This window comes from Manihot esculenta, chromosome 10 (assembly GCF_001659605.2).
Source record: "Manihot esculenta cultivar AM560-2 chromosome 10, M.esculenta_v8, whole genome shotgun sequence".
Lineage (NCBI taxonomy): Eukaryota > Viridiplantae > Streptophyta > Magnoliopsida > Malpighiales > Euphorbiaceae > Manihot > Manihot esculenta.
The window spans coordinates 18619263-18691351 of record NC_035170.2 but is presented as its reverse complement, the minus strand read 5'-3'; the positions used below and the strand labels follow the sequence as shown (position 1 = coordinate 18691351).

General features: G+C 37.8%; 1 protein-coding gene across 1 annotated transcript; it reads right to left on the bottom strand.

Moving 5' to 3' along the window:
* Positions 1-40469: 40469 nt before the first annotated feature.
* Positions 40470-44605, bottom strand: LOC110624584 (PI-PLC X domain-containing protein At5g67130). Its single transcript, XM_021769782.2, has 9 exons — positions 44416-44605; positions 44239-44304; positions 44016-44138; positions 43765-43902; positions 42102-42200; positions 41519-41822; positions 41219-41439; positions 41038-41124; positions 40470-40809 (listed from the first exon to the last, which is right to left on the bottom strand). Exons 1-9 carry the CDS (start codon positions 44425-44427, stop codon positions 40654-40656), a joined length of 1206 nt encoding a protein of 401 aa, XP_021625474.1. The 5' UTR covers positions 44428-44605; the 3' UTR covers positions 40470-40653.
* Positions 44606-72089: the final 27484 nt, after the last annotated feature.

Sequence of the window (72089 nt, the reverse complement as noted above, 5' to 3'; positions counted from 1 at the left end):
TAACATAACATAACATTCCAACTGTGCCAGGGGCGTAGAATAGGCCTCACTGGTCTTTCTCTTACATTGTGCCAGGGGCATAGAATGGGCCTCACTGGTCTTCCAAACCGTATCATCATCATATCATATCATACGAGGACTAAAGGATCATCCAACATCCATCTACATCAATATCAAATAATGCAATGCAACATATTCGTGGATTCTAATACAAACAACCTAGAATATCTCATGGCATTCATGATGCGTGAATCATGCTAGAACTTTTATTAATTTAAAACATGAAAATTTATTCTACTCACCTCTAGTAGACTCTGAAGCAGCTAGCTCACTGCTGGGATCCTCGGTTCCTCGGGTTCGAACCTACACAGGTGGACTCAAATGAGGGACCAAACATACATGAACATGACTCTAAAATACTCCCCAAAAACCCCCTAAAACATCCTAAAACAATCATAGAAATCATGCAAAGGAGGGCTGAATAGGGCACTTTCGGCGGCAGGTTCGGCGGCCGAAAGTCCCTCCAGAGCTGAAAGTCATGCACCTTCGGCGGCACTTTTGGCGGCCGAAGGTTTTCACCAGAGACGAAACTCATGCATGTTCGGCGGCACCTTTGGCGGCCGAAATTCCCTTCTAGAGCCGAAAGTCAACTTTCGGGGGCAGGGTTCGGCAGCCAAAGGCTTGCCTCCAAAGGCAGGTTCGGCGGCCGAAAGTCCCTTCGGCTGCCGAACCTGAGTTCTTCCAAAGGGCAGAACTCAGCCTCTTTCATGCACAAATGCCTCTCAACCCATTCAACTCAAACACAACACTTCCACAACATGCATACACACATATATAAGCTCCTAGGGGCTTCAAACTATCCTAAACCCCAACTACAACACATCAAACATACATATACAACTCACATTGTGCATAAACACAACATAAACCCATAAACTCAAAATAATCTAAACTTGCATTTCTACCCCATAAACCTTTATAAAACTTGTTTAAAACATAAAATGAGCTAAGGATCTACTCTTACCTCTTGGAGATCGAGAGGAGAGGCGATCTAACTCGGAGATGGGAGAAATCTCACTTCTTAGGTCTCCAAGCTCCAAAACTTGCTCTTTTTTGCTCAAATATCTTCAGACCAAGATAAAACTCGTTAAAACTCGAAAGATTGGAGGAAAAACATCAAAAACGACCATGGGAGAGCATGGACTCACCGTTGGCCGAAAAGGAGGAGAAAGCTTGCCCGTTTCAGCCAAGGAGCCCTTATATAGGGGCTGGCCAGACCACCCTTCGGCAGCCTAAAGTGCCTCCAAAACTCATGCAAGTTCGGAAGCCGAACATGAGGTTCAGCGGCCGAACCTTTGCTACTTTCGGAAGCCTAACTTGCCCCCCTAAACTATCCAATGTTCGGCGGCCGAACCTGGGAATGCCTCCATAGTCTTTTTCATTCAAAACTCAATTTCTTTCTTGCTTAAAACCATAAAATACATTAAAATATATTTTGAAAACATGATTTTACCCTTCTAGAGGTTTCCGATATCCGAGATTCCACCGGACGGTAGGAATTCCGATACCGGAGTCTAGTCGGTTATTACAATTATGGATAAAGGACTCTATCAAATAAGATATTTGAGTATCTGTGAGATTGTGATAGTGGGTTATGAACACAACTCATTTTAGGAAAAGGAGTTGTGGGAAAAACAAAAGACTGAAACATATAAATACTCCTTCTATGAATTGCGGAGATGATGTTAATTTTTGAGAAAAATTCAGTCTAACTATTGCAGATTGTGGAGCACATAATCTATCCATCTTTGAGAGAGCTAGCACTATAGAAGGATAGAAGACGTTCGTGTGGATACCATAGAGGGTATTCGTTTGAAAAGGCAGCACCAGTCCGGCATTGTATCTCCTCGACGAGATTAACAAGTTAGTCTCATATCTTTTTTATGAAATAAACGAAGCACTCGAATTCTGAAAAAAGAAAATCAGAGAAATTTTATTTTTCCGCTGCGCCTTTGGGTTGCAATAATCTCTAGATTTCCCAATAGTTGTATCAGAGCCAACTTGTGCTTTTCGTTTAAATTAATTACGCCATGATTAATATGATATATGTGATATATGCTTATTTGAATGGCATGATTATTATGAATTTGTATGGATGAATGATTGGATCATTTAGATATTTTAATTTTTTTGTTAGAAAAATTAAAATAAATAAATAATTAAAAAAAAAAGAGAAATCAATTTCCGAAAAAATCGTGTTCACGAGGAACGCGATTCCTGTGGCCATGGTCAATCTGAGTACACCCAATGACAGGCGTCGCATGCCTGTCATCGGCGTTGCACGGACGGCATACATAACGGTCACAGGATGAACCCAGCAGCCTCGACGTCGCCGAGGAGGAAGTTGTGTGAATCGCCGATTTGAGGAAGACCGAAGCAACCTCTCGTGAGCCAATGACGATGAAGCTGGCCGGAGATGGTTCATAGCGCCGGCGATAGTGCAATCATTGCGCGAGCTGCCGGTGATGGAACAGGTTGGCTGGGGAAGCGCAAGCGTTGCACGGTTGCTGGCATCCTGGGCTAGCAGTGACGGCCGGAGCATCCAGCGGGCTGCTGGATCTTCGGGCAGGAGCTAGGGCTTCTTTCGGGGAAGAAGATGCCCTAAATTACAATTCTGCAATTGCAAAAAAAAAAATTTAATAAGAAAATAAATTTTAAATTATTTTCTTTTAGTCTTTAAATCAGATTTAAATGACTATATTTTATTATTTTGTCATATATTAGTATGAGATACTATACATGATAATCTATATATATATATATGCATATAGGATGCTATAATATATATATGCAAGACAAAATAATTAAAATTAAAAGTTGAACCCCCACTATAAAATTTTAAGTTTTAATGCCACCCATATATTAAATACCTATCAAGACTATGATCACCAAAATGCAGGTTTTGCCAAAGCAAAGCGCTTAGGTTATCCTAGTAAGATCGGATGAGTAATAGTTACTCATTTATTTAATTTTGATTGGGCTTAATTAGGCTATCAAAACGGTTTTTGTAACGACCCGAAAATCGGACCGCCATCGGCGCTAGGATCCAGATCGGCTTAAGGCCGCCGGGACTCGTAGCCAGCCAAACATTCAACCTGTAAACCTGTTTAATCCCATACATGACCAACACATAAATATAAAAATTTTGAACTTTTCTTTTCATTCATTCACCAAACTCAACCTGTGTATGCACTATTCATAAACATAGTCATAAACATTAACCCCTCCTTGGAGTCCTCATCAATGCTCCAATGGGGTGACATAACATGTATTAAGTTTGGTTTACAATAATCATCATTAAATATTTAAGATCATGTACTAGGAAGGGATTAACATTCATACTATGGTCAAGCACAACTCTAAACTTCCATAAGCATTATTACATTACATTTCTATACTATACTATTACATTACATCATATTCATGTCCACAACTAGCTATTACAATAACATAACTCTACTCATGCTAACCTCCTGGTCTACCCTGTACCTGCAAACCTGGGGTTTAAGGGAGAGGGGTGAGCTATAAAGCCCAGTGAGCAGAATAGATAAACATTAAATTTAAAGTCCATGCTTCCATGAAATGCATCACATCACAAACATATCACATAAAGGATGAACTTATCACCAATAGCCCTCTACATTTCCATTAGTGCCAGAACGTAGAATGGGTCCTGGTCTTTCTCTTACATAACATAACATAACATTCCAAGATGCCAGGGACGTAGAATGGGTCTTCCTGGACTTTCTCTTACATGGTGCCAGCAAACGTAGAATGGGTCCCACTGGTCTTTCATTCCGTACCGTACATATCATATCATCACATTATAGATTGAGGGCTATGGATCATCCAATATCCATCCACATCAACAACATATTATGCAATGCAACATATTCGTGAATTCTAATGCAAACACCCTAACATATCACATGGTATCCATGATGCGTGAATCATGCTGAAACATTCATTATTTACTTTAAAACATAAGGGTTATTCCACTCACCTCTGGCTGAAGCTCTAATGACTCTGAAGCGACTGACTCACTGTTGGGGTCCTCGGTTCCTCGGGTCCGAACCTACACAGGTTTACTCAAATGAGGGACCAAACATTCATGAACATGACTAAAATACTCCCCAAAAACCCCCTAAAACACCATAAAACAATCACATAAATCATGCAAAGGAGGGCTGAACAGGGCACTTTCGGCAGCAGGTTCGGCGGCCGAAAGTCCCTCCAGAGCCGAAAGTCATGCACCTTCGGCGGCACTTTCGGCGGCCGAAGGTTCCCTCCAGAGACGAAACTCATGCATGTTCGGCGGCACCTTCGGCAGGCGAAAGTCCCTTCTAGAGCCAAAAGCCCACTTTCGGGGGCAGGGTTCAGCAGCCAATACATGCTACCACAGGCAGGTTCGGCGGCCGAAAGAACCTTCGGCTGCCGAACCTGAGTTCTTCCCAAAGGGCAGAAACTCAGCCTTTCCATGCATGAAAGCCTCCTAACACATTCAATCAAGCATTTTCCCATTCTACAACATGCATACTCAAGCATACAAGCTCCTAGGGGTTTCAAACTATCCTAAACCCCATCTACAACACATCAAACATGCATATCCAACATACATTATTCATAAACGCACAGTAAACCCATAAACTCTACATAAACCTACATATTCATTTCTACCCCAAGAAACTTCATAAAACTTACTTAAAACATTAAAGGAACTATAGATCTACTCTTACCTCTTGAAGAACGAGAGGAGAGACGATCCAACTTGGAGATGGGAGAGATCTCAACTCTTTGGTCTCCAAGCTTCCAAAACTCGCTCTTTTTGTTCAAATATCTTCAAATCAATATAAAGCTTGTTAAAACATGAAATATTGGAGGAAAAACATCTAAAATGAACCATGGGAGAGCAAGAACTCACCGTGGCCGAAAATGGGGAGAAAACTCGCCCGTTTCGGCCATGGAGCTCTTATATAGGGGCTGCCAGACCACCTTTCGGCAGCCTAAGGTGCCTCCAAAAATCATGCAAGTTTGGCGGCCGAACATGAGGTTCGGCGGCCGAACCTTTGAAACTTTCGGAAGCCTAACTTGCCCCCCTAAACCATCCAATGTTCGGCGACCGAACCTGGAAATATCTCCTTGGTCTTTTTCATTCAAAACTCAATTCTTTTCTTGCTTAAAACCATAAAATACATTAAAATATTTTATGAAAACATGGTTTTACCCTTCTAGAGGTTTCTGACATCCGAGATTCCACCTGACGGTAGGAATTCCGATACCGGAGTCTAGCCGGGTATTACAGTTTTGGGCCTAATGCATTAGATGGGTTATAACATGCATTTGACATATGACGTCAGCACCTCATAATTTTAAGAGTTACATTAGATGTAATTAGTAAGTAGTTACCTACCTAAATAACTTAATTCTAAGCGTCATGCCAAAGCTGACTTAGAATTAGGTGAAATATGAATCTTAGCCCACTAAAATATTATTATTTTTGAGGGTTATATTTTAGTGGGAGATTATTATCACCTCAATATTAATTTACTAAATTGATTATATTTGCATATTTTGTAGATAATTATGGCTGCTAATAACAATTCCATCTTATCACTGCGATCCATCCTTGAGAAGGATAAACTGAAAGAAAATGGGACTAATTTTGTTGACTGGTTTAGAAACTTGGGACTTGTTCTCAAGCAAGAGAAAAAGTCCTATGTGCTTGATGAAGCTATCCCAAAACCACCTCCTGCTGATGCTACTAATGCTGTTAAGAACAAGCATAAGAAGCATATGGATGATTCTAATGACATTGGATGTCTTATGTTGGCAACTATGTGCCCAGAACTTCAGAAGGATCTGGAGCACCTTGAGGCCTATGAGATGAGTGTCCATCTCAAACAGGCTTTCCAACAGCAAGCTAGGCATGATAGGTATGAAACCACCATTGCATTGCATGATTGCAAAATAGCTGAAGGTGATTTAGTTAGTGCTCATGTTATGAAGATGAAAGGCTACATTGATCACCTTGCTAGGCTTGGCTATCCTCTGAGTTTAGAACTCTCTACGGATCTGATCCTATATTCTTTACCTAGTAGTTTTTCTCAGTTTGTCATGAACTATAACATGAACAATATGGAGAAATCCATTCCTGAGCTGCATGGGATGCTAAAGACAGCTGAGGTAAATGTCAAGAAAAGGCCTACCCAAATTTTGAATGTCAATAAGGGTAAGCCCATGAAAAATAAGGGGAAGCCCAAGTCTAAAGGTGGTAATGGGCCTAAGGGACGAGGCAAGCCTAAATGGCAATCCAAGGCAAAAGTTTCTAAGGAAATAGTTCCTAAGGAAGGAATCTGCTTCCATTGCAAGGAACCAGGGCATTGGAAGAGAAATTGCAAACTCTATTTGCAAACTCTATTTATGTTATAGATATTAATTTATCTATTTCTACTTCATGGGTATTAGATACCAGATGTGGTTCTCATATTTGTACAAATGTGAAGGGTCTCAAAAGGAGTAGAAAACTGAAAAAGGGCGATGTGGACCTACGTGCAGGCAATGGAGCAAGAGTTGCTGCCTTAGCTGTAGGGACTTATGAACTTGTGTTGCCCAATGGGCTTTTGTTAGTTTTGAACAATTGCTTTTATGTTCCTACTTTGAGTAGGAATATTATTTCAGTTTCTGTTTTAGACGATGAAGGTTTTTCATTTCTTATTAAGAATAAGAAATGCTCCATTTATAATAAAGATTTGCTTTATTATATTGCAAATTCTTATGATGGCCTTTATGTCCTTAATCTAGATGATTCTAGAGACAATAATATCTATAACATAACTTCTAAGAAAACTAAGCCAAATGAGTTAAACCCAACATATTTATAATATTGTCATCTTAGCCATATAAATGAGAATCGCATATCTAAGCTCCATAAGGTTAGTTTATTGGATTCATTTGATTTTGAATCATTTGAAAATTGTGAATCTTGTTTGCTTGGTAAGATGACAAAGAACTCTTTTACTGGACAAGGTCAAAGGGCTTTAGACTTATTGGGCTTAATACATACAGATGTATGTGGCCCACTAAGCATTAGTGCTAGGAGGGCTATCAGTACTTCATTACATTCACTGATGATTTCAGTAGGTATGGCTATGTCTACCTAATGAAACATAAGCATGAATCTTTTGAAATGTTTAGAACTTTTCAAAATGAAGTACAAAATCAACTTGGTAGAACTATTAAAGTGCTTCGATCTGATCGAGGTGGTGAATATTTGAGCCAAGAGTTTGATGAACATCTTAGAAATTGTGGAATTGTTTCACAATTAACTCCACCAGGAACTCCACAATGGAATGGTGTTTCTGAAAGGAGAAATCGAACTTTATTAGATATGGTTCGATCTATGATGAGTCAAACAAATCTCCCTTTATTATTTTTGGGGTTATGCCTTGGAAATAACTGAATTTATTCTAAATACTGTACCATTTAAAGCGGTTGAAAAGACACCATATGAGTTATGGACTGGCAAAATGCCCAATTTGTCTTTTCTTAAGATTTAGGATTGTGAGGCTTATGTGAAACACCCAATTTCATATAAACTAGCTCCAAAGTCTATCAAGTGCAATTTTGTGGGGTATCCTAAGGAAACCAAAGGATACTATTTCTATATTCCCTCAGAGAACAAAGTGTTTGTTGCTCGAAATGGTACCTTTTTAGAAAAGGAATTTATCTCTCAGAGATTCAGTGGGAGTACAATACGACTTGAGGAAACTCAAGCACCACAAGAGAGCATTGAACCGCCAGTAGAACCGCTTCCAGAACCACAAACAGTTGTGGAAACTGAAAGGGTAACACAAGTCCCACGCAGATCTGATAGGACACATCATCAGCCTGAGAGATATGGATTTCTCATGACTGATAGTCGTGAACTTTTGCTCATTGATCAAGATGAGCCTAATACCTATCAAGAGGCTGTGTCAGGTCCAGATTCCGAGAAATGGCTTTCTGCCATGAAATCTGAAATGCAATCCATGTATGACAATCGAGTTTGGTCATTAATTGATCCCCCTGAGGGTGTTAAGACCATTGGTTGCAAATGGGTTTTCAAGAAGAAAACTGACATGGATGGAAATGTGCATACCTACAAAATAAGGTTTGTCGCAAAAGGTTTCAAGTAAACTCATGGTATAGACTATGATGAGACCTTTTCGCCAGTTGCAATGCTTAAGTCGGTTAGAATTCTCATTGCCATTGCTGCGTACTATGATTATGAGATATGGTAAATGGATGTCAAAACAGCTTTCCTTAATGGAAACTTGCTCGAGGATGTGTACATGACACAACCTGAGGGTTTTGTAATCCCTGAGAATTCTGGAAAGATTTGCAAACTTCAAAGATCCATTTATGGATTGAAGCAAGCTTCTCGGAGCTGGAATCTTCGTTTTGATAAGACAGTCAGGGACTTTGGATTCATCAAAAATGAAGATGAACCTTGTGTTTACAAGATGGTTAGTGGGAGTGCAATTGTGTTTCTAGTCCTATATGTGGATGACATATTACTCATTGGAAATGATATCCCTACCTTGCAAAAGGTTAAGACTTGGTTAGGAAATTCCTTTGCAATGCAGGACTTAGGTGAGGCTGCTTATATCCTTGGTGTTAAGATCTATAGGGATAGATCCAAGAGGATAATCGGTTTGAGTCAAAGTACTTATATTGACAAGGTGCTGAAGAGGTTCGGCATGCAAGATTCCAAAAGAGGATTCTTGCCCATGTCTCATGGTATTCATTTCACCAAGAATCAATGTCCTATGACATCTAATGAGCGAGAACAGATGAATAAGATTCCTTATGCTTCTGCTATTGGATCTATCATGTATGCCATGTTATGTACTAGACCAGATGTCTCATATGCCTTGAGCACAACAAGCATATATCAGGCAAATCCCGGTGAAAGTCATTGGACAGCTGTTAAGAATATCCTAAAGTACCTTAGAAGGACTAAGGATGCATTCCTAGTTTATGGAGGATTGGAAGACGAGCTAGTTGTAAGTGGTTACACAGATGCTAGTTTTCAAACCGACATAGATGACTTCAGATCATAGTCAGGATTTGTATTCACTTTAAATGGTGGAGGTGTTAGCTGGAAAAGTTCCAAGCAGAGCACTGTAGCAAATTCTACAACAGAAGCTGAGTATATAGCAGCATCAGATGCAGCTAAAGAGGCAGTCTGGTTGAAGAAATTCATCTCAGAGTTGAGAGTGGTTCCCAGCATTGCAAATCCTATGGACTTTTATTGTGATAACAACGGTGCCATAGCACAGGCAAAGGAGCCCAGATCTCATCAGAGATCTAAACACATACTCAGACGATATCACCTTATTCGAGAGATCATTGATAGAGGAGATATCAAAATATGCAAAATAGACACAAATGACAACATTGCAGATCCACTAACCAAGCCTCTTTTACAGGTCAAGCATGATCAGCACACTAGGTCTATGGGTATTAGATACTTGTATGATTAGGCCTAATGCAAGTGGGAGATTGTTAGTGTATTTGTCCTAGGCCATTATCTTGGACCTTTTTGTATGTCGTTTGGTTATTAATAAAAGAGATTTTTATCATTATTATTTATTTGCATGTTACATAATAATTATTATCATCCCTGGTTACTTATTATTATGTTGATAATAATAAAATATAACTAGTATGATTATTAATTGATAATCATGAGATGATTATGTATATGTTGATATAATTCAATAATCATAGATACTTGTTAGAGAACAAAGTATTGGATGGAACAGCATTGAGATCACTATATGGGTTATTGTCATAAGTGAATCTCAAAGTAGTTATGTCTTAATCCATTGATTTGAGATTGTCATAGTTTCCAACATAAGGACTATTATGTTTTGACATAACCAAACATTGTCTTTAATCGGACAATCATAAAGGTTATGATTGAGCATAATAGAAATTATGTAGAGGATAATGAACAATCAAGATAGGATTTGTCCCTCTCTCTGAGAGAGATATCTTCTGGGCCCCTCGATAAGTGAGACTGAGAAATGCATGGCCATGCTCAAATGAATTTATAGTGTGATCAATATCATTTGAATTTATCAGTCTACTTAGAGATCGAGAAATCATAAGTTTGAACATTATAAGTGACATTGACCATGACTTATGTTTAAACTAGATATCGTGTGACAAAGGGATTAATACATGTCCTATTTATTAGGCTTTATCGGACTATTGATCCTCATATTAGTTGGGTAGTCATAATGTCTTGCTAGAGGCCACTTATGACTTATGGGCCTTGTGGGACTGGGCCTATTGCCAATTAATGTGAGCCTATTGGGTCACACACAAAAGAACGTTGTTGATGTGCTATGACATATTAATGGGCTAAAAGCTCAAAACCCATTAATATAATTAATAATAATAATGTATTATTATTATTAATCATTAATATAATTAATAATAATAAAGTGTTATTATTAATAATTATTTATTATTATTATGAGATAATAATATTTAAAAGATCTGCAGTCTATCTGTAACTGTTACAGATAAAGGACTCTATCAAATAAGATATTTGAGTATCTGTGAGATTGTGATAGTGGGTTATGAACACAACTCCTTTTATGAATACTCCTTTTATGAATTGTGGAGATGATGTTAATTTTTGAGAAAAATTCAGTCTAACTATTGCAGATTGTGGAGCACATAATCTATCCATCTTTGAGAGAGCTAGCACTCTAGAAGGATAGAAGACGTTCGTATGGATACCATAGAGGGTGTTTGATAGGCGGTTGTCGAAGCCGTCAAAAATAAACCTATTAAACAATCAACAATAAACTTGTAGATAGTGGCAATAGGGTCGAACCACAGGGAATTGACACCAATGATTTTCCTAATAATGACTAGGTCAAGTAAATAACAAGTAAATAAAAGAGGGGGGTTTTGTGTTGAAGATGTACTAAAGCTAATTAACAATAGCAAGCAAATAATTTAAAGATGAGTAAATCAATAAGAGAAAAGCTTCTAGTTGAAGTATGGATCTTATTTCAGATTGTTTAGAATTGATCATTGATTCTTTAACTCTCCTATTTATTCCAATAAATTAGTTTTGGATGTGGAAGACGCTTCTCACAATCCAAATTCCTCCTTAGTTCTAGTTTGATTAGGAAACGTTCGCTAATCAAACACTAGTTAACAAGTTGCCAAGGAACGTCCTTCGGGCATTATAGCATCGAACAACTGTTAACTGCATTAAGACTTAGAGAAACATAATTCTAACCTTGCCAACCGCGTGGTCAAGTTTAGATCATGCAATTTGATTAAATGTGAGTTTAAACAATTTAAGCAATTACGGACCTAAATCATTCAAACAATTTATCACTTAAGCAATTTAAAAGCAATGGGCCCTTATTGATTCTAAAAGCAAAGTAATAATTATGGAAAAGATCAGATTGCATAAATATTGAAATAAACAAGAGTTCAACAATGGAGTATTAAATCTCTCAATTCATCACAAAATCTGAAATTCACCAACTTCAACTAGAAAAGAAGGAGTTTAGCCACTCATGGTGGACTAAATACACAAAAAGATGAAAAGAAAAGAAAAAAAGAAGATGCTGGAGAGTTTCTGGCGAGTTGAGTTGCTGATCAGATGATGCCTTTGCTGGTTTGGAGGCTCTCCTTTTATAGCTGCAGAATTTCTCTCCATCTAGGGTTTTAAAATCCCTCTTTGATTTGGTGTTTGACTCCTCTTTTGATGTTGATTTTAATTGCAATTGGAATTCCTTGGATGAGAGACTCTTTCGTGGCTCTTGGTTTTGTGTTGGAAGTGATTGGATTGGATTTGGACTTCTGAAAATTCGGATTTCTGTTTTCTGCCCATTTTCCCACTCTGCTGTAAGTTTCTGCTGTCAAAGTGATTTGCCTGGTGATTTGAGTATTTTGGGCAAATCACTGCCCCAATCACTTCTCTGTGAGTCGGTCCCCTATGTCTCTGCGAGTGATTTGGCCAGTGATCTTCGAGTGTCTTGGGCAAATCACTTGCCATATCACTACTGCCTGTTGCCTCCGGGTTTCTGCTTCAGCTTGATCTGGGCAGTGATTGGAGCAGATTATCTGGTGATCTTGGGCAAATCACTGGGCAAATCATCCTTTTGTAAATTTTCTGTACTTTTTCTCCCATTTTCCAATTTCTTCCTTTTCTGTAAAAACAAGATAAAAACCATAAATTAAACTGAAAAATGTGTAAATAAGCAATAATAATTATGATAAAAATGTGGCTAAATTATGCTTGATCAAATACCCCCACACCTAGCTTTTTGCTTGTCCTCAAGCAACAAATAACTTAGTTAATCAAGTTCCTTTTTCCTTTGAGCCTAAGTACCACTTAATCAGCCGCCCCTAGACTCCTAAGCTGAAGTATCACAGTATAGAGTACATGCACCAAGGTCGTCCTCTCCTTTCCTTGTTTCCTTTCACCTACCATGGTCAAGAGAAAGGTTTTTGACTCAATCATGCTTATTCTTTTATGTTAGGTTTAGTGCAGCCCCTAGGAGTGACTTGCCCCTTTTCTTCTTTCTTCCTTTTTATTTTTTATTTTTATTTTCAGCAGCACTTATTCTTATCCTTGCCTGAAAAAGTCACTAACCTTTTTACGCGATTGTGTACATGGGTGATACACCCCCGGTTACTCAGTTAGTCACTTGTTCAAGTGGCCACTAGCTTTGTTCATAGTCTAGACCATCGAAACTTATTTGCTTGAAAAAGTTACTGACCTTTTTACGCGATTGTGTACATGGGTGATACACTCCCGGTTACTCAGTCAGTCACTTCTCCAAGTGGCTATTTGTAACACCCGGCTAGACTCCGGTATCGGAATTCCTACCGTCCGGTGGAATTTCGGATGTCGGGAACTTCTAGAAGGGTAAAGGCATGTTTTATAAAATGTTTTCATGAATTTTAATGTTTTAAAGTATGAAACTAAATGAGTTTTTTTGCATGAAAATAGCATTGGAGGAAAACCCAGGTTCGGCCGCCGAAAGTCAAGTTCGGCCGCCGAACATGCATGCGTTTTGGAGGCACGTTAGGCCCCCGAAAGCATGAGTTAGGGAAGTTCAGGTTCGGCCGCCGAAAGTCAAGTTCGGCCGCCGAAAGTCAAGTTCGGCCGCCGAACATTTGCATGGATGCGGAGGCACATTCGGCCCCCGAACGTGGCCTGGCCAGCCACTATATAAGGGGCACTTAGCCGAAATGGGCGAGCTTTCTCCCATTTTCGGCCACAGCAAGCTTCCGACTTTCCCTTTGCAAACCTAGTGTTCTTCCTCCAAATCCCCACCATTTTTCTTGAGTTTTAAACTCACATTGCAAGTTTTGAACGTTTAAACCAAGTTTTGGAGCTTTGGGAACTCAGGAGCTCATTTTCGTGGATCTCCAAGTTTAGGTCGTCTCCCTCTCGATCTTCAAGAGGTAAGAGCCGATCTTAAGCTCCTTATGTGTTTTCAATAAGTTTTATGCTAGATCGATGGGTAGAAATGCATGTTAGGTTATATGTGGAGTTATGAGTTAACCTTGATGTCTTGGACAATGTATGTTGTTTTTGTGTGTTTGAAGTGTTGTAGTTGGGGTATTTGATGTTTTGAGGCCCCTAGGAACTTGTATGCATGTTTTAACTGAGGTATATGCATGATTGGTGAGTTTGGAGGCGAAAATGCATTTGGGAGCCAAGTTTCTGCCCTTCGGCAGAAACCAGGTTCGGCAGCCGAAGGCACTTTCGGCCGCCGAACATGGCTGGTGAGGCAGGCCTTTCGGCTGCCGAAGTTGCCCCCGAAGGGAGACTTTCGTCTCTGTCTGGGACTTTCGGCCGCCGAAGGTGCCGCCGAACATGCATGAGTTTCGTCTCTGTCTGGGAGTTTCGGCCGCCGAAGGTGCCGCCGAACCTGCCTGACTTTCGGCTCTGGAGGGACTTTCGGCCGCCGAACCTGCCGCCGAAAGTGCCCTGTCCAGCCATTTCTTGCATGTTGTTATGTGATTGTTTCATGATGTTTTAGGGGGTTTTTGGGGAGTATATTAGAGTTATGTTTATGTATGTTTGGTCCCTCATTGGAGTCCACCTGTGTAGGTTCGGACCCGAGGAACCGAGGACCCCAGCAGTGAGCCAGCTGCTACAGAGTTTGTCAGAGCTAGCCAGAGGTGAGTGGAATAAACCTTAAGTTTTAAATAAATGAAATATGAATTTTGAGCATGATCCATGCATCATGAATGCCATGAGATATAATAGGTTGCTTGCATTAGTATTCACGAATATGTTGCATTGCATTTATGATGTTAATGTTGATGTGGATTGGTTATTGGATGATCCTTTAGTCCTCATATGATATGATTGATGTTATGGCATGTTATGGTATGGAAGTCCAGGTTGTACCCATTCTACGTCCCTGGCACGATGTAAGAGAAAGTCCAGGTTGTACCCATTCTACGTCCCTGGCACAGTTGGTCCATATGATATGTTATGATAAGGGAAAGACCGGTTGACCCATTCTACGTCCCGGCACAGTTGGACCTATGTAGAGGACTATAGGTGACAATACCATCCGAGATGTGATTTGTTGTGATGTGTTGCATTCCATGAAAGCATGAAATTTTAATATATTGTTTTATACTATTCTGCTCACTGGGCTTTGTAGCTCACCCCTCTCCCCTAACCCCAGATGTGCAGGTACAGGGTAGATCAGAAGGTTAGCCAGAGTTTTGAAGTATGTCTTATGTATGTAATAGTTAGTATGTGGACATGACAATTGATGAAATGTAAAAATATTCAGAATGTTATGTAATGAGGTTATTGAGGATAGAGTTGTGCTTGACCATAATGTATTGTTAATCCCTTTTGTCTATACATGATCTTATGTTATGATGTTTATGTAAACTAACTCAACACAGGCTGTTTTGCCTTTAAGGCATGATGAGATCCCACAGAGGGACTATGTTATGTATATGTTCAGGGTATGCACAGGTTGAGTTAGTTGATGACAGTACGTATGAGGACAAGTTTTAAATTTTTATGTATGATTGTTGATCATGTATGGGATTAAACAGGTTTACAGGTTACATGTCAGGCTTGCTACGGGTCCCGGCGGCCTTAAGTCGACCCGGATCCTAGCGCCGGTAGCGGTCCGATTTTCGGGTCGTTACAGAATGGTATCAGAGCCCTAGGTTCATATGGTCGGACCAAGAGTGTCGGGCTCATATATGTTATAGAAGGTCAAGCACAATAGGAAGGTCATGTCCACTAGGATAGGATGTTGAGTCCTGTCTTGCATGATGATGTGAAATGCCATGACTTTATGCATGTGCATTAATGATATGATATACTATGTGATGTATGTGATGAGGGTTCATGTGTGCTCACATGAACCATATGATGCTAATGTTTGTATGTTGTGTACTGTTTTCAGAAAACAGGATGAGAGGAACTCGTCGATCTGCACGGTTGACTGGAGTGCCACCTGAGGATGAGGGCACGAGCGCCCGTCCTCCTACATTGCCTAGGGCAATGTCTTGTAGAGCCAACAGAGAAAGAGTGTCAAGGGACCCTAGAAGGTCCTTTGATGCTAGCAGAAGGGGGACTGATAGAGGAGGAAGTTCTTCAGATGTGAGGGAGGTTATGGAAGAGGATCAGAGGAGGGATGGGAACCTGGATGTGAGCATGCAGGAAGAAGGGACAGGGGAGTCACAGGGAGGCGTACAGGCCTCGGGGTATGGTTTTCCACCCCATTATCCACCCTTCCCACAGGGTTCAGGGTATCCGATGGGAGGTACATCGGATTACTCCAGCTTTCACCCCTACCCTACCTACATGCCTTATCCACCTTTCTATCCACCCTACACACAGTACCCAGCTTATCCACCCTCACCCTTCTATCCAAACCCGGCAAACCCCACCTCGGGGAATGTTGCACCTCCACCTCCACCACCTACAGAACCAGCAGCCCCAGTTACTCAACCTCCTAGACCTAGCTCAGTTGATGGGAGCAAGGTAAAGATGACAGACTACCTCAAGTTAGATGCTCCCAAATACAAGTCAGGGGATGACCCCTTTGAGTATCTGAGAGTGGTGAAGACGATAACTGATGAGCTAGGGGCAAGTGACAGTAGGGCCATTCAGATGGCAGGGTTCACTTTAAAGTGCAAGAAGGCACGAGAATGGTTCAAATGTTATGTGGACCCGAGACTAGACGGTATGACGTGGGAAGAATTTGCGAATGAGTTCGCTGGATGGGCTTTTCCGGACAGTTCTAGAGAACTTAAAATGATTGAGTTTGAGCAACTGAGGCAGTCAGAGCACATGAGTGTAGAGGAGTTCACGGATAAATTCTTGGAGCTATTGCCTTTTTCAGGGCAAGCTCTAGATTCAGATACGAAGAAAGCCAAGAAATATGTTATGAAGCTGCATTCCAGGTACTCCTCGTTGGTTCAGTCAGCTGAGAGAGAAAGTTTCCACACTGTGGTGGATATGGCTCGAAGAATGGAGGCAAGTGCTATAGTTGAGGGGTCAGTGAAGCAGTCAGTGACCCAGTCTTCAGGGGTTAAGACCCCAGGCAGAGGAGGACCAGGGTTCTCTTCTCAGAGTTCAGGCAAGAAGAGGTGGGATAACACCACCAGGAAGTCGAAGAAGAATAAGTTTTGGAACAAGTTGAAATCCGGTTTGGGATTCGGCGGTGGCTCGAGCTCAGGCTCAGATGGTACAGAATGTCAGAGATGTGGAAGACCGCACAGGGGAGTGTGTCGAGCTGGGACTAACACATGTTTCAGATGTGGACAGGAGGGACACATGGCTCGGGATTGTCCTAGAGCACCTTTTATGGGCCAGCCCCAGCAGACAGCTTCTGGTAGTGTGGCACAGCCAGCAGTTCCAGCCACAACTCAGGGTAGTGGCAGAGGTAGAGGGAGAGGGGCAGCCTCTTCTTCTGGTTCCCGAGGTGAAGGTCCATCAGCTCCAGCCAGGATCTTCACCATGACACAGCAGGAGGCTAACACATCCAACACCGTGGTGTCAGGTAATCTCGTCATAGGGTGTTCTGATGTGTATGCATTAATGGACCCGGGTGCATCTCATTCATTTATTGCTCCGAGAGCCGTTGAGAGGTTGGGTCTGATAGTCTCTGGGTTAGAGTGTCCCCTATGGGTCAGTGGACCCAAGTGTGACCCGTCAGTGGCAGTGTCAGTCTGCCAGTACAGTCCAGTTTTTGTAGAGGGAAGATGCCTCTCCGCCGACCTTGTGGTCCTAGATTTGACAGACTTTGACGTCATTCTAGGGATGGATTGGCTATCTACCCATGGTGCTACCTTGGACTGCAGGGACAAGGTAGTCAAGTTCAGAGATCAGGACGGGTCAGAGGTCGTCTTCAGAGGAGACAAGAGGGGTACACCTAGAGGTCTGATATCAGCTCTTCAGGCTCGTAGGTTGCTTAGGAAGGGATGTCAGGGGTACTTAGCTCATGTGAGAGAGCTAGACAGTCAGGTCAGGGAGCCAGCCTCGGTGCCAGTTGTCAGAGAGTTTCAGGATGTCTTTCCTGATGAACTTCCAGGTTTACCACCTGCTAGGGAGATAGAGTTCGAGATAGAGTTGGTACCTGGAGCTAGACCGATCTCTATCCCTCCCTACAGGATGGCCCCAGCAGAGTTAAAGGAGTTAAAAGAGCAATTGCAGGAGCTGGTAGAAAAGGGTTTCATCCGACAGAGTACCTCACCTTGGGGTGCTCCGGTCTTGTTTGTGAGAAAGAAGGATGGATCCCTTAGACTTTGTATCGACTACAGGCAGTTGAACAAAGTCACTACCAAGAATAGGTACCCATTGCCAAGGATCGATGATCTATTCGACCAGCTAGCCGGAGCAGGTTGTTTCTCCAAAATAGATCTAAGATCGGGGTACCATCAGCTAAGGATAAGGGATGAGGATGTGCCGAAGACAGCCTTCAGGACCAGATATGGGCATTTTGAGTTCCTTGTAATGCCGTTCGGGTTAACCAACGCCCCTGCAGCATTCATGGATCTCATGAACAGAGTATTTAGCCAATACCTGGATCACTTTGTTATTGTCTTCATAGATGATATCTTAGTGTATTCCAGGAATGCAGAGGAGCATGCCCATCATCTGCGGTTGGTCTTGCAGACTTTGAGGGAACATGGCTTGTATGCCAAGTTCTCTAAATGTGAGTTCTGGCTGAGGAGCATTTCGTTCTTGGGGCATGTAGTGTCAGAGAATGGTATTGAGGTAGATCCCAAGAAGACAGAAACTGTGGCTAACTGGCCTAGACCCACTTCAGTGACAGAGATTAGAAGTTTCTTGGGTTTAGCAGGTTACTACAGGAGGTTCGTTCAGGACTTCTCTAAGATAGCAGCTCCTCTGACCAGGTTAACTAGGAAGAATCAGAAGTTTGTATGGACCGACCAGTGCGAGGAGAGTTTCGAAGAGCTTAAGAAGAAGTTAACTTCAGCACCAGTGTTAGCTCTGCCATCTAGTGGAGAGGACTTTACAGTCTTTTGTGATGCGTCCCATGTGGGACTGGGTTGTGTACTGATGCAGAATGAGAAGGTGATTGCTTATGCTTCTAGGCAGCTGAAGAAGCATGAGTTGAATTACCCCACACATGACCTTGAGATGGCAGCAGTAATCTTTGCACTCAAGATGTGGAGGCATTACCTCTATGGGGTGAAATGTGAGATCTTTACAGATCATAAGAGCCTGCAGTACATCTTGAGTCAGAGGGATCTGAACCTGAGACAGAGGAGATGGGTAGAGTTGCTGAGTGACTATGATTGCAAGATCCAGTATCATCCGGGTAAGGCGAACGTCGTGGCGGACGCCCTAAGCCGGAAGTCACTAGGCAGTCTATCCCACATCACGGCAGAGAGGAGACCAGTGGTGAAGGAGTTCTACAAGCTGGTTGAGGAAGGTCTACAGTTGGAGTTGTCTGGTACAGGTGCCTTAGTGGCCCAGATGAGAGTGGCACCCGTGTTTCTAGAGCAGGTGGCTCAGAAACAGCATGAGGACCTGGAGTTAGTGAAGATTGCCAGGACTGTCCAGTCAGGCAATGATAGTGAGTTCAGATTCGATAGCAAGGGGATCCTCCGCTATGGGAGCAGACTATGTGTACCAGATGACATTGGGCTAAAAGGAGTCATTATGAGAGAGGCTCATAATGCAAGATACAGCATTCACCCCGGAGCCACCAAGATGTATCAAGATTTGAAGAAAGTTTATTGGTGGCCAGCGATGAAGAAAGAAGTGGCACAGTTTGTGTCCGCCTGCGAAGTGTGTCAGAGGGTGAAGCTGGAACATCAGAAGCCGGCTGGAATGCTTAACCCGCTACCTATTCCAGAGTGGAAATGGGAGAATATAGCTATGGACTTCGTAGTGGGGTTACCGGCGACGTCCAACAGATTGGACTCCATATGGGTGATTGTGGACAGACTCACCAAATCTGCTCACTTCATCCCTGTCAGGAGTGGCTACTCTGTGGACAAGTTGGCGCAGGTATATATGGATGAGATCGTCAGGTTGCATGGGGTTCCTGTTTCGATAGTGTCAGATAGAGGGTCCCAGTTCACCTCCAGATTTTGGCGGAGTCTGCAGAATGCCATGAGTACTAGGTTGGATTTCAGTACTGCCTTCCACCCCCAGACCGACGGACAGTCAGAAAGGACCATCCAGACTATCGAGGATATGCTCAGAATGTGTGTGCTGGACTTTGGCGGTTCTTGGAGGCAGCATCTACCTTTGGTGGAGTTTGCCTACAACAACAGCCATCATGCTAGCATCGGGATGGCTCCATATGAAGCTTTATATGGGAGGAAGTGCAGGTCACCTGTTTGCTGGGAGGAAGTTGGAGAAAAGGCCTTGGCAGGGCCTGAGCTAGTAGAGATTACCAGCAGGGTGGTACCCATAATTAGAGAAAGGATCAAGACTGCTGCAAGCAGACAGAAGAGCTATGCAGACGTCCGCAGAAGACAGTTAGAGTTTCAGGAGGGGGAGTTGGTATTGCTCAAGGTGTCTCCGATGAAGGGAGTGGTTCGCTTCGGGAAGAAAGGTAAACTAGCCCCACGATACATCGGACCCTTTGAAATCTTGCAAAAGATTGGGAATGTGTCATACAAGCTGGATTTACCTGCTTCAATGGCGAGAATCCATCCGGTTTTCCATGTTTCAATGTTGAGGAAGTTTGTGTCAGATCCGAGCAAGGTTCTTAGTGAGCCTGATGTGGAGGTCCAAGAGGATCTCACCTATGTTGAACAGCCAGTGCGGATCATAGACACCCAGATCAGAAAGTTAAGAAACAAGGAAATCCCGATGGTGAAAGTCCTATGGAACCACCACAACTTGGAAGAATGCACTTGGGAGACACGGGAGTCCATGCTCCAGCAATACCCTCATCTCTTTTAAGGTTAGATCCCTATGTGTTTATGTGCTTATATATGTTGTGTTGTTTGCTATGCATGTGCTAGTTGAGGAACATTCGGGGACGAATGTTCTTAAGGGGGGGAGAATGTAACACCCGGCTAGACTCCGGTATCGGAATTCCTACCGTCCGGTGGAATTTCGGATGTCGGGAACTTCTAGAAGGGTAAAGGCATGTTTTATAAAATGTTTTCATGAATTTTAATGTTTTAAGTATGATTTTAAATAAGTTTTTGCATGAAAATTCTTTAAGGGAAAAACTCAAGTTCGGCCGCCGAAACTCACTTTCGGCCGCCGAACATGCATGGACTTTGGGAGGCACGTTAGGCCCCCGAAAGTCTAAGTGAGGGAAGTGCAGGTTCGGCCGCCGAACCTCATGTTCGGCCGCCGAACATTGCATGGATGCGGAGGCACATTCGGCCCCCGAACGTGGCCTGGCCAGCCACTATAAAAGGGTCCCCTTGGTCCGCACGGGCGAGCTTTTTCTCTCTCATTGTCGGCCAAGGTGAGTCTCCACCGTTCCTCCCTCGATCTGGAGTGTTTCCTCTAGATCTTTCATGGTTTTAAACAAGTTTATAACTTTGTTTTGAAGATTTGTGAGCTTTGAGCAAGTTTTGAGTTCTTGGAGGTTCAAAGAGCTTAATCTCTCCATCTCCAAGCTAGGATCGCTTTCCTCTCGTTTCTTCAAGAGGTAAGGGTCGATCTTGAACCCTTTTTATGTTTTAAACAAGTTTTAAGTAAGATCTATGGGTAGAATGCATGTTAGGGTATATGTTGAGTTTATGGGTTTTGATGATGTTTGAGCAATGTAGCTTGTTTGTGTGTGAATGAAGTGTTGTAGATGGGGTATATGCATGTTGGAGGCCCCTAGGAGCTTGTATGTGTGTGTTTTGGTTGAGAAATATGCATGATCTATGGTTTTGGGAGGCAGGAGGTTCATTTGAACCAAGTTTCTGCCGTTTGGCAGAAACCAGGTTCGGCAGCCGAAGGGAGTTTCGGCCGCCGAACCCCTCTTGTGAAGGCAGCTTTCGGCTGCCGAAGGTGCCGCCGAACCTAGCTGAGTTTCGTCTCTGTCCAGGACTTTCGGCCGCCGAAGGTGCCGCCGAAGGTGCCCTGTTCAGCCTTTTCATGCATATTTTCTGTGATGTTTTCCTGATGTTTTAGGGGGTTTTTGGGGGATATATTAGAGCTATGTTTATATATGTTTGGTCCCTCATTGGAGTCCACCTGTGTAGGTTCGGACCCGAGGAACCGAGGACCCCAGCAGTGAGTGAGCTGCTTCAGTGTCTGGTCAGAGCTAACCAGAGGTGAGTGGAAACAAGCTTAATGTTTTAAATCAAGCAATTAAATGATTTGAGCATGTTTCATGCATCATGATGACATGTAATAGGCTGATTGCATTAGTTCACGAATATGTCGCATTGCATTTTATTTTGTGGTTGTGGGTGAATGCTGTATGATCCAATTAGTCCACGAGACTTTATGTATGATATGACAGGAAGACCAGGACCCCATGCTACGGCCTGGCACGAGACTTTATATATGTATGACAGGAAGACCAGGACCCCATGCTACGGCCTGGCACGAGGCTTTATATATGATATGACAGGAAGACCAGGACCCCATGCTACGGCCTGGCACGAGACTTATGTATGTTATGACAGGAAGACCAGGACCCCATGCTACGGCCTGGCACGAGACTATGTTGGGACTAATTGGTGACAGGTTCACCCTTGATGTGGATTGTCTGTGATGTGATGCATTTCATGAAAGCATGAATTTTAATATGATGTTTTTAGTTTCTGCTCACTGGGCTTTTAGCTCACCCCTCTCCCCTAACCCCAGGTTTGCAGGTACGGGATTGATAGAGAAGAAAAGAAGAGAAAAGTCATATGTATGTAATAGTTAGAGTATGTGGACATGAAAATGATAAGAATGTAATGTAATTATGTTATTGAGGATAGAGTTGTGCTTGACCATAGTGTATGTTAATCCCTTGGTATGTACATGATCTTATTTTATGATGTATATGTGAACCAACTCAACACAGGATATATATTGCCCATTGAGGCTTTGATGAAATCCCACAGAGGGATTAATGTTTATGTATATGATGATTATAGTGCATGCACAGGTTGAGTTTGGTGAATGAAGAAAAAGAAAAGTTTTTAATTCTTATGTATGTTTGTTGATCATGTATGGGATTAAACAGGTAAACAGGATGTATGTAGGCTTGCTACGGGTTCCGGCGGCCTTAAGCCGACCTGAATCCTAGCGCCGGTAGCGGTCCGGATTTCCGGGGCGTTACAATGAGTGAGGGAAGTCCAGGTTCGGCCGCCGAAAGTCAAGTTCGGCCGCCGAACATGGCATGCATGTGGAGGCACATTGGGCCCCCGAACGTGGTCTGGCCAGCCACTATAAAAGGGTCCCTTAGCCGAAAACGGGCGAGCTTTTTCCCATTTTCGGCCAAGGTGAGTCTTCGCCGTCCCTCACCCATTTTTGATGTTCTTCCTCTAAATCTTTCAAGATTTTCACTTGTTTTCACTTGGTTTTGAAGATTTAAGCTTTTGAAACAAGTTTTGGAGCTTTGGGAACTCAGGAGCTCATTTTCGTGGATCTCCAAGTTTAGGTCGTCTCCCTCTCGATCTTCAAGAGGTAAGAGCCGATCTTAAGCTCCTTATGTGTTTTAAATAAGTTTTATGCAAGATCTATGGGTAGAAATGCATGTTAGGGTATATGTTGAGTTTATGGGTTAATATTGATGTTTTGAACAATGTGTATTGTTTGAGTATGTTTGAAGTGTTGTAGTTGGGGTATTTGATGTTTTGAGGCCCCTAGGAACTTGTATGCATGATATGGTTGAGATATATGCTTGATTTGAGGTTTTGGGAGGCAAGGGGTTCATGTGAACCAAGTTTCTGCCCTTCTGGCAGAAACCAGGTTTGGCCGCCGAAGGGAGTTTCGGCCGCCGAACCCCCTTTGTGGAGGCAGCATTCGGCTGCCGAAGTTGCCCCCGAAAAGAGACTTTCGTCTCTGTCTGGGACTTTCGGCCGCCGAAGGTGCCGCCGAAAGTGCCTGACTTTCGGATCTGTCCAGGACTTTCGGCCGCCGAAGGTGCCGCCGAAAGTGCCCTGTTCAGCCACTTCATGCATATCTCTATGTGATATTTTCAGGTTGTTTTAGGGGGTTTTTGGGGAATATTTTAGAGTTATGTTCAAGTATGTTTGGTCCCTCATTTGAGTCCACCCGTGTAGGTTTGGACCCGAGGAACCGAGGACCCCAGCAGTGAGTTCAGCTGCTTCGGTGTTGTCAGAGTCAGCCAGAGGTGAGTGGAACTAAAACTTAATCTTTTAAATTAAATGCTTTATCATGTTTCATGCATCATGATTATGCAATAGGATGATTGCATTAGTTTTCACGAATATGCCGCATTGCATAAATTGTTGTTGATGTGGGTGAATGTTGGATGACCCAATTAGTCCAAGACAGGAAGACCAGGACCCCATGCTACGGCCTGGCACAGAGTAAGAAAGACCAGGCCCCAGTCTACAGGCCTGGCACAGAGTAAGGAAAGACCGGGATTCCATCCTATGGTCTAACACGGTTATGGGACTTGAAGACCAGGAGCCAGAGGAGGCCCTGGGAAAATGGTAAGTAATGTATGTTATGACAGGAAGACCAGGCCCCATTCTACAGGCCTGGCACAGAGTTAACTTGGACTAATTGGTGACGAGTTCACCCAACCCTTATGTGAATTGTTTGTGTTATGATGCATTTCATAGAGCATAGTGTTAATGTGTTTTAATAGCTCTACTTACTGGGCTTTTAGCTCACCCCCCTCCCTTTACCCCCAGGTTTGCAGGTACAGTATAGTGCGGGAGTCCGGATAGAGTAAAGAAGTTATGCTTATGTAATAGCTAGCAATGGACATGATCTAATTGTAATGTAAAAGTACAGTATAGTTATGTAATGAGGTTTATGGATGTTAGTGTGTGCTTGACCATAGATTGTTGTATCCCTTTTATACATGATCATAGAGATTTTGATGATGTTAATGTAAACCAACTCAACAGATGTTATGTTTCCCATTGGGGGCACAGATGAGATCCCACAGAGGGATCAAAGTTATGTTTATGTTTATGCACAGGTTGAGTTTGGTTGATGTTCAGGGAATAAAAAGTTTTAATTTTTATGCATGTTGTTGATCATGTATGGGATTATACAGGTTTACAGGATGTATGTTTGGCTTGCTACGGGTCCCGGCGGCCTTAAGTCGACCCGGATCCTAGCGCCGGTAGCGGTCCGATTCTCGGGTCGTTATAGAATGGTATCAGAGCCCTAGGTTCATCTGGTCGGACCTAGAGTGTCGGGCTCATAGAGGTTATAGAAGGTCAAGCACAATAGGAAAAGATCATGTCCACTAGGATAGGATGTGGAGTCCTGTCTTGCATGATGATGTGAAATGCCATGACATATGCATGCGCATTAATGATATGCTATGTGATGTTTGTGATGCGGGTTCATGTGTGCCCACATGAACCATATGATGCTAATGTTGCTTGTGATGTGCACTGTTTTTTTTAGAAAACAGGATGAGAGGAACTCGTCGATCAGCAAGATTGACTGGAGTACCACCTGAGGATGAGGGCATGAGCGCCCGTCCTCCAGCATTGCCTAGGGCAATGTCTAGTAGGTCTAACAGAGAAAGAGCAGCAAGAGACCCTAGAAGGTCTTTGGATCTGGGTAGAAGCAGATCAGTCAGAGGAACAGTTCAGGGAGGAGTGTCTGAGGGCATGGGGGATGATATGGATGTAGAACAGAGAAGGGATGGCAGTTTGGGAGTCAGTATGTCAGAAGAAGGAATGGGAGAGTCCCAAGGAGGCACTCAGGCCTCGGGATTTGTACAGCCAGCTCACTACCCACATTTCTCGCCACATCCCGGGTATTCGATGGGAGGTACATCAGATTACCCTAGTTTCACCCCTTATCCCACACAGATGCCATACCCACCATACTACCCACCATACTCTCAGTACCCAATGTATCCACCTCCACCCTACTATCCAAATCCAGCAAACCCTACCTCAGAAAATGTTGCACCACCTCCACCACCTGCAGAACCAGCAGCCCCAGTTGCTCAACCACCTAGACCTAGCTCAGCCAGTGGGAGCAAGGTTAAGATGACAGACTATATGAAGCTGGGCGCTCCCCAGTTTGGAACCGGTGATGATCCGTTCGTGTACTTGGAGCGGGTCAAGGCAATTACAGATGAGATAGGGGCGGATGACAGTAGAGCCATTCAGATGGCTGGGTTCACACTGAAGTGCAAGAAGGCACGGGAGTGGTTCAAGAATTATGTGAACCCGAGAGTGGACAGCATGACTTGGGAAGAGTTTGCAAACGAGTTTGCAGGATGGGCTTTCCCTGATAGTTCAAGGGAATTGAAGATGATAGAATTCGAGCAGTTGAGGCAGACTGATGACATGAGTGTAGACGAATATACTGACAGGTTTATGGAGTTGCTGCCATTTGCTGGGCAGGACCTTAGCACAGACCAGAAGAAGTCGAGGAGGTATATCATGAAGCTCCATCCCAGGTATTCCTCCTTGGTACAGTCAGCAGATAGAGAGAGTTTTCACGCCATAGTAGACATGGCTAGGAGAATGGAGGCTAGTGCCATCATTCAGGGGACAGTTAAGCAGACAGTGGCACAAGCTTCTGGTTCTAAAACTCCGGGTGGGGGAAGGTTAGATCCCTCTACCCTGAGTGCAGCAACTTTAGGCAGTAAGAGATGGAGTAAACCCAAGGGTAAGAAGAATAAGTTCTGGAACAAGGTCAAGTCTAGTCTGGGATTTGGGAGTGGCTCAAGCTCTGGTGCGGATAATGCAGTTTGTGCAAAGTGTGGTAGGCCACACAAGGGAGTATGTCGGTTTGGGACGAACGCCTGCTTTAGATGTGGTCAGGAGGGGCATATAGCTCGAGATTGTCCAAGAGCGGCCCCGATGGCTCAGTCCCAGCAGACAGCTTCAGGCAGTGTAGCGCAGCCAGCAGCTCCAGCCATGACTCAGGCCAGTGGCAGAGGCAGAGGGAGAGGAGCAGCCTCTTCTTCAGCGGGTTTCAGAGGTGAAGGTCCATCAGCCCCAGCACGGATCTTCACAATGACACAGCAGGAGGCAGACGCATCCAACACCGTGGTGGCAGGTAATCTCGTCATTGGATGTTCGGATGTATATGCATTGATGGACCCTGGTGCATCTCATTCCTTTATTGCTCCGAGGGCCGTAGAGAGGTTGGGATTGATGATCTCTGGGTTAGAGTGTCCTCTCTGGGTCAGTGGACCCAAGTGTGATCCATTAGTGGCAGAGTCAGTCTGTCAGTGTAGTCCAGTTTTTGTTGAGGGGAGATGCATGTCCGCCGACCTAGTGGTTCTAGATTTGACAGATTTTGACGTCATTCTAGGGATGGACTGATTATCTACCCATGGTGCTACCTTGGACTGCAGGGACAAGGTAGTCAGGTTCAGAGGTCAGGATGGATCAGAGGTTGTCTTCAGAGGAGACAGGAGGGGTACACCTAGAGGTATGATCTCAGCTCTTCAGGCTCGTAGGTTGCTTAGGAAGGGATGTCAGGGGTATTTGGCTCATGTGAGAGAGCTAAATAATCAGGTTAGAGAGCCCGCCTCGGTGCCAGTGGTTAGAGAGTTCTTAGATGTGTTCCCAGACGAACTGCCAGGTTTACCACCTGCTAGGGAGATAGAGTTCGAAATAGAACTGATGCCTGGAACCCGACCGATCTCTATCCCTCCCTACAAGATGGCGCCAGCAGAATTGAAAGAGTTGAAGGAGCAGTTGCAGGAGCTGGTAGACAAGGGCTTCATCCGACCGAGTACCTCACCCTGGGGTGCTCCAGTTTTGTTTGTGAGAAAGAAGGATGGATCCCTTAGGCTTTGTATCGACTACAGGCAGTTGAACAAAGTCACTACCAAGAACAAGTACCCATTGCCAAGGATCGACGATCTATTCGACCAGCTAGCAGGAGCGGGTTGTTTCTCCAAAATAGATCTGAGGTCCGGGTATCATCAGTTGAGGATCAGGGAAGAGGACGTACCAAAGACCGCTTTCAGGACCAGATATGGGCATTTTGAGTTCCTTGTGATGCCGTTCGGGTTAACTAACGCCCCTGCAGCATTCATGGACCTCATGAATAGAGTGTTTAGTCAGTACCTGGATCACTTCGTTATTGTCTTCATAGATGATATCTTAGTGTATTCCAGGAATGCAGAGGAGCATGCCCATCATCTGAGGTTGGTTCTACAGACCTTGAGGGAACATGGCTTGTATGCCAAGTTCTCTAAATGTGAGTTCTGGCTGAGGAGCATTTCGTTCTTGGGGCATGTAGTGTCAGAGGATGGGATTGAGGTAGACCCCAAGAAGACAGAAACTGTGGCTAACTGGCCTAGACTCACTTCAGTAACAGAGATCAGGAGTTTCTTGGGTTTGGCAGGTTACTACAGGAGGTTCGTTCAGGACTTCTCGAAAATTGCAGCTCCTCTAACCAGACTGACCAGGAAGAATCAGAAGTTTCTGTGGACCGACCAGTGCGAGGAGAGTTTTGAAGAGCTCAAGAAGAGGTTGACTTCAGCACCAGTTTTAGCTCTGCCATCTAGTGGAGAGGACTTTACAGTCTTTTGTGATGCGTCCCGCGTGGGACTGGGTTGTGTGCTTATGCAGAATGAGAGGGTGATTGCTTATGCTTCTAGGCAGCTAAAGAAGCATGAGTTGAATTACCCCACACATGACCTTGAGATGGCAGCAGTAATCTTTGCACTCAAGATGTGGAGGCACTACCTCTATGGGGTAAAATGTGAGATCTTTATAGATCATAAGAGCCTGCAATACATCTTGAGTCAAAGAGATTTGAACTTGAGACAGAGGAGATGGGTAGAGTTGCTGAGTGACTATGATTGCAAGATTCAGTATCATCCGGGTAAGGCGAATGTCGTGGCAGACGCCCTAAGCCGGAAGTCACTAGGCAGTCTATCCCACATCACGGCAGAGAGGAGACCAGTGGTGAAGGAGTTTTACAAGCTCATTGAGGAAGGTCTACAGTTGGAGTTGTCTGGTACAGGTACCTTGGTTGCTCAGATGAAAGTGACACCCGTGTTTCTGGAGCAGGTGGCTCAGAAACAGCATGAGGACCCAGAGTTAGTAAAGATTGCCAGGACTGTTCAGTCGGGCAAAGACAGCGAGTTCAGATTCGACAACAAGGGGATCCTCCGCTATGGGAGTCGATTGTGTGTACCAGATGACATAGGGCTAAAAGGAGACATTATGAGAGAGGCTCATAATGCAAGATACAGCGTTCACCCTGGAGCCACCAAGATGTATCAGGATTTGAAGAAAGTTTATTGGTGGCCAGCGATGAAGAAAGAAGTGGCACAGTTTGTGTCCGCCTGCGAAGTATGTCAGAGGGTGAAGCTGGAACATCAGAAGCCGGCTGGGATGCTTAACCCGCTACCTATTCCAGAGTGGAAATGGGAGAATATAGCTATGGACTTCGTAGTGGGGTTACCGGCGACGTCCAACAGATTGGACTCCATATGGGTGATTGTGGACAGACTCACCAAATCTGCTCACTTCATCCCTGTCAGGAGTGGCTATTCTGTGGACAAGTTGGCGCAGGTGTACGTTGATGAGATAGTCAGACTGCATGGGGTTCCTGTTTCCATTGTGTCAGATAGAGGGCCCCAGTTCACCTCCAGGTTTTGGCGGAGTCTGCAGAATGCCATGGGTACTAGGTTGGATTTCAGTACTGCCTTCCACCCACAGACAGACGGACAGTCAGAGAGGACCATCCAGACCATAGAAGATATGCTAAGAATGTGTGTGCTGGACTTTGGCGGTTCTTGGAGGCAGCATCTACCTCTGGTGGAGTTTGCCTACAATAACAGCCATCATGCTAGCATCGGGATGGCTCCATATGAAGCTTTATATGGAAGGAAGTGCAGGTCACCTGTTTGCTGGGAGGAAGTTGGAGAAAAGGCCTTGGCAGGGCCTGAACTAGTAGAGATCACCAGCAGGGTGGTACCCTTAATCAGAGAGAGAATCAAGACGGCTGCAAGCAGACAGAAGAGTTATGCAGACATCCGCAGAAGGCTAGTAGAGTTTCAGGAGGGGGATCTGGTATTGCTTAAGGTGTCTCCAATGAAAGGAGTGGTTCGATTCGGGAAGAAGGGTAAGCTGGCTCAGCGGTACATCGGACCCTTTGAAGTCTTGCAAAAGATTGGGAATGTATCGTACAAGCTGGATTTACCTGCTTCTATGGCAAGAATCCACCCGGTTTTCCATGTTTCTATGTTGAGAAAATTCGTGTCAAATCCGGGCAAGGTTCTTAGTGAGCCTGATGTGGAGATCCAAGAGGATCTCACCTATGTTGAACAGCCAATACGGATCCTAGACACCCAGATCAGGAAGCTGAGAAACAAGGAAATCCCGATGGTGAAAGTCCTGTGGAACCACCACAATATGGAAGAATGCACTTGGGAGACACAGGAGTCCATGCTCCGGCAATATCCTCATCTCTTTTAAGGTTAGTCTCTATGTGTTCTATGTGTTTAGTATGTATGTTACGTTTTATGATATGCGTGTACTAGTTGAGGAACATTCGGGGACGAATGTTCTTAAGGGGGGGAGAATGTAATACCCGGCTAGACTCCGGTATCGGAATTCCTACCGTCCGGTGGAATCTCGGATGTCGGAGACCTCTAGAAGGGTAGACTCATGTTTTATAAAAATGTTTTAATGTGTTTTATGATTTGTAAGTATTAAATAAAATGAGTTTTTGCATAAAAAGTCTTTGGAGGAAAACTCAGGTTCGGCCGCCGAAAGTCAAGTTCGGCCGCCGAACATGCATGCGTTTTGGAGGCACGTTAGGCCCCCGAAAGCATGAGTGAGGGAAGTCCAGGTTCGGCCGCCGAAAGTCAAGTTCGGCCGCCGAAAGTCAAGTTCGGCCGCCGAACATGGCATGCATGTGGAGGCACATTCGGCCCCCGAACGTGGTCTGGCCAGCCACTATAAAAGGGTCCCTTAGCCGAAAACGGGCGAGCTTTTTCCCATTTTCGGCCAAGGTGAGTCTTCGCCGTCCCTCACCCATTTTTGATGTTCTTCCTCTAAATCTTTCAAGATTTTCACTTGTTTTCACTTGGTTTTGAAGATTTAAGCTTTTGAAACAAGTTTTGGAGCTTTGGGAACTCAGGAGCTCATTTTCGTGGATCTCCAAGTTTAGGTCGTCTCCCTCTCGATCTTCAAGAGGTAAGAGCCGATCTTAAGCTCCTTATGTGTTTTAAATAAGTTTTATGCAAGATCTATGGGTAGAAATGCATGTTAGGGTATATGTTGAGTTTATGGGTTAATATTGATGTTTTGAACAATGTGTATTGTTTGAGTATGTTTGAAGTGTTGTAGTTGGGGTATTTGATGTTTTGAGGCCCCTAGGAACTTGTATGCATGATATGGTTGAGATATATGCTTGATTTGAGGTTTTGGGAGGCAAGGGGTTCATGTGAACCAAGTTTCTGCCCTTCTGGCAGAAACCAGGTTTGGCCGCCGAAGGGAGTTTCGGCCGCCGAACCCCCTTTGTGGAGGCAGCATTCGGCTGCCGAAGTTGCCCCCGAAAAGAGACTTTCGTCTCTGTCTGGGACTTTCGGCCGCCGAAGGTGCCGCCGAAAGTGCCTGACTTTCGGATCTGTCCAGGACTTTCAGCCGCCGAAGGTGCCGCCGAAAGTGCCATGTTCAGCCACTTCATGCATATCTCTATGTGATATTTTCAAGTTGTTTTAGGGGGTTTTTGGGGAATATTTTAGAGTTATGTTCAAGTATGTTTGGTCCCTCATTTGAGTCCACCCGTGTAGGTTCGGACCCGAGGAACCGAGGACCCCAGCAGTGAGTTCAGCTGCTTCGGTGTTGTCAGAGTCAGCCAGAGGTGAGTGGAACTAAAACTTAATCTTTTAAATTAAATGCTTTATCATGTTTCATGCATCATGATTATGCAATAGGATGATTGCATTAGTTTTCACGAATATGCCGCATTGCATAAATTGTTGTTGATGTGGGTGAATGTTGGATGACCCAATTAGTCCAAGACAGGAAGACCAGGACCCCATGCTACGGCCTGGCACAGAGTAAGAAAGACCAGGCCCCAGTCTACAGGCCTGGCACAGAGTAAGGAAAGACCGGGATTCCATCCTATGGTCTAACACGGTTATGGGACTTGAAGACCAGGAGCCAGAGGAGGCCCTGGGAAAATGGTAAGTAATGTATGTTATGACAGGAAGACCAGGCCCCATTCTACAGGCCTGGCACAGAGTTAACTTGGACTAATTGGTGACGAGTTCACCCAACCCTTATGTGAATTGTTTGTGTTATGATGCATTTCATAGAGCATAGTGTTAATGTGTTTTAATAGCTCTACTCACTGGGCTTTTAGCTCACCCCCCTCCCTTTACCCCCAGGTTTGCAGGTACAGTATAGTGCGGGAGTCCGGATAGAGTAAAGAAGTTATGCTTATGTAATAGCTAGCAATGGACATGATCTAATTGTAATGTAAAAGTACAGTATAGTTATGTAATGAGGTTTATGGATGTTAGTGTGTGCTTGACCATAGATTGTTGTATCCCTTTTATACATGATCATAGAGATTTTGATGATGTTAATGTAAACCAACTCAACAGATGTTATGTTTCCCATTGGGGGCACAGATGAGATCCCACAGAGGGATCAAAGTTATGTTTATGTTTATGCACAGGTTGAGTTTGGTTGATGTTCAGGGAATAAAAAGTTTTAATTTTTATGCATGTTGTTGATCATGTATGGGATTATACAGGTTTACAGGATGTATGTTTGGCTTGCTACGGGTCCCGGCGGCCTTAAGTCGACCCGGATCCTAGCGCCGGTAGCGGTCCGATTCTCGGGTCGTTACAGAAAAAAAATTCTGGTGTGTGCAAAAAAAGGATAAGAATAATGCAAAAAGAAAAAAGAAACAAAAAGAAACAAAAAGAAACAAAAAGAAACAAAAAGAAATCAAAAAGAAATCAAAAGATGGTGTGATCAGTGAATAAATACTCTCCAGTACCCCCACACCTATCCCAAATATTGTCCTTAATGTTTGAATATATATAGAGAGAAATGAAGGAGAAAAGGGAAAGGGACTTCCTGGCCTGTGGGTGATTTGGCCAGTGACTTGGGCAAGCACTGGGCAAGCACTGGGCAAATCACTGGGCAAATAGCTATCTGTCACGGTGCTGGGGCAGAAAATGTTGAACCAGCAGCTGCAACATGCTTTCCATGTGCTGCATCCTGTCTTGAGCCTCCACCGAATGGTCTTGAGGTGCCTTTTATGTCCTCCAAGGTCCACCCAATTGCTTTTTTGTGCTTCTTTAACACATCAAGGAGCTTTTCCTCTTCTTCTTGGCTGAGCTGGTTAGAAATAATGACTGGAAGTGAATTTCCAGCTCCCAAGTAGGCATATTTGAGGTGGCTTGGCAATGGTTTCAGTTCTAGTGCTGATTTCTGTTGTTTGCTGTCTGATTTGGGCTGTGATTTGGGCAGATTATCTGGTGGTCTGGGCAAATCACTTTCTGTCAAGTCTTTCTGCTCCAGTGATTTGGTCTGTGATTTGAGCAGATTATCTGGTGGTCTGGGCAAATCACTGGGCAAATCACCCACATCCAGCAAGTTACAGCAATCTGCTGTTTTTTCTGCTTCAGTGATGTTGCTGTCCACTTCTCCTTTCCTGCAAAGACCTTCATAAAGTAAGTTTTCTTGATCAAAATCAAAAATTTCTTGACTTAAATCATCAATAACATCAAGGCCATAAACAGGAGAAACATCATTGGGGAATTTCATGGCATCATAAACATTAAATTTGATAACTTCCCCTTCAAACTCCATAGTCAATGTGCCATCATGCACATCAATTTTTGTTCTTGCTGTGCTCAAGAATGGTCTCCCAAGTAAGATGTCAGAGGTGATTTTGCCCTTATCCTCCTCCATGTCAATCACATAAAAATCTGCTGGGAAGACTAGTTGGTCAACTTGTACCAACACATCTTCTAGCACTCCTTTGGGATGGACGACGGATCGGTCAGCCAATTGGATCACAATACTGGTGCCCTTGAGTGTACCTGCATTCAACAAGTTAAAAATGGAAAGTGGCATGACATTTATTGAAGCTCCAAGGTCACACATGGCCTTCTTTATTCCCACATTGCCTATCTTGCATGAAACCGCGAACATCCCTCTATCCTTGCATTTGGTTGGAAGTTTCCTTTGGATTACAGCTGAAACACACTCCCCCACACTTACCTTTTCACGTTCAGTAAGTTTCCTTCGGTTGGTGCATAGCTCTTTGAGAAACTTGGCATACCTTGGAATTTGCTTTACAGCATCAAGTAGGGGAATGTTGATTTCCACCTTGCGGAGTGTCTCCAATATCTCTTTTTCCTCTTTCTCCTTTTGGGACTTTGCAAATCTCTTTGGGAAGGGAGGAGGTATCTTGAATTTTTCTGCTGGTTGCTGTTTCTGCCTTTGACTGGATTCTGCCTTCTCTGGTGATTTGGGCAAATCACTTTCTGCCTTCTCTGGTGGTTTGGGCAGATCACTACTGGACAGCTCAGTTTGACCAGCGATCGGGTCAGTTTCTACTAGTGAACTGGGCAAATCACTGCCCTGATCTCCGAGGGTTCTCTCCCTTTGTTGTGGAGCTTGGACAGGCAAGTTTCTAGCTTGATTTTCAGCTTCAGCAGCAGGTTGTTCTGCCATTTCAGGAATTTCTACAGTAACCCGGATTCGGGTATCTGGTTCAAACGCAGCAGTGTTTGGCGTGACAGCAGGTATGTCTGCTGGTGCAACAAATTCTGCAGCAGGGGCAGATGTGACAGCAAGTGCTTCAGCTGGTGCAGAAAAATCAGTAGGTGCAGTAACTGTTCTGTGAGATGGTGTTGCTGATGAAGATGCTTTTGAGGCTTGGTTCCTCAAATTTGCTTGCTTCCTTAAGTGCTTGGCGGTTTTCTCAATCTCAGGGTCGTAAAGAAGAGTGTCTTTACGACCAGACCTGGTCATAAAGGGAAAATACGTTAATTTAAATCAATTCCCCGGCAACGGTGCCAATTTTTGATAAGCGGTTGTCGAAGCCGTCAAAAATAAACCTATTAAACAATCAACAATAAACTTGTAGATAGTGGCAATAGGGTCGAACCACAAGGAATTGACACCAATGATTTTCCTAATAATGATTAGGTCAAGTAAATAACAAGTAATTAAAAGAGGGGGGTTTTGAGTTGATGGATTAACACTAAATAACAAAAAAAAAAGCAATAATTTAAAGATGAGTAAATCAATAAGAGAAAAGCTTCTAGTTGAAGTATGGATCTATTTCAGATTGTTTAGAATTGATCATTGATTCTTTAATACTCCTATTTATCTCAATAAATTAGTTTATGATGTGGAAGACGCTTCTCACTATCTAAATTCCTCCTTAGTTCTAGTTTGATTAGGAAACGTTCGCTAATCAAACACTAGTTAACAAGTTGCCAAGGAACGTCCTTGGGGCCTTTGGCATCGAACAACTGTTGACTGCATTAAGACTTAGAGAAACCCAATTCTATCCTTGCCAACCGCGTGGTCAAGTTTAGATTATGCAATTTGATTAAATGTGTATTTGAACAACCTAAGCAATTACGGACCTAAATTATTCAAACAATATTACTTAAGCAATTTAAAAGCAATGGGCCCTTATTGATTCTAAAAGCAAAATAATAATTATGGAAAGATCAAATTGCATAAATATTGAAAGTAAATAAGAGTTTAACAATGGAGATTTAAATCTCTCAATTCATCACAAAATCTGAAATTCACCAACTTCAACTAGAAAAGGAAGGAAATTAGCCACTCATGGTGGACAAAATACACAAAGAAAAGATGAAAAGAAGAAAAGAGAATTTCTGCAGAGTTTCTGGTGCTGAGAGATGATGCTGAGTTGCTGACCAGATGATCCTTTTGCTGGTTTGGAGGCTCTCCTTTTATAGCTGAAGAATTCTATCTATCTAGGGTTTTGAAATCCCTTTTTGATTTGGTGTTTGACTCCTCTTTTGATGTTGAATTTAATTGCAATTGGAATTCCTTGGATGAGAAGCTCTTTCGTGGCTCTTGGTTTTATGTTGGTAGTGATTGGGTTGGATTTGGACATCTGAAAATTCGGATTTCTGTTTTCTGCCCAATTTCCCGCTCTGCTGTCAGTTTCTGCTGTCAAAGTGACTTGCCCGGTGATTTGACCAGTTTCTTCAAGTGATTGGGCAAATCACAGACCCGATCACGTTTCTGCGAGTCAGTTCTCTCTGTCTTCTGCGAGTGATTTGGCCAGTGTCTTCGAGTGTCCTGGGCAAATCACTGACCTTATCACTTCTGCCTGTTGCCTCCTGGTTTCTGCTTCAGCTTGATTTGGGCGAATCACTGGGCAAATCACTGACCCGATCACTTTTCTGTCAACTTTCTGCACTTTTTCTCCAATTCTCCAATTTCTTCCTTTTCTGTAAAAACAAGATAAAAACCATAAATTAAGCTAAAAAATGTGTAAATAAGCAATAAAAAAGATAATAAAAATGTGGCTAATTTATGCTTGATCAGTGTTCATTTGAAAAGGCAGCACCATCAGTCCGACATTGTATCTTCTTGACGAGATTAACAGGTTAGTCTCATATCATTCTTATGAAATAAACGAAGCACTCGGATTCTGGAAAAAGAAAATCAGAGAAATTTTATTTTTCCGCTGCGCCTTTGGATTGCAATAATCTCTAGATTTTCCAACAATAACCAGGGCTTGAAGTTGGCTAGGGATGCCCCCTCCACTCCGTTGGTGGATCTACGAGCTCCAGAAGTGGACTTTGATGGCGAAGAGGTGTATTACGGAGAGGTCCCTTTGCCCAAAGGTGCTCCTCGCTTGCCCCCCGAACCTGAGGGGTAGGATATTATGGACAAACCTTTAAATGACTTAGTTAGTTTTGGTTCCCCCTCCCCTGATATATCTGTAACCCATTCAAATAATCAATAAAATTTATATTTTTCCTTGACTTATTTGTGTCTATTTTATTTATCACTTTATATTTAAATTGTTTTCTATGTATCATTTGTGAACTTTTGTTGGGCTGATAGCTTGTAAATTTTAACTTTGACGTGTGTTTTGCTTACCTACGTAAACAATTCCAGGATGTGTAATTTCTGTTTCTTCCGAGCTAGTGGCTCCATTGAACTTGGTTTTTTTATGTTTATGCCCTTTTGGATTTAAGCAATCTTCATCCTACGATCTCGGTTAACCTATTTACTTAGGTTATTTTTGCACACACGGCCAACAAACCCTGCCAATTCATTGGCTTACTTGTTTTAATACGCTTAGGATATTTTTATGTGTTTAGCTTGTGAGCTTTACTTAGGCTGTGAGCTCGTTTGCATTATACTTAGACTTTTTTCGCATGTTCAGCCTGTAAACTTGTTTGGACTGTGAGCTCGATTATATTATACTTAGGTTTTTTTCGCATGTTTAGCTTGCGAGCTCGTTCGGGTTGTGAGCTCGGTTATATTATACTTAGACTTTTTTTGCATGTTTAGCCTGCGAGCTCGTTCGACAGGGTTTTCCTGATTTACCCCTCATTTGCCCAAGGCCTTTAAGTGGGCTGAGGTCATTTTTATGGTATTGAGACCTCTTTTTCCTATAGATCGAGCCTTTTAATTGATTCAAATTCTAACCTTTCTGATGTTGTTGAGATTTGTATCCCTCAATGAGATCGAATTTGAGTTTATGATCGTGGTTATGCGTCCCAATCCTTTAGATGAGGTAGGAATCGGATTTTTACTCATCATTCCTGAGTGTTCCAAGCTCTTTTCTTGTGATCCAGTTTTTCCTTATTTGCTGCATCTTACTTGAACCGATGTTCTATTTTAGGTTGGTTGTTTATTGTTCAATTTTTCTTTGGGAGGCTCATGGTCTTTGTTTTATGTTGATTTTCTTTTTCTCCAGCCGGTTTTATGATGCCGGTGGTCATTTTTGAGATCGGTCACCTACTTCACTGGGATCTTCTTTCCCTCAGTCGATTTTTTGGCGCCGGTGGTCATATTTCGAGATTGGTCACCCACTTCACTGGGGTCTTATTCCCCTCAGCCGATTTTTTGGTGCCGATGGTCATATTTCGAAATTGGTCACCTACCTCACTGGGGTCTTCTTCCCCTCAGTCGGTTTTTTAGTGCCGATGGTCATATTCCAAGATCGGTCACCTACCTCATTGGGTCTTCTTCCCCTCAGCCGATTTTTTGGCGCCAGTGGTCATATTCTGAAACCGGTCACCTACCTCACTGGGGTCTTCTTCCCCTCAATCAATTTTTTGGTGCTCGTGGTCATATTCCGAGAACAGTCACCCACCTCACTAGAGTCTTCTTCTCCTCAGCCAGTTTTTTGCTGCCAGTGGTCATATTCAGAGACCGATCACCCACCTCACTGGGGTATTCTTTCCCTCAGCCAATTTTTTGGTGCCCGTGGTCATATTCCGATACCAGTCACCCACCTCACTAGAGTCTTCTTCCCCTCAGCCAGTTTTTTGATGCCAATTGTCATATTCCGAGACCGATCACCCACCTCAATGTGGTCTTCTTTCCCTCAACCGATTTTTTAGTACCGGTGGTCATATTCCGAGACCAGTCACCCACCTCACTAGGGTCTTCTCTACTTGCTCTTACGAATACTAAATAGAAAAGGAGAAATAACAATTTTTATTCATATTTCAAAGGACAGGGTTTTACACTATGCTCTTCCTTATGCAAAATACCTTTTTAAGTAGGATAGTCTGAAATGCCCATAGAATATTGTTCAGCTCAGCTGTCCAATTCTTTTTAGCTCCATCCAGCCATTTTTTCAGTCTTTAGAGGATAGCCTGGTTCATTACTTCCGTTTGACTGTTTGTTTGGGGATGAGCTACTGAAGAAAACTTGTGTCATATGCCCATATTTTCTGTGAAGTCCTTGAAGGATCTGCAGTCAAATTGCTTGCCATTGTCTAATATGAGAGTTCTTGGAATCCCAAATCGGCATATGATTTTGCCCCAGACAAAGTCTATCACCTTGCGAGTTATGATTGTGGGTACAGCTTCTAGCTCTGGCCACTTGGAGAAGTATTCCACAGCCACTATCACGAACCTCTTCTTCCCTACCGTCTTTGAAAAAGGACCCAGTATGTCGATCCCCCACTGGGCGAATGGCCAAGGGCTAGATATGCTTCGTCTAGTGACGTAAATGATGATCTGAGATTCAGAAGAGGGTAGGATTTTAGTATGTGTGTGTAAGCCTAGTCTGAATGGTTCACACCTTCTTCCTTTATTCTTTTTTTCCATTTGTCATCTAATAACGTATAACCGCCAGTCTGCTACAATATCACATATCGCTATCATATAGAACTGCACGGACGAATGTACTGCCCTCTTTTTCTATCGTCAGACAGTTATTTAATTTCTTTTGGCGTCCGTGCTAACATGGTTCTAGATATAGATGGATTCGTTCCTCTACTGACCCATCAAGTCAAGTAAGCGGGACTCCTCTTTGTTGGGCGGGAGCCTCAGTCTGCCTGGCCTGCTCGAGCGTGGTTTGAGTCGCGTGCTAATGGACAGGCTTGCTTAATGAGCTCTGGCGGGTTACGACCTGACTCTCCTATAAGAGCTCGACTACAGTCCAGGTGACAGAAGTTCAGCGGTCATCAATATCGATAACCATAATAATAATACACGTGTTCTGCTAACTAAATTATCACATAAATTATTAAAATTTAAAAATTTATAAATGGCTAAAATTCACTAAAATACAAAAATTGAATCAATTAAATTAAAATTAAAATATAAATATATGCAAACTTAAATATTTTTAAATCAGTTGGCCATATAAAAATGGGTTTTACAAAATTGTAACTATTTACTAATTATTTATTTTTAATTTTAAAAATTATATTAATTCAATAACAAAATTGAAACAAATATCATTTTCTAATGGAAAGATTACTTCTACCTAGGGAAATCCATTAATTAATTTTTTTAATTTTAAAAATTATATAACAAAATATTTAATATTTTAAAAAATTTATTAATTAATTTTTTTATTATTTTAATCATTGTGTGTTACATAAAAATTTAAAATATTTTTAATATAAAAGGACCGACCATTTTATAAAATGAAGGGATTATCTTATGAATTTTTTTATATCATATGAGTTATAAAATAAAATATTTAACTGCTAAAATTAAGATTAATGGATTGATAAATTTTTTTCAAATTTTTAAAAATATTTTAATATATTTTTAAAAATTAAAAAATTAATTAAAATTTTTTTTATCGAACTAAATAATAAATTATTCCTGTTTATTTTCATTCTGTATAAACAATCCTACCTAAAATAGCCGGTGAGTGCTGACCACACTGATCAATCAAACAGCCACTAGAATACAATCATCAAATGTCGGCAAGTATATGGTGGCAACAGGGAGCCACTGCATATAGCTGTAAAAGTTCAACCCCACCTTTTTTATTATTAAATTAAATTTCATCTAAGTAGAATGCAAAAAGAACATGCAGCCAGATTACATCAAGGAGTTGGTTTTCCTAATCAATGCAACAATCACATGATGCCCATCAATATATTTGATTTTTTTTTTAAAAAAAATCCAGTGGTTTCATTGATTTTCAAAATAATGTCTAATAAATCCTACTACTAGCAAAAAATTTATATAAATTAAAACACAAAACTTAAAAGGAAAAATCAATAAAACTGCATAATGCTTTTATATACTTTCTCCAAATAAAAGTCATAATTGAGCCGGTGTTTAAAAATAAGCAAAAGCTACAAATAGCAAAGACATCCTTTTTTATTGACAGTTTCAATCACATGAATCCCTTTTGAGAACTACATACTATTCTAAATAGGTTGCTGCTGGTTAGAGGGATTTTTCCTTTTTCCTTTTTTTTTTTTTTTTTGAAAAAAAAAACCCCTCATTAGTGAATCAGAAGAGTACAAAGTTGCAGACTTTATGTTCATATTGACAAGGAAAATACCACCAGAATTACCCCAAGAAGCCACCGGAGGTGAACCAGTCTCACATCCAAATGAGCAAAGCTGGAATCAGCACCACCAGGGACTGGAGCAATTTCTGCCTCTGGCTCATCACATACTCCAAAAGTCATATTTGGCTGCAAATAATAAGAAATTCACCATTCTTTCAATACTTCACTACTGTTTCAAGTATCCATTTTCTAAGTAGAGAAGAAAGCTAATCTCATTACCTTCCAATATTTCTAACATAATTTGTGATCTCTATTACTTCCTCTTTTCTATTAAGTAAATATCGACCGATAAATCCAACATTAACCAGTTGAAATAAACAGATGAACTTATATGAAAAAAAGGCTACAGCATACCTTGCAAGAGGCAATATTTCCACAACCACAGACAAGATGGCCATTTGCAACATCTACAGCTTGTGGACTTCCCCCACCATCGCTTCTCTGGAGCGTTTTGTATGCAAATCGATTATATGTGGCACTACTTTCTCAATATACTTGTTCAAAATATTAAATGATATAAATGTATTATCCATACCTTGTAAAAGTCGACTGCAATGAAGTTAGGCCACCTTTTAGCAGCAGCAGAACAAGTTTTCACCATATCCATCAAGGGAGCAGAATTATGCTTGCAAGCTTGGGTTACATCTGGTCTATCAGGAAAGTAATTTGCTAATACTAATGACCTTGATGTTGTGTTCATGGCAGGTGACTCTGCACGGTTTGGACATGAACCGGCTATCATCCCACCGTCTCCATCTGCGATTTCAAAATCAACCAGTAAAAAGTTTTCTTCCATTTTCACCATTGCGTGAGTTTATATAAGATAGTGGCTCACATTGGTTTTCTACTACATATCTCCATTCATAGGCAATTCCTTCAGAAGCTTCCTTGCTTGATTTCGAAGTAAAAACCACCAGACGCTGATTTTTCTGGATCATATCATCAACAGTTGGCCAATCTCCACCATTTTTTGGCATTCGAGATACAGGAAACCAATATTTCCTCAGGCCAGCAGCATTAAACACTTTTGTCAAGCCATTCGGTGATGAAACATAGTCCTCAATTATAATAATGACGATTTCTGATGGGTTTGCTTCAAGAAATACTTGAACCTCTTTCAAAACATTAATTGCTGGTTGCTAGCAAATTAGAGTTCAAATTAAACAGTAGTTTAGGGAATAAGCAACTATGAAAGAGAAAATAGACAGCCATTCCAAGATTCTAATATTAAAAAATTTCATTTTTTCAAAAATCTGAATAAAGAAGTACTTATTAAATTATATCTATCTTTTATTTTACGTTCAAAATTCTCATCTGAAATTTGATGCATAAATTATTCTTTGAACTAAACTTCTATATGCAATAAAGGCAAGAATATCTTTGGGAGGTCAGTTTCTCAATATCCATTAGGCACTTACAAAAGCAGTAAAATTGTAGCAGTTTCCACCAAAGGAGTGACACAACCAGATGTCATTCTGAAAGTCATACATATCTAACATCAACCCTCTCACACCATTCTGCAAGAGAAAACTACTTCTGAGTAGAAATTTATTAGAAAAGAACAAGTTGCATATTGACAAATTCAAACAGACCAAATCTACAGAAAAATAAAATAAAATAATTAAGGCCGCTGCATAAGAAATATCTTTCCAAAAAATTCAACTAACAAATCAAAATTTTTGGTTATGTGATCATTGAAGCTCACAATGAGCTATTTTCTTAATTATTTATTCATGTACTACTCTTTGCTGTTTTCTTTTCTGTTTATTCCTGTTCTCGTCTTTTATCTTATTCAACATAGTTAGAAGTTTAATAATATATTAAGAGATTGGCCATCAAGATAACAGGGATTCTTCTTTTTGGTTTATCCCCTAATCCAATATAATATAGCACAGTTTGCGAGACATGGCTATGCTATATTTTGCATTTCATCAACTCCATGGGAAGCACAATTGAATAAAAGAATACAATTTATATGTATGTATGTATGTATGCATTAAACTACCTAACTGATTCCCACAAGTTGTAAATGCTTTTGAAGTCAAGGTTGTATCAAATAGCCTGCCTGCCCAAATTCATAATCACGCGAGAACAAAAGCAAACAGATTATAAAAATCTTTCTGCTCAATGGGGAATTTTCCAACAAATCACCTACTTTATCATTATTTAATTTCCCACCACAATATACTGCATTTCTTGGAATATCATTTATGTTACCTAAAGATTATTTAAGATTGTTTTCAAAAAGAAAAATGAAACAAGAGAGAGAATGATCATAGTCATCGCAAACACCTAACCCAAGTCATTTGCGACAAAATATTGGTTGGTGAGTTCTCTTTCACATTTAACCAAGTCCAACAAATCAATAAAATATTGAAAAGAAAAATGTGTACAACCAAATGCAACCAGCTTAGAGAATAGAGTTTTTATATACATTATAGCAAACAAAGACAATTGGTATCTGCAAAATTTCTCTATTGTCAAGCATGGGAATTTTCTTGGAAAATGCAGTTTCACTTGAAAGGGCAACTTGAAACAGAAAATCCTATTCTTTTATGGTATCTCTATTACATGTTACATTTCAACAGGGAAAAGGCTGCTTAAGACAGACAACCATCCTTGGACGACACCCCAAAGACCCTTAAATGAGAAGGCTTATGAATTGAGGATACCTTTTTAAATCAACATTTTATATCCATGTTAGAAGAATAAATATTCCCCGTAAAAGTTGACAACCATAGTCAAACATTAATAGTTTATTTCTTTCGTTATCATGCCCATTACCAATCCTATATAAAATTGTTGCCACTGGTAGTTGACATTTAAATAAACCAAAAGCTTTAACTAATCCCATTTTATAATATTCTAAACTGAAACTAAAAATGCTGAAATACCCTAGTGTCATTTTTTGATCTTCCGATACACGCAAGGACAATTTGGTAAATGACCAACATCAGAGCCTTGCTTTCAAGCAAAGCCAAAATACATCCACCATTCGACAGCAAAGCAACAATTCCACTAATAATATTGTGTTATTTTCTCGGTAACCAACCAGGAGGAAAAAAGCAAAAGAGAACATACATTGAGCTGATCAGTAATGGAATCCTGCTGATTCATGGGTGTTAGAAGTATGGACCCAGTAGCAGACCTCACTCCTAATCTAGCAAACGAATTATGGGTTGTCAACCACGTGTACCGATTGAAAGGCAACCCCTTCACCTGATAAAAGACAGACAACCAAAACCAAAACCCATTAACAATTACATAAAATTTATTCAAATTATAGCCAAAAAATTGAGACTTGAGAGCAGATGTTGAACTTCTGTATCAACCTTTGAAAATGGATTTACGGGCTGAATTCTGGTGCACCGGGGCCGCACATTTCCATTTGCCAAACAGGTTTCGCAGTGTAACCCTGAATCGCAGTTCCGATTTGCTACACATATTTGCCCCTCCTGAACACATCAACCAAAACAAAATATATAATTAGATTAAGAAAACAAAAAGAAGAACAAGAGCAGAAAAAGAATGAAAAGAGAAAAGAAGAAATAATACCTTGAGAGAAGTGCAGAAACAGAACAAAAAAGTTGCAGAGAAGAGAGAAGCAATAATGATGGTTCCCTGTGAATGAAAATTAAGCAAGTTTCCATGAACTTGAATTGATTGAAGAAGAAGGAGGGAAAATTAAAGAAGAAAAAGAGAGAAAGAGGGATGAGTGACAAAAATACATGCCTGAAATTGCATTGTTGGGTATGATTTTGGTGAGTTGAGAGCAGTGTTGGATTATGGTGCTTTGTCTATTATAGTTGGTTATGGTGTTTTGTGTTGGTAAATTATTGCAACCTAAAAAGGAAAAAAATTGGAAATTAATAATTTGAGTTGGAATGTGATATTTGAAAGGGAAGAAGGGAGGGAAGATTATGAGGACATTTATGAATGGAGGTTGGAAGCTGGAGGTCAATAACTATTTTTTAAAAAACTGCACAAAAAATAAAAAAATTAAAAAAAAAAAAGCAAATCTTTCTTTATTGATATTTAAAGCGATGCTGATGATATATGTGTAGGGATGGGATGATCATTTGGTCGGTTTGATTTAAAATCGAATTGAACTAAATAAATCGAAAATCAAAATTTTAGTGTTTATAAAAATTAAATCGAACCGATTTTGATTAGAAATTGAATCGAATTAAACCGATCTGATTCGGTTCGATTCTGTTCGGTTTGATTGGTTTCGATTTTTAATAATTTTTTTATTTTTTACACTTTTTTTTAGTATTTTAAAATTTAATTAAAATTTTTTAATTTTAATATAATTTAATTTCTCTATATTATTGAAAAAAACATATTATTATCACTATTCAGTTCGATTCGATTTTTTCGATTTTTTTCTGATCAAAACCGAACTAAAATAATTGAAATTTCTGAAATTAAAAACCGAACCGAAATATATAAAAAACCGAACTAAATTTTCAATTCGATTCAGTTCGATCGGTTTTTTCGGTTTGAACCGAATACTGCTCTATATGTGTGACTAAAATCACCAAATTTACCTAAATGATAAAAATTTTGATACACCATCAACATCAAAATTATGTTTGAAAATAGTTAAAAGTAATAAGATTAAATCAACTGCAAATCAAATAGAAACATAGGTTACACAATTTGATAAAATTATAACATTATTTCAAAATTTGTAATAAAATTTCTATAATTTTAAAATTTTAATAATTTACATCAAAATGTAAATATTTCAATTAAATTATCAAAATGCAAAATGTTTAACTTATTTTTATAATTAGGCCAAAATTGAATATGAACACCATTAAATATTAATGATTAATTAAGTTTGATGATTTATTATTATTGAATATGAACACCATTAAATATTAATGATTAATTAATTTTGAAGATTTATTATTTGAATAACGACAGATTTTTATCGAATTAAATTTTTTTTAATTGATAAATAGTTGAAAAAGAGGAGAATTAAATTTTAATCTATAGAAAATTTCTAAATATGTCACATTAAATTAGTAAGTGATAGATGATCAAATTCTAAAAAAAAAATCATAAGATTGAATACGAATAATTTATCAATGAATGAAGAGTTTTATATAAATGACTGATTTTTGAATTTATTCATATAAAATATTGAAAGTTTTTTTTTTTTTTTTTTTTTTTTTTTTGAGTAGGGGATTGGGGAAAATATCAGTTTTTTTTTTTAAAAAAAAATCAATTGACATGGTAAACAAGGATAGTATTGCCATTTACAAACCCTCACTTTGGTTTATAGTCTGGGTTTTTTTTAATGTGGCCCAAATATTGAATATTTTTTTGCTTTTTCAGTATGAATATTTACCAACTCCTGATTGGCTATAATCTGGATGTATTATAACTAAAGGTTTGAGAAAAACTTATGAGACGGTTCTTAACTTTTTTTAGTAACTATTTAGTTTTTTTTCAATTGAATGTTAACTCCGTTAATTGATTTTCAATTGTAAATAATCAAGCAATGAAGTTTAATTATTTTATTTGAATAATTATATATTTATAAAATATTAAATAGTTTTATATTTATAATTATTTAAATATAATTAATAAATAAATAATGAATAATAATATGTTGACTATATTATTAAATTTTTTATTATGATTATATTTTTGACAAAAAATTATTGTAATATTTTAATAAATAAAATAATTATGAAAACATATTATCGTAATTTTTAATAAAAATATTTTTATATGATATGGCTGAAATAAATTTGTATTGCGATTGGTTAACTTGTAAAAAAAGGAATATGAATAGTTGGTGTCTATGACAGTCATTTTGAGACCCAAATTAGTAAACTGAAGAGAATGGCAAATATAATATAATTTTTTGAACTAAAAAATAGTTGCATAAGAATTGTATACCTTGATCTCTGTATTCATCTATTTTTATACGGTTAGAAGATGGAGCTGGTTATCACATCTCTTAAAAATCCGATTAACACTGATTAGTGGATATGCGATTCCACGATTATAGATATAATAAAGATCTGCTGGATTGTATTCTCTAACGGTAACTTCTCATGGAGCGTCGCTCTGTAATTCAGAAGGCAAGCTTTGACGAAGGGTTGAGACCTAAAGTGTTCGGGTCTTCTTTTCTCTTGGTGGGATCGAGTATCATCTTATCAGACCCCTGCCATGTGACTCTGTCTTCCAGCACATGGTCTACTTTGGATAATTATAAGTCCCCCGCTAGTTTTTTATTCTTCATATTCGAAGGTAACAGTTGTCTTCACGATTTGGGACACGTGGCATATTTAGATTGATATTCCATGCTCGTGTCGCTTTGCCTGCTCCTGCCCATAAATGACGATTGTCCTGTTTTATAATTTTCATTTTTAATGAGAAATCTTTCCTTCTTTACTCTTTCTCATTATTTTTTCTAAAATGTTTATATGCTCGATACTCGAACATAACCCTTGTCTGACCATGGCCAAATAATTTCTAAAAAATTGCTAAAGGGTTTAACATCCGGCCAAAAAGAACTTGGTGATCATTGCTTTTGCCAGAAAATATCTAAAATAAGCTTGCTAACTACACATAACACTCAGTCACTAGCCTAACTAGTGGCCATGAAATAAATAACTTGAGAAATTAGAAGAATGGGATCAATACCATGCGGCATGGCTGATACCCGCCTTATGGCATGGGCATGAAATGCCTTAGAGAAGTTATGCAATGGGACTATTAACCGAACATATTGCTTGGCGATGGTGGCTCGGCATGAAATGGCCTTAGAGACTTTTTGTGAAACAGGACTAACACCCAATTGCATGGCTTGGCAGATACTTGCCTTGTAGCCTGGTATAAAAATGCTTTAGAAACTTTCTGTGAAGTGGGACTAGCACCTTGATGCCGCCCTTGTGGCCTGGTATAAAATACCTTATAAACTTTTTGTGAAATAGGATTAACATCCAGTTGTATGGCCTCACAAATACCCACCTTTTAGCCTGAGCATAAAATACTTTAATTAATCGAGACTAATATCCGGATATGTGTCTAGCGGTTTCCCATCTTGTGGCTTTTTTGGCAGAAACTCACCTTTGAAAAATTTTATTAATCGGGACTAACCCCGATCGTGAGCCTCGTGAATACCCACCTTATAGCTTTTAGTATAAAACATCTTGTTTAGTAAGACTAACACCCGAATTATGGGCCTGACGAATACCCGTCTTGTGACCTTAGCATAGAGATAGGATTAGGTAACTTAGGAAGTATAGTGACATTAATGTACTAGAGATACTCAAGCAGAAGAAAAATGGTGATATCCATCTCTCTGTGTAAGCTAATGACCTTACTGTATCTAAAATTGTATGCTCAATTCATAATTAAATGAGGGTGATGCTATTAGTTTAAATGATGATTGTAATGAAGAAGATGAGATGAATTCAGGTTATAATAACTCCAAGGATGAGACGTTTGAAGATTATCACATGACAGTGAATTTCAATGTGTTAGGAAGGGAAATAAACAAGTGGCTGGGAATAGTCAATTTCAGTGTGTTAGGAAGGGAAAGAAACATATGTCTGATGCTAATAAGACAGTTGGCATACATGATAATTTAGAATGTGAAATTGGTTCAGAGCATGGTAATAATTACAGTGGACATGAAATTCCTGAGGAAATAGAGAGTGATGATCTTAGGCATACCCTACCTGCTAATGATGATGAATTTACAAGTCCTATTGCTGAGGGGTTGAGAAGTAGTGAATTATGCTATGATCCTTCTTGTGATCACACTAACATTGAGTTTTAAGTAGGAATGAGGTTTATTGATAGCAAATAGTTATTTATTAATAGCAAATAGTTAAGTCAACAATCCAAAAATATGCTATATGTAATTGATTTAATGTGAAATTTATGAAGTCTGAAATGAAAAAAATTGATGCTAGATGTGAAAATGGTTGTATTTGGAGGCTATATGGAAGTATGATCCAAAATGAGGCAACATTTTTTATTAAAATATGTGTAAATACTCATTCATACTATAGGTCGTTTAGAAATAGGCAAATAACTTCTGAGTGGATTGCACATGAATTTCTGGAAAAAATCATATTGGTTCCTGAATTTAGTGCAAAAGAAATTCAGAGTGTTTTAAAGGAAAAGTACTCACTGACAATGACCCTCCAACAATGATATAGAGGAAAGTGGAAAGTTTTGAATATGTTGAGAGGGTCACTTACTGAACATTATGCAAAACTCAGGTCTTGTAAGATAGAGTTGATTAGGACAGATAAAGAAGAGAAGTTTAATTTTATGCTTGATATTGATCCTATCACCAATTTGCTTATTTTTAGGAGATTCTACATTGGATTTAGTTCACTGACGAAAGGCTTCATAATAGGGTGTAGGAGAATTTTGGGATTTGATGGCACTTTTCTGAAAACATTTCAAGGTGGGGCACTATTGATTGTTGTAGGTAAGGATGGGAACAATCAAATATTCCTTGTAGCTTGGGTTATGGTTGAGAGTGAAAATAAAGACAGTTGGATGTGATTCCTTAAAATATTGTTTGAAGAACCTTCTATTACAGATGGATATGATTGGGCTTTCATTAGCGAGCAACAAAAGGTATATTTTCATTAATTATTTGTTTGTATTTTCAAATTTTAACATATTTCTCTTTAATGATTTCAAATCCATCCAAGGACTTACAAATGTAATTAACCATTTAGCACCTCATGCTAAACACAGAAACTGTGCTAAGCATATATGGGCCAACTGGAAGAAAACACACAAAGGAGAAAAGTTTAGGAAGTTATTCTGGAATGCAACTTACTACACACATGAAACTGATTTCAAGAGAAAAATAAAAGAAATGAAGGAAGAGAGTGAAGCTGCACATGATGAATTTATTGCAAGAGAACTAAGGTTGTTTTGTAAAGCCTTTATGACACAACTACCAAGGTAGATATGATTGTTATATGAGTGCTTCAACTCTTATATTATAAATGCTAGGTCCTTGCCCTTGATTGATATGCTTGAAAAAATAAAAACCATATTAATGGAGAGAATGCATGTTAACTTAAGAAATATTTCCAGGAAAGATGATGTTATTTGTCTTAGGGTTAGGAAATAGTTGAAAATAAATAAATTTTTGACAAAAAATTGCATTTTGAAGTGTGCTGTGGGTGACACATTTGAAATATCAGATAGGGATGATATGTTTGTTGTTGATTTGAATAAGACATTATATAGTTGCAGAGAGTGGGACTTGATAGATATCCTTTCTAAGCATACATGTGCTTGTATCAATTATATGAGGCAGGATCCAATCATGTATGTTGATAACTTTTATTACAAGAAGATATATATTGCCACATATGAAAATGCTCTGATATCTATAATTGGATAAAAATATGGCATATGGTGGATAGATATCCCATATAATCAACCTCCTTTAAGAAGATGCCTGGGAGGCCTAAAAGCTTAGAAAGAAGGATTCTAATAAAGCGAAAGAGAAAAGAAAAAAAATGTGGTCAAACTATCCAAAACATGAGTTCAGATGAAATGTACCATTTGTAATGCTTATAATTATCATAAAAGGGGTTATAATTAAGTGTCAAATACATTTGTAAGGGAGGCGAGTCAAATATCTTAAACACAGGTAAATACTTTTATACTAAGTGTTTAATATTTTTTATATCAATGCATAATAATTTATTAATTTATTGTCTTCTTTATATATAGGAAAAGAGAAAGAGAGATAGGCCAAAGAAAGTTGTCCATGAAAGAATAACTCCTATAACACTACCTCAACCATTAAAAAGGCAGAGAAAATCTGTTGAATGATGGAATCTGTAAATGATTCAGTTGTTGTGTATTCTTCTCCGAAAAGGAAGTTATATATAGATACATTTACAACACAAAATTAGGAGAGAAAAAGAAAGCAATCTTATTCTAAGAAAACAAGATAAGTCTTTACAGGAAACAATATATATCAGATATGTTAATTGTACAAATCTCTATGATTATGTAATCTACTCCTAATTAGGCAGTTTATTCCAATGCTCTCCCTTAAGTTGGAGCATGGATATCTATCATGCCCAACTTGTCAACCATATCATAGAATATCTTCTCAGACACTGCTTTTGTGAGTATATTAGCTAACTGGTCTTCTGACTTGACAAATGGGAACTGTATAATCTTCTAGTCTAGCTTTTTCTTGATGAAATGCCGATCAACTTCAACATATTTGGTGCAATCATGTTGTACGGGATTCTGTGCAATCTCAATTGCAGCCTTGTTATCGCAGTAAAGTTTCATTAAGCTTGCATTGTCTATTCTCAATTCTTTTAAAACGCTTTTAATACACAATAGCTCGCATAAACCACCTCTGAATTTGGCCTCTGCACTTGACCGCGCCACAACTTTTTGTTTTTTTACTTCTCCATGTAACCAAATTCCCTTCTATAAAGGTAAAATAACCCGAAGTAAATCGCCTTGTTGATTGATTACCTGCCCAATCAGTATCCTTGTATCCTTTAATGTCTGATGTACCATTCTTTGAGAATAATAGTCCCTTGCCTAGAGCCCCCTTCAGGTATCTCAAGATCCGATATACTATATTCATGTGTTCTTCACTTAGTTTATACATGAATTGACTTACAACACTTATAATATATGCTATGTCTGGCCTCGTGTGAGTCAAATAGATCAATCTCCCAACCAATCGTTGATAGCATTCCACATCTGTTGGAATTTGTTCTGTAAACAAACTGAGTTTATGGTTCACCTCCATCGGAGTTTCTGCTGGTTTGCAGGCAAGCATTCCAGTTTCAGTCAACAAATTCATAATGTACTTCCGCTGTGAAAGGAAAATCCCTCATTTTGATCTTGCTATTTCAATACCTAAGAAATATTTAAGTTGTCCAAGATCCTTGATTTCAAATTCAGCAGCCAAATAGTCCTGCAATAACTTCATTTCACAAGGATCATCTCCTGTTAAGACCATATCATCGACATACACAATTAAAGCTGTTACCTTCCCTTCTTTGTGTTTGATAAATAAAGTATCGTATGAATTACTCTGTTTATAACCAAATGCCTTCATCGTTGAAGTGAACCTCCCAAACCAAGCTCTAGGTGATTGTTTAAGCCCATACAATAATTTCTTCAACTTACAAACTTTATTTCTATTTGAAGTACTCTGTTTAACCTCCGGTGGGCCCTCTATATAGACTTTCTCCTCCAAATCTCCATTAAGAAAAGCATTTTTAACATCAAATTGATTCAAAGGTCAACCTCGATTTGCTGCTACAGAAATAAGAATACGAATTGTGTTGAGCTTGGCCACCAATGCAAAAATCTCCTGATAATCTACTGTACACTTTTGTGTATATCCTTTTGTAATCAACCTTGCCTTATATCTATCACTGCTTCCATCTGCTTTAAGTTTCACAGTGTATACCCATCTACATCCAACTATCTTCTTTCCTTCAGGTAGAGGAACAAGTTCCCATATAGAATTCTTTTGTATGGCCTTCATCTCTTCGTTCATCGCCTTTGTCTATTTTGGATCTGCTAAGGCATCTTGCACACTACTAGGAATAGATAATTTGGATAATTGATTAATAGTAAGTGCATATGAGTTGGACAATCTATGAGTAGAAAGATAATTACTAATTGGATACTTGACATTGGCTCTAAGGTCAGGTGCATATTGTTTCTTTGGTACACCCTTATTTGATCTTTGTGGATATCTAGGAGCCAAATTGTCACAAGAGTTACTTATTTCATTACACTCATCAAGTATAGGACTCGGGTTTACCTGAGTAGAAATGTTGGTGTCCAAAAAATTCTGAGTTGATTCTTTGGTTGATAGTGTTATCATGGGAAACTCTTCAAATGTTGGTGATTTTTCAACAGACGTTAATATTTGTAATTTTCCAAAAGGAACTAATAAATCTTCATCACATCTTTCAGGGAGACCTTGCTGACTGTTACACTGAAAACTTTCACTTACTTCCTCTAGTTCTAAGAAATATGTCATTATTTCTTGTGGCACATTTTCTTCACTAAAGCTCTCCCCCTGAAGAGAAGGAGTGGTGACTCCTCCTGAATAGTATGGTTCTGATTCACAAAAGGACACATCTAATGTCACATGTAATCTTTTTGTGTGTGGATCATAGCATCGGTATCCCTTCTGAAAATCGGAGTAGCCAACAAATACATATCGTTTAGCACAAGGATCAAGTTTATTCCACAAAATTTTTGGAATATGGACATATATTGTGCAATCAAAAACCCTCGATTCAAGATTTGGGACATGTGACAATGAGAAGAAAGCTTGCATCTTTTATTGAAGAGTTCAAAAATTAAGATATCCAAATGAAATATGTCTTAATCGCCGATGCCATAACTAAATAGTTGCTTGAGCTTTGTCTCTACAACTCGTTTGACATGCAAGGTTATTTTTTTGTTTCTCATTCTCTGTCAGATCCAAGTAATAGAGTTTACCCCTTTTAACACCATAACCAATAATCTTTCGAGTCAAAATATCTTGAAAGCTATAGAATGAGGGCCAAAAAGTTACAGTACATACAAGAGAAGAGGTTATTTGGCTAACCGACAAAAGGTTATATTCAATAGATGGAACAATTAAAACAGTATCTAGAGTAAGGGTGCTAGACAAGATAATTGATCCTTCTCCAATAATTGGAAAAGTATCACCATTAGTTGTAGATATAACAGATTGTTAAGAAGCACAAATGGATTGTAACTGTCATGAATCTCTAGTCATATGATTAGATGCACCTATATCAATAATTCAAGTACTATTCTTAGAAGTTACAGAGAGTACATTTGCCTTACCAACAATACCTAGGTGGGTAATGTTAGCTGTAGGTTGTGATTTGTCCTCCATATTTTGTTGGACTTCTGTTGTGGCTGAACAATAATGGTCATGGGGAATACAAAATATGATGTTGCAAATGGTAAGCTATGGTGATGGTTTCAAGATATGAAATTCGTGAAGCAATTCTTTCAGGATCAGAATTGCTCTGATACCATGTTGAATGATGAAATTTGTGAATGATTCAGTTGTGTATTCTTCTCCGGAAAGGAGGTTATATATAGATACATTTACAATACAAAATCAAGAGAGAAAAAGGAAGCAATCCTATTTTAAGGAAACAAGATAAGTCTGTACAGGAAACAATATATATAAGATTTGTTAATTATGCAAATCCCTATGATTACGTAATCTACTCCTAATTAGGCTATTTATTCCAACAAAATCAAATGAAACTGGGACATCTAATACATATCAAAGAAAAACTACAAAAAGAAAGAAATATATACTATTGTTCAATAGTAGCAACTTTTAAACCTATATTGTTTTGGTAGTAATATAATTATTACATAATTATCAGGTAATGTAAGGAGTTAGGGTAATAATATTTGAAACTTCTGGTAACATGTATTTGAAGGTATATATTTTTATGAATACATTTGTGTTAAGCATGTATAGGCCCTTGTAATTAATGGTATGTAATTTTTTATTTATAGATGTCATCTACCTCAACAGTCCAAAGGGTTGCAATGGGTAACAGCAGTACTAAAGAAGGTAAAGGTTCAAAGGGTGGGAGGATTTCAAATTCAAGAGGTGGGAGGATTTTAGTTTCAACAGGTAGCCAGGGTGATACACCTAATAGGAATGAGATAGCAAATATTGCAACTAATTTAGTATTTTGCAATCAAACATCTGTAACGACCCGGAAACCGATACCCCTCTGTAATGGCCCGAACCGCCACCGGCGCTAGGATCCAGATCGGCTTAAGGCCGCCGGGACCCGTAGCAAGCCAAACATACATACTATCACCTGGTCAAATCCCACACATGATCAAAACTTTAACATAAAACCTGTAAAACTGAACATACACCAAGCTTGATCCGTATGCTACAACATAACTGTGAACATACACTTCCCCATGCTAGAGCCCTCATCAAATGCTCTAGCTGGGTCAACATTACATACAACAAGCCTGGTTCTCAACTCAACATAAAAACATTACATAACCATGCATCAACAGGGATTAACCAGTCTATAGGGCCAAGCACACTCTAATCCATAAACATAAACTCTACTATCAGTTACATACATAATCTCAAATTACATTACATCAACTTATATTACATGTCCACTTCTAAAACTACTAAACTGAAACATAACTATTACATATACATACAACTTGACTTTACCCTGCTGCCTCTGGACTCTCTCACAGCCTGCAAAACTGGGATTAGGGGAAAGGGATGAGCTAAAAAGCCCAGTGAGTAGAAACAGAGAAAACAGTTCATTAATTACATGCTTTCATGAAATGCGTCATAACACAAGTAAATCACATAACTTGTCCGTCTCGGGGCTCATGCAATATTTATTCCCCACGGACCCTGGTTTCTGAGAGTCTGTCTTTTTGCATGCATCTTTCCTCTCAGAGGATGGACATGACATCAAAAATCCCTCTGTCGGTGCCCGGCTCCCCCATAGGAGCTCACAAAGGCCTGTAACATACATGACATGGTGTCTGATCCACAGAGAGCTCACATGGACTTTCCTACATGTACTTGTCCGGCTCTCAAAGGACTAAGACAAGACTCGTGACAGATATGGGCTATTGAAGTCGCCTCGGTCCACCCTTCCTCTATCAACATCAAATAATGCAATGCGTCATATTCGTGAAACTAGTGCAATCAACCTACTACATATAATCATGATGCATGAACATGCTTTAGGCATTAGATTTTGTGCATAAAAGATTAAGTTTAGTTCTACTCACCTCCTGGCAGACGCTGACTGACTCTGCACCTGCTAGCACTAATGGCCTCCTCGGTCTCTCGGGTCCGATCCTACACAGGTGGACTCGAATGAGGTGCCAAACACATTCTAACAACTCATAAACAACTCCCCAAAAACCCCTCTAAACATCACTTAATCATGCAGGGAAAACGCCCAAGAAAAGGCTGGACAGGGCACTTTCGGCGGCACCTTCGGCGGCCGAAAGTCCCTTCCAGAGACGAAACTCGGGCAGGTTCGGCGGCACCTTCGGCGGCCGAAACTCCCAGACAGAACCGAAACTTCACTTTCGGGGGCAGGCTTCGGCAGCCGAAACTGCCTCCAAAAGAGGGTTCGGCGGCCGAAACTCCTTTCGGCGGCCGAACCTGGTTTCTGCCAAAGGGCAGAAACTCGGCTCCAACATGCATTTTCGCCTCCCAAACACAACCAACAACCACAAACCTATTCTACAACACTCACAAACATGCATATAGGGGCCTAAACCTTTACCACATTGCATCAAACACTTAGAATCCATCAATATTGCTCAAGAACACATAACCCTCCTCATGAACTAAAACATGCATTTCTCTTCCAAATCCTCACATACTCTCTCCCAATATGCATACTCACTCCCACAAACATAAAGGAGCATAAACTAACATAAACTCCACAACACAAACATCACATAACATACATTTGGGTATAAACCCACATAAACCTAAACATGCATATCTACCCATACTTAACCATCAAACATCTTCATAAAACTTCATGAAAACACTAGGGAAACAAGGATCTACACTTACCTCTTGAAGATCGAGGGTTGCGTGATCTCTAACTCGGAGGTATGGAGAATCCAAGCTCCAAAAGCTCCAAGCTCCCAAAACTCCTTTTAAGCTTTAAATCTTCAAACACAAGGGTAGAAATCATGAAAAACTTGAGAGATGGGTAGAGAAAACACGAAAACGACCAAAGGAAGGCATAAACTCACCTGAGCTCGTGAATGGGGAGAAAACTCACCCATTTCCGATCTGAGGGCCCTTTATAGGTGGCCTGGTCGAAGACCTTCGGCAGCCTAACGTGCCCCCTAAACTCATGCATGTTCGGCGGCCGAACTTGACTTTCGGCGGCCGAACCTTGGCTCGTTTAAACAAGACTTTCGGAGGCCAAAGGCGCTCCCGAAGCCTTTCCATGTTCGGCGGCCGAACTTCACTTTCGGCGGCCGAACCTGGCACTTGCCTCCTTGGTCTTTTTCCTTCAAAACTCAATTCTCTTTCCTTTTAAAACCATGAAATCATGTGAAAACATTTTAGAAAACACATTTTACCCCTTCTAGAGAGATCCAACACCTTAGATTCCGCCGGAAGGCAGGAATCCCGATGCCGGATTCTACATCAATCATCACACAACAAATGAATCAAATCCAGTAGATATAGTAGGGAATGTTTGAAGATATATTGACAGATATATATTAGGTTGATTTTATATAAATTTTTTTTGTGATAGTTTAATGCTTATATATGGATTCAATATTTACTGTCAATTAATTCACTTGTTGTTATTTTGTACCGATTTGTAGTTTATTTAATATGCATTGATGTGATAACATTGAGGGAGAACTCATTTCAACAGCTATATTTCTGTAGTCTCTCACCCTCTAAGTATATTGTACTGGCAAGTATCAAGAAGCTCTACATTTGTTCTGGTAACCTCAAAACCTGGATGGTTGATTATTTATTAACATCATTTGAAGAACCTATAATAATAAAAATTAAAAAAAAATTTGCAAATATTGTTACAACTTAAACTGTTAATTAAATTTCATGAATATGCTTACATAAACTAATTATTAAAGCATCTAAATGGATTGTTAATGGATTGGATGGTGATTCTTCTCATGTTCCCTCATGCACAGAAAATAAGGTTTCAACAAGGTTTCTGGTTCCAGCCTCACATGCAAGAGTTTGATCGAAAAACAAGGAAGAACTGTTAAATCTATTCAAGAATCCTCTAGTTGTGTAGTTAGAGTTCTTAGAGCAGGTTTTTCCAATAGAACTTATATTCTTGTGATTTCAATAGATCTTGTTTAATACTTTTAAGTTAGAACAACTTAAAAATATATAATTTTAATTGCCATTGCTAATCTCATCTTCATTATTAGGATAAAGTTTTATTATCATTATCTATTGTTCTAATCTTTATCTTGGTCGTTTGCTATTTAATTTACAAGTTGTAACCCCAATAATGCTATGTCCAACAAGCCTTTAATCTATGACCTCAATAAGTTGGTTTATTGCTTGTTTCTCTATCTCTACATCCATTATTTCCTTACCACTATTATCGATATGTAACTATTATTGCTATCACCTGGCTTTAAGTTGAAATTAGTTTGGGTCTGATAGGTTTCAAGTTTTAAGAGTTGATTGTTGGTTAATATGAGGGAATGGAAACGTTAAAATATGCGAAGTTGTATTCTACTCTTACTAGAAACCTTTTTTTAGCCAAGTATTTGGGAAAGGGTTAAGGGCATCAAACATATGACATGGTCAATGTTGTTTGTCAATGCCAACTTGACTACCACCACTGATTTTAATTTCTCATTGTCATTGTCTTTCATTCTGATCATTAATTTGATTATCCTATAACTATTGCTCTAGCCTACTACTGTTACCTCTACCCACCCCTTTTTAGTCGAAGTTATTGATTTTTGTAGCTGTATATTTAGGTCTTGTTTGGTTCAAATTAGTTACTTTCTAGGAAGTGAACTTCCCATGAAGTAACTTATTTCCCTTCCATTAAGGAAAGAAATGTGTTCAATTTCCTAGGAAGTCAAGCAAAATTGCTAACTAAACAGGCATAAATTTAGCACTTCCTGAGAACTTGAAGTTTCCTAGTTGAATTACTTCCAACCAAATAGGGCCTTAGTCTAATATTTGTTGGGAATTTTTTGCAGAAGACCTTCCAGTTTTTGCTCTCCAGGATGATAAAGTTGTTGAAGAATTGGAGGATCCAGCTAGTGTCCACAAATCTGTAGAGTTAATTGCTTCTTATTTAAGAAAGTATGAGCGTGCACATAACATAACACACTAAGTGAATTATCATTCATAGATTGCAAAAATTTTCAATACAATGCAGGTATGGATACCATTACTAAGCTACCTTTAAAATCTCTATACCAAATACTTGTACTATTTAAGGCAATATCAACATTGTAGACCCATCATCCACTGAACTAAATAACCTACACATTATGTAACCTACTACCATAATTACAATAGTAAACAGACACATTGAACTATTTTTCAAATTTCTAATTTCTTCCTTCAATTCAACAATGTGCTTCACTAGCTTCTTATTATTTCTGCTCAACTCATTTACTCCTTCAAATAGCTCTTCATTGAGAGTATCAATTTCTGTCATTTTGTTGCATATTTCCTCCAATGATTTAACTTTTTCTTTCATCTTACTTCTCTACCTCACGAGAGATACCATCACCTCCCTTTCTCATCCTGTAAATGTTGGGTCATGCTATTGGAAAAATGAATAATCATTGACCTAAATGTAGTTCAAAGCAACTGATGAACAACTTAAGAATATAATCAATTAATCAATTCAATCAAGCCACATTCTATCAAGAAACATACATCCCATGTTCCACATCTATGGAATCTACAATCAGGATTTCCAATCGTCCAAAAGGTGTACATCGCAACTCTAACACCATGTCTGCAATACACAATGGAGTTAGAGTTTCCTTTATCATTGTGTGCTTTTGAAAAATCAATTCCAAATAGTTTTGATATTTTACCACTGCTAGGAATCATCGCTAATCTTTAAAGAAAATACAAGAGAATGATTTGAGGATGATTTAGGAATAGGAAACTTTATGGTTAGGGATTTATTCTGAGGGTTAGGTATGGTTATCGGGGGTTAGAGATTATAGGGTTTTTGGGATTAGCATGTTAACTAGGATTAGTGAAATTGCTTATTAGAACGCTAATGTGGTTTGGGTGTTAGACTTAATAAGCTATATTTAACGATAAAGTATTATTAAATTTAGGTGTTAAGTTTGGAGTGTGTGTATTAATTTTTAAAGTTCGGGGTATATCTAATAAAACCCTCAAAGTTTGAGATTTTTTTTTATCATCCCCAGACAAAATGATACCTTGAATTAAACTATTGTTAGCAAGTAGAGGGAAAAAGTTCTGATGCCGTCAAAACAATACTGGCATTGATAAAATGTATGAATATTTTTTTTTACTGTTGCTCTTACATCACACACAAATCAAAATTTTTAGATAGTATCATAATACTTAATTCTCCTAAAATAAATTGAGACAAACCTTGATCATCTTGAAGAAAAACGAGAATGAGTTCTCAATCTCTAACGCAATCAAAGAAAAATGATATGAGCAAATAAAGGAACTTAGTAGTTAGGTATAGATGCATGCTATCAGTTCCTGTGAAGACTGTAATGACTGAGGAACGAATACAGAAGATTTTATAGATGCAGGCGATTCAACAGTTGGGCAAGTGCAACTTTTTTTATGGGTAAATGGTCCAATTTTCAAAGATGTAAAGATGTATTTTGGAGGATGATGAAAAAATTAGAAGAATACGAGAATAAATTGTTTGATTATCATACTAAGGAGTAGACAAAATTATTGTATTAATTAAATAAAAGCAAAGAGCTTATTATGAAATAGAGAATGCTTTACACTTATATGTAGATGAAGTCGAAGCTATAAGAAAAATTATAGATGATAAATCCATAGTCAAAGAAAATGAATAATGTGGTTATAAATGGATGGGCAAAATATATAGGCAAAATGTATAGTCTTTTTATTGTAATAGTATTAGTTATTGTACTATCAGCATGGAAAATGATCATGTTGAAGATAGAAAATATTTGCCTTAATTATATTTGTATTTTGTTTTTGCAATTTGAGTGAAATTTACTTGAACGTTATGAGATTAACTTAACAAATTTAGAACCTTGTATGCAGTTAATACATAAAATTGAATGTTAAATTTTGCATCAATGCATTTGCAAGAAGAAAAACCAAAAATACCAAATAAATTTATCTTTTGAGGAAAGTATTAACATTCATATCCATTTTGTAATACCCGGCTTGAGTCCGGCACCGGAATTCCTGTAGTTCGGTGGAATTTCGGGTATCGGAACCCTCGAGAAGGGTAAGACATATGTTTTCATGTGTGTTTTAAGTAGCAGGCTTACTACGGGTTCCGGCGACCTTAAGTCGATCTGGATCTTAGTGCCGGTAGCAGTTCAGTTTCCGAGCTGTTACACATTTATAATATCAAAAAAATTTGTAATCTCATAAATAGCATATCCATAAAATTGTATACTCATTATTTACAAGATGTTGTATCTATGTTTCTAAAAGGCGATAAACAAAAATAAAATTTCAAAATCTAGAATAGCTTGAGTAGATAGCCAAAAAGCTCATAACATCAAACTATCAAAATGCATATAAAAAACTGCATATAAAAAACTGCATGTTTATACACAAATATTGCATATCAAAACCTTCATACACTCCATTTTGAGCTTGTCTTAAAATTTTAAATGATGGGATCATTTTTTGTGGGAATAAATTAGGACATTATTAAGTGAGTAAAATATAATTAAATTATTTTCAGGTGATATAAATACACATGTTCTCATCTTCTTCCTGGGTTGATTTGATTGTTGGAATGCAATTAGAGTTAATGTTGATATATATTGTGATGAACGCTCTCTAACTTTTGATTTAGTTCTCTTTATCGGTCAATTATGTAAATCTATTCTCATTTGATTATCTATTCCTTTAAAGCTATTCTAAACACTTTGCCATTTGTGGACTTCATTCGCACTTTTAATAAAGGATCCTTTATCTCACGATCTTCATTAAAGTTAATTGCACCCTGCTTAGCCTCATTATTAGAAACTATAATGCTATACAAGTAATCATCCCTGGCAACAGCTTCATTAAATTCTTGTGTCTTCTTCATTGATATCTTCACCTTATGAATTGGTTATGTCACTATCTCTTTTTTCATGTTTTATTTCATGATGTGTTTCATGTTCCATGTCATGTCCATTGTCTTGATTCGGAATATCATAGTCAATCTCTTCTAAACTAGCTCACATTTTATTAATGTCATTAGTAGCTGAATCATTATCATTATAAATCTCATCCACCTCATATTCACCTTCATAATCATTTTTCTCATTTCCACTGTTATCATGGATGTTAATATCACCACTAAGCTTTGTTTGATGCTTATTCCCTTGCTTATTTCCCTCAGCTTTATGTTTATTGCTCATACCCTTGCTCAAAAGTATTAGCCTTTATTTGTTGCTCTCTAACATCACCATTCCTATTAGCCTCATTAGCGACCTCAATCTCACTTCTTACTCCACAATTGTCAAACACTAAATCAATTTTATAAATAGATAAAGGTTCATCAATACCAACATAATAAACATAAATATGAGGATATGCTCTATCATAATCAATCATATTACTTGCGTTTTGATCACTCAAAATTTTCTCATAACCCTCATCTCCATTAAGATTAGCAATTTTAAACCAAATCCTGCAACCATGAGTATATCCATAATCATTCATGCCATATCCCATGAGCTTAAACTGTGAAAAGAAGTCTATATCTTTTTTCTTAATATTTTCAACAAACCCTCCTTCATCAACCATATAAGGTTTATATGTCCAATAGCTAACAAAATGCATTACTAGATTTACATATTTTGTCATATTTTTTATTATAAAAAATTTAAAAAAAAAAACTAAAAAGGAGAAATGTGAGTAACAACAATATGGATTTACTAACAGCACATAACAATTGATAATGAATGAGCATTGATACCTTTAATTATGAGTGATTCTAAAATGCTTCATTATAAACCTACACTCGAATATCTAACATGTATGTGGGCATTGGAGGAAATAAAAAAAAGAAGACTAATAATAGGATTTTACTTTCCTTGCAATGTACGGCAATGATGACTCTTTTGTCACGAAAATGCATGGTCACACCTTTGTCATGATACAAGACTTCAACTTTCCCTTCAATCTACAATATGTGAAATTAGTGAGATAACGTGTAGATCAAACTTAGGGTTCTTAAAATGATAAATTGAATTTACCCAATTTCTAGATACAATAATCTCTAATTCCTCACTTTTAAACCCCTTTTAAGAAAATAGTTTTTTTTTTACTTCTAAAATTATTATTAAAAAATTTTATTTATTAAAGTAATGAACAATAATAAAATATTTTATTCTATGTCAACATGATTCTGCCAGTGTCATACCATTTTCTCCTACTTGTAACTTTGAAGACTACATTGACAAATGCATTAGATCGTAGGTAAGTCGTGGGACTTGTCCCATAATGGTGAAGAATATATATGTTAAAAGAGATATATATTAACTAGTTTAATAATTATTAAATAATTTGAATTAATTATTTTAAACTAAATAAAAAATAAATTTAAAAATTATTTGGATCAATTTAAGACGTTGTTACATAAATTTTTTTATAATTTATCTTAAAAATTATAAGTCAGCACCTTAAAGTTTAAATCATAACTTGTAGTGGCTAAAAAATAAAATGAAAATTAATTGTTTAAGTTTTGAAAAATATTTATAATTTGATTAATAAATCGATTTCCTATTCTATTAAAAAAATATAATTCTATTAAAATTTTTTAATTTAATTTATATATTACGCAAAATAGGAATCCTATTAAAAGTATTTTATTTTACTTAAATTTGTTATATTATTATACTTGATTTGATAAAGAAAATGATCAAAGATGAATTTTTAAAATTACACATAAAGAAAATTAAATTATAATTATGTAACAAGTATACAAAATGTGCAATGCACATATAAAGTACTAATATATTTTTTAAAAGAAAAAACTGCACAATCTTTTTCAAGTTTCTTTAACAATAATTATAATTTATATTATTTATTAATTTATTATATTAAATTTCCATTACATAATATAAGAATGTAAACAAAGACAATTAATCAATTGATGAAATAATAAAGTTATAATCAAATACAATAATATTATATTCTTAAAGTAACTTTTATAAAGTTTTTTAAGAAATTGATTTCCAATAAAAATATTGAGTCGGAACAATCAGAAAAGTCTATTAAAGAAGTAAATTATTTAAAGAATTAAGAATTTGGTAGATAAATACAAAATTTGATCAATGATATGAAAAGTACTACAATTTTTCCATCATTTTAAAATTAAAAGGAAGTAGCTAGGGCAATTATCCAAAAAAATATATATATATTTTTCTATTTATTATGAATGGACATAACTTAAAAGAAATAATCTCAAAGTATACATATATAAAACATGACACGTATCCATGTAAAATGAAGCTTCCTTTTCTTAGAGTTCATTGAAATTACTTACAAGCAACAATGACTTCTCATACACAAACTCATCAAAATGTTTAGTCTATCCACTCCCTTCCCTTTTATTCACGGGAGAGATTTATTATTTAATTCATGTGTATAGTTATTATTTAATCGATTTTTATATTTTTAAAAATTTATTAAAATGTTTTATTTTTTTTTTCTTTTATCACTGAAATTATCTATTGATTATTTTTACCGTTAAAAATATAAAAAATTAAATTACAGAAAAACGGAACAGAAAATGATGAAAAAAAATATATTTTAATAAATTTTTAAAAATATAGTCTAATTTATTAATAATAATAATATTAAAAAAATTAAATAATAAATCTCTTTTATCTATTAATTAATAATGTTGCTTTATTCTCTCTTCTCTGACCATATCCAGTTTAATATATATATATATATATATATATATATATATATATATATATATATATATATATATATATTCACTTTAATTGTTTTTTTAATTATTATGTTTGAAATACAATAACACAATTCTTTTTAATTTAAAAAATATATAAGAATTCAATTTTGTTCAAATAATTTATTCTAAATTGTATATAATAATCTAACTAAAATTGATTTAAATAATTTTTATTTTAATTTTTTTACTTAAAAAATAGTTAACCATATATGAATACAATTATTATGTTAAATTATAATAAGTGATTATGATGAATACCATATATGAATACAATTATTATGTTAAATTAAAATAAGTGATTCTGATATAAATTATAACAGATTTGATTAAAAATAATCTTAAATAATCTCTTATTTATTTTTTTAATTAATTTAAAATAATTAATTTAAATTATTTAATAATTTTAACCTAATTATTATATATAAACGTTTATTGTGGTATCATTGTGCTGGGTGTATTTATATATATAATCTGTGGATTTCTTTTATGTCAATTTTCATATTTAAAAACATGATCTTTAAACAAAAAATATTTTGAAAAATAAAAATAAGCAAAAAAATTGTAATTAAATGAAAATTCGTTTGAAATTTCTTTTTGGATGGCATTTATGGGCTTCTAAAAAAGATTGCAACTGAAAGCAACAGTTCCTCAACAGTTCAAAAAAAACCCAAAACAGCAAACAGTTCCTTGTCTCACTGTCCTTGCTCACTTCCAAAGAGTCCTTAGCTTTCAGTCTCTATCATTATAATTATATGCCTTTCTTTCGTCTTCATGCTTCTTTCACGCCTTTTTTCCCATTCCGCCTTTTTTTTTTTTTATAAAGATAAGGTTAATTTAAAAAAAAAACAAAAGAGAGAGTCCAATCCATTATATCAAACAGGGTCCAAAAGGAGTACAAAGTAAAAACAAATATAGACCTAAGAAGACTTAGCCCCTAACGTACACAGAGCCCAAGCTAGGCCCAAAAGCTAAACAGGAAAATGCCCTCATCAGTCAAGCCCAGTCCAAAAGATTGTTGCCCTAATTCGAAAAGCAGACCCGAAACTGGATGGCAACCAAGATCTTCGTTGAAGCGACACTGTTGGGTTCATCTTTTGTCGAATAGAAAGTGCCGGATCTGCACAGGAGTTTTCAGCAGAGACAGGAGCTCCACCAAAGAAAACGACATGCAGAGACAAAAACACCAAAGGTTTAAGGCAATTGTGGAGAAGCCCAACACATGAGGCAAAGGACAGATCTTGACGGGGAGGGAAATTGGACAAAATGACAGGTAGAGCTCCGCAGTCTCATTCTCTCTTAGCATTTGGGACCGGGATACCAGCTGGTAGATGTGGCACCGTGATCGTCTCTGGGATAGCCAGCCGTCTGCTTCCTCCAAACACACAACTCAACAGCATCACTCGCCGAAGGAATGGTCAAGAAGACCTGCAAAAGCACATGCAAAACTACAAACACAAGTAACCTCAAACATAAGCAGATACCAAAAAACCCCTCACCAATAACCCCATACCTACTGAAGAAATCAATAAAAAAAAAAATATCTACATCCCTCCAATGGTGGGGAGAGCAGAACCCACGACTGGAGGAAAAGCAAGGCTTCCCCTAACTGGAAGGAGGGGAGGAAGCGAATTGGAATGGCAGAGAAAATAGACGGGAGAGAATTCTCTCTCTAAAACAACTGAGTTTCATGTTTATTTAAGTTGAAAAATGACATTTAAATCAATAATCGTTAAATTTATATAAATTTAAAATATTCAAATTTAAATGAACCATAAAATTAAGAGTTAATTTAATTATATGTATTATTTAATTTGAAATTAATCGTGTTTACGTGGATCGCTTGCCAGTAGCTTCCGTGATCAAGATATCACCTATTTAGGACGAGGTGCAAAAGGGACGACCTCAGCACCTCCCTTTGAACCACTCTCCGTAGAATCTTCAATGGTAATGGACTTTTGAGAGGCCGCTTCGAAGGCCGGGTTGAGATGAGGAGTAGCAGGAGACTTAGAGGAGCTCAGAGTCCTGCCGTGAGTGGACGCTTTAGAGGCCTCAGAACGGGAGCCCTTAGAGACTGGCACCAAAACACGAGAAGAGACAAGGGTAGGAGAAGCAGTTCGGCTAGCTACCTGGGGAGAGATGGCGTGAGCGATCTCCCGAGACACGTCGGTTACAGATCGACTAGTCCGAAAGGCCTCCAGGGAAGCCCTCATATTCTCCCAGGACAAGGTGACGTTCCTCGGTGGCTTGATTTGCTCCATTGGGAAAGAAGAAGCTGTGAAAGGCAAAAATAACCAAACAGTTAGAAACGAATGCAAGAAAGGGTAAAAATAGGAAAGAGACAGAACACCAACAGGTAGATATCAGCTTCTCGGCAGTCCGAAGACTGGACACGAACATGCACTTCTCAACATCATACTTCTAAGAAATAGAGGTCAGTCTGAAAAGGCAGATTTGTTCAGAGAGGGACAGCTGAGGAAGGTCATTACAGCCTGGGGGCACATCCCTCCAGGAAAGGTCTACCTCCTAGGTTATCCCGGAGCCTTCCTTCAGCTCTATCACCACAAAGTCTTCAACCCAACCCTTTATGGAATCTTTATACCCCGAGAAGATAGATAACCCTCATCGGGGAGCAAAATAATAAAACTCCTGACTGGATCCTGACCAGATGGAAGAAGGTGGAAAACAAGGCAGCAGAGGGAGTAAAGCCGTAGCACAGGCTAACAGACTCGAAGGAGCACATGAAAATAATCGACTTGGGGGAAATCATGCGAGGGGTAACTCCGAAATATTGAAAAACCTCAATGAAGAAGGGAGAAAAAGGGAGAAAAAGGGAAAGTCAAACCAAAATCACGTTGCTTGACGAAAAAGACCAAGCTACGATCCTGCTGAGGGTCAATCAAACCCGACGGAGAAGGAATGGGGAGAATGATGAAGGGGAGCCCTAATACGATAATGGAGGTATCCAAATACTCCTGAGAAAAGAAATTAGTAAGGGAAGAAGGGGTGATGCAAGACTTCAGATTTGCGATATCGGGAATTCTGGGGGCAACCATTAGAGAGTAAGAGACGTACCTCAAAAAGATTTTTTGCAGGAGATGAAAGGGATGAAGCACAAAGAGCAAAGTGAGAAGAAGAGTCTGGAGAAAATTGAGATTTCAAATTTGAAAAGAGTAAAGGCGAGGAAAGGATGTTTTTGACAAACGCCGTCCTCATGCCGAGCGATCATAATGGGGCCTAGGAATTTACCCCCTTATCACTCATGGAATAACCGCTGAGGAGATAAAGGGGCACTTGATGACCGTCAGGCTTCCTATGTCTAGGTGAAAGACCGGACCCCAAAGAAGAACACAAGCCCAAAGCCCATTAAGCCATCCTCCAGCAAACCGGCCCACTACCACAAGTTCTAGCCCGGACACATGAGGCAGGCCGGATGGTTCATAAGTGCGAGCCCAATAGAAAATAATACAGCCCGGTGATATGACGTAAGAAAGAATAGCTGGTCCAGTCACTTCGCAGCCCTATCAGTATGCGCGCCGGAGGGAATTAAATGGTTACTTGGCACGAAGGGGGCTTTGACGCGTCCGTACGTACGGATCTGACTGACAGAGACAGGTAGCACTGTAGTAGGAAGGCGATTAGACGTCACTAGCAAACAAAAGGGACGGGGATAAAAAGAGAAGAGAGGTGATCTTCCCTGACTAAACTTACAGACATACTGTAAACCATATTTTCTGGATATCAGAATATCACCTATTATTTTTACCTCTTAATTTCTTCTCTTTAATTTCTTTCATTTTCCCAAATATTCAAACAAAAGGTTAATCAATTGAGCATATTTGCTTATATATATTTTTCTTTCTCGTTAGTACTAAATCTCATCGTTATTATATAACCATTAATTATGAAAATTATATTATGAAAAAATTGAAAAATATGATAAAGTTAGATTTTTTATGATAGTTATAATCAAATTAAAAATATTGTCAACAAGGAGTAGTTTGCTTGATTTTCTTTCACATTCAAAACATATGAAGTGGGTGAAGTATGAGATTGAGTCTTTTTGTCTGCTTATTGCCCTTGTTTGGTATGAATTTCCAATGAGAAAAAAAATTAAGTTCATTTTTATTTATACAAAAATCTTGTTTAGAATCAATTTAAATATAAAAGTATTCAATTCCCTTTTATATTAAATAAATTAATAATTAATTTAAATTAATTTAATTTATTCATCATTCTTATTATTTTTATTCTTATAAATAACAATTATTTTATTACATTATTAAAAAATCATTATTAATATTTTAATAATATTTAAAATCTAAATTTCACGTAATTGTTTACCATTAAAATATAAATTAAGATGATTTTTTTTTTAAACAACAAAATAATATAATAAATTTCTTAATATTAATTATAGATGAGTCAATACTTAATTTAATTTTGTAAAGAGTCGTTCTTATAAAATTAAAACAAACAAAAAAATAATAAAAAAAAGTTTTTAAAAATTAATTAAATAATTTTAAGTGAAATTATTTCTTACAACATCTTAATATGTTAACAATTTTGACAAGATTTAGTTTTAATTCAAAATCAATTTTTATAAGAATGCAAGAGTATTAAATTTTTACATTGTTAATTTTACTAAAAATAAAAATTAAAAAATTGAATTTTTTTAAAAAATTAATCATTTTATTTATTATGATAATTCATCCATTATATTCCATCGTCGCATATTTTTTATATTAATAATTTTGAAAAATTAAAATTTAAATATTTAAATTAAATTTTCACTACATAAAGATTTAACTTATTTTCATCATAGGCAAACATAATATAATCCAATTATTTATTAGAATTAAAAATTAGTTTTTTCTTAAAAAAAAAATTGTGGGGGGTGAATCTATGTGGGGTTATGTATGAGAATCACATGTGGGATGTAGCAATGTTTTGGCAGTTTGGTAATCAATAATATATAATTTTTTTTATTCACACATAAGAGATTAGGCATAGGCAGATTCCCTTTTGTCACATATATTAGAGATTCATATGATTCCAAAGCTCATCCACCCAACACATGATGTGGGTCCCATTTTAATTCCTTTCTAAGCAGCTCACATGCTTCTCCTCCATTTTCAGATAGGAAAAATCACTATCTAATACTTATATTATATAAAAATTCATTAATTAGTAATATATATTAAAAATTTTTTAAAATTTTTAAATATATTAAATAGTTTTTTATTAATTTAAACTGTTAAATATAAAAAAATAAAATACTCAAAAATTAATGAGTTGACATTTTTAAAAAATTAAGAAAATAACTAAATAGTTTGTACATAATATAAAAACCGAATAATGAAATATTTAATGGCTAATGAAAGTCTAAATAATATTTTTTTTTTAAAAAATGAGAATATTTTATTATATTTTTTAAAATTAAGAAATTAATTGATAAATTCTATCATGTTATAGAGGTTTATTGGCTAAAAAAACTATAATTTTATATTTTTTTTATATTTATAACCAAATATTTTAATTTTGAATGCAAATGTCTAATTTTTAAATTTATTATAGCTGTAGGATATTTTTAAATTAATTTTAACTAGATTTAAATTAATTTACACAGTATAGTACATATGATTATTTTAACCATATAAATAACTTGATTAATTATAATTAAATTTTAAATTTTTAATTATTTAAAATTTTTAAATAATATAATTAAAATAATTAATTTTTATTAATTAAATAAAAATTTTAATTGAAAATTTTAAGTAATTAGAAGTTTAATATCTTAATTAAAATTTAATTTAAATTAATTAAATTATTTATATAGTAAAAATAATGACACATAATATGTATGTGTTAGGTGAGTTAATTTAAATCTGAATAAAATAATTTAAAAAATTATTATAATTATAATAAATTTAAAAATTAAGATTTTTTATTAAAATTAAAAGTTTTGAGTATAAATGTGAAAATTCATAAAATTTCAATTTTTTTAGCCAATAAACTTATTATAGAAATTTACTTAAAAAAAAAAACCTATTATAGAAATTAAATAGTTATATTTCAACTTTACTCTCGTTGAGGTTCAAATTTTAATACCCAGTGCCAATTTAGTTCGAAAATGCTCTATTTATCGAAAATATACTTTTTTGAAATGTATATTTCAACGAGCTTCTGTTTTTTTTTTTTTTTTAAAATAAAATATAAATATGTTTGTATATTTATATAATAAGTTATATATTATATTGTTTTGTGATTTTTTTATTAAAATATTAATTTGCTCAATATTAAAATTTCACTTTCTTTAAAGTAAATAATTAAGTTTTGTATTTTTATATTTTATTAAATTTATATATGAATGCCTAAGTAAACTCCCTGAAATATATTAAATAAATAAAATTTGCAAAATTATTTTTCTTAAAACTATATTATTATTCTAATAATAAGCCTTCTCATATTAAAAATGAAACTAAAAGCTAATTATCCATGAATTTCTATTATTTTTAGCTTTTTGTAATTTTTTAAATTCAAAATTTTTCTATTTACAGAATACCAACTAACTATTTTGATTGGCCTATTAAAATATGGTTGAATAAGATATAATAAAATTAAAATTATTATTTAATATGAATAAATGTGAATTTTATTTTATTATATTATAGAAATTAAGTAGTAATTTTTTAAAAAATAAAAAATAAATTTTAAACTGAAGAGAGTATTAAATAGAACTCTAACAATGTGTTTGAATGAGGTGTCATCAATATTTTTATTTTTGATGTATGTTTCATAAAGTTAATGCAAGCTAAAATATACAATTCTGCCCAATACTTTTATTGGATGGATTGAGAAACTGACCTTTTTTTTTTTTGTGAAATAGAGGGTTGGGGGAGTCGAACCTTAGACCTTTCAAACTACAGGATGCACTTTTCATCAGACTAAGTCTTGGAGTGCAGAAAGTGATCTTTTTTAAATGGTAAAATATCTAAATTAATTCACATTTTGTTTTTACCCAAATCTAAATAAATTCAATTTGATTTCTTTTACCACTTAAAATCCTGAAATTTAACTTTAAGTTCCAATAAGTATTAACCTAATAAAATATTTTTTTAATCATAAAATATAATTTTATAATTTGAGATATTAAAAATTTAATATTTTTAATTAAGATAAAAATTGAAAATATAAGAATAAAAATAGTAAATAGGTTTTAATATTTAAAAATACAAAAAAATATATTTTAATTAAAAATTAATTTTTTATTATTAGTAAATAATATTTTATTAGTAAGGCCATATTTGGATTCAAATGCAAAATTTAAGATTTTATTTGATAAAAAAAATAATTTGGGCTGATTTGAACTTTTTCTATTTTACAACTCCTAAACATCTTAGCATGCTTAAGAAATTCTTACTTTATTTTTGAAAATTTCCTCCTACATATAATTTTTCTTTTAATACACCAAAGAGCACAATTACTAAATACAATTAATAAGTTATATAAGTAGAGATAATTTTTTCTGTTTCTCAATATAAACGTAATTATTTAATAATGAGTAGACTAAAAGAGTTTAGTTTAGGGGTGAGCATTCGGTCGGTTCGGTTTAAAATCGAACCGAATCAAATAAACCAAAATCAAAATTTTAATATTTATAAAAATCAAATCGAACTG

Coding starts and splice junctions, on each gene's coding strand:
- LOC110624584 (XM_021769782.2), bottom strand. Junction 44,139..44,238: donor GTTTCTGCACTTCTCTCAAG/GTATTATTTCTT, acceptor TGATGTGTTCAG/GAGGGGCAAATATGTGTAGC. Junction 40,810..41,037: donor GAAATATTGCCTCTTGCAAG/GTATGCTGTAGC, acceptor TATTATTTGCAG/CCAAATATGACTTTTGGAGT.